Source organism: Urocitellus parryii, chromosome 11, assembly GCF_045843805.1.
Source record: "Urocitellus parryii isolate mUroPar1 chromosome 11, mUroPar1.hap1, whole genome shotgun sequence".
NCBI lineage: Eukaryota > Metazoa > Chordata > Mammalia > Rodentia > Sciuridae > Urocitellus > Urocitellus parryii.
In genome coordinates, this window is record NC_135541.1 from 50,293,853 (window position 1) to 50,365,941 (window position 72,089).

Below are 72,089 nucleotides of genomic sequence, written 5' to 3' on the forward strand. Positions count from 1 at the left end.
CTTAGTATAGCTGATATTTTAGTTTTCTTGGCCTAACAATATGAAATTACAAATTTGACAGCATTGGGTATTATCATGATTTAGAACATTTCATTATTTTATAAGTTGAGTTTTTCAGAAAACAAGATACAACATAAATATAAAGATATAATTTTAAGGCCTGAAAAATGATATCTTTTATTCGTTTTTCTCATTCACTTTAGGTAGAGTTATTATGGATTTTGTGAAGCAAGAGCTGTATATATTTCTAGCCTACTGGAGGAATATACAACTGTAAAGAATATAGAATCTCTGTTTCTCACTGGGCCAGTTTTTTTTTTTTTTTGAACCCAGGGCCTTGTGCTTGTGCATGGGAGGCAAGCACTCTGCCAAATAAACTATATCCCTAGCCCCACTGGGCCAGTTTTGATAACAACTTCTATCAAAGAGGATAGGCTTATTGAAGACCTGAGAGGTCTGAACTTTTAGAAGGAAAAGAAAAAATCAGATTTCTTGCAAATGGGGTGCTCAGAATGCTGAAAAACTAGAGCTACTTTTTCAGAGACCAAATAATTATCACTTAGCATTTTAAAGATGAATTAGTTCTTGTAACCAGTTCTTGTTACCCATTATGTAGTGATAATAGATTAGGATCTAAATCTTATCCTTGTTAAGGAGTTAGGCTTCAGTGTGAAGGCAATGAACTTTGCAGATAAAATGCAAAATATTAAAATCATACGTGGTATAAATCAATGTTATACATAGCTATTTCAAGATGCATGTAAAATAACAGCAAACTAGGAATATGGAAAGCAGGAGAAAGAATTAAAAAACAAGGGGATGGGTTGTAGCTCAGTGGTAGTGTTCTTGCCTAGCACATATGAGGTACTGGGTTTGATCCTCAGCACCACTTAAAAATATATAAATAAAATAAAGTTTTTTAAAAGAAGGAAAAAAGTGTTACATATTGAATGGAAAACATGTATATAATAAAAAAACAGGGCAAAAACTACCTTTTTGTAGAAACTAATGAAGTTCATAAATTGTAGGTAAAAATTATTAATTCAAAAAGTGGGAAGTTGCCAGGGTTGATGGTACATGCCTGTGATCCCAGTGGCTCAGGAGGCTGAGGCAGGAGGATGGCAGGTTTGAGGTCAGCCTTAGTAATTTAATGAGGCAGTAAGCAACTTAGTGATACTCTGTCATAAAATAAAAAATTAGAAAGGCTAAGAATGCAGTTTAGTGGTTAATTATACTTGGGTTTTTTTGGATTATGAAAACTATAATCCAATCAGTACATCCTATTTGAATTTACTGGATGGTAATTGTAGGCAGGTGAGGTGTGACTGGGGAAGGCAGGTTAATGGGGGATGTGCCATGGAGGGGTTGATTTTCCTATGGCCTCTTACCCCCTCCCCACTCTCAGCTTCTTGGCTGCCACAAAATGTGCACTTTACTCTGCATTTTTGTTCCACCATGATGCTCTGCTTTGCCTTGGGCCTAGACCAGTGGAGTCAGCCACCATGGGCTGAACCTCTGAAACTGTGAGCCCAAAGTAAACTTTTTCTTCTCTATTTTGTTCTTGTCAGGTATTTAGGTCACAGTGATGAAAACCTAACTAACACAGTTTACAGAGTCAAGGATTTTAAAAAGAGAATAATAGAACAAAAGCAACCTGGTTTATTTATTATAATGCAAGTTCGTTTTTTATTTGAAAATTGATGGAATTTATAAAGAGAATAGTAGAACAGAGCCAACCTGAGTTGATTTCCAATCATGCAAATTTGATTTTCCTTTGAAAATCAATATTCATCACATCAACAGAATCTGGAAAACATGTCATATATCCCTACACACAGAAAATAATTTGATAACAATCAACATCCATTCATAATAAAAACGCTTAGGAAATCTGAAATAGTAGGAGAAATTCATTATCCAATAAGTATTTGCCAAAAGGACCTGTTGAAAGCTATCTATCTGAGATAGGGAATAAGGTGAGAAGCTCATTTTCACTTTAGCTTTATAGTTATGATTCTAACCAGTGTAATAAAGTAAGAAAAAAAGTATTGGAAATGAAGAAATAAATTATTATTTTAAGAGTTTTAAAGCATTTTGCTAAGTTATTTGAAGTACAAAAGATAAGATCAAAAACAGGTGAAAAAGAAGATATGAGAGTTAAGGTTGAGACAAAATAGAGTCAGGATGAGACTGTAGAAAACACACACTACAGCATTTTGCACACTTTCAATCATTGGGACACAGATCTGATTCTGACCTTTTTTAGCCACCAGTGGCAAAAGGAATTTCAATTCATTTAAAACAATTACACAAGATAAAAACATCTATTTAAGGAAACATAACCCTTTCTGATGCCAAGACCAGGGAAATTTTTTTTCTTGATGGAAAAATATGTGTAACATATGTACTAGGTATGTGAAAATATAATTATTTACTAATGCATGGGCTTAAATTTTCATGTATAATTTGATGCTTTGAATTGAAAAATTTCAAGTTTATATCCCAAGTTTTTTTCATCTGGAGCCAGTGATGATATTGACTATTTGCATCTATTGAAGAAGCCAATAAACAGGTGAAAAATCTTTTTCACATTAAATTATAGATTTCTACCTGCCAAGGCTATGTAATATGATGGTCTTGTGTATAACCTGGAAGAGCTAGAAAGGTCTTTCAGGAATTCAAGTCTCATTTAGGTGTTAAACTGGCAAGGAACAAAAAGGGTGATTTTCTTTCTAAATATATTACTTAGGAATTTAATTAATCATTTCTATTAAAAATTGTGGTGCATTTATGACAACTATAGGTGAATAGACAATGTGGCAACAAAAGTTAAACTTACAGATAAGGAATACTTATTCCTTTTTATAAGAACATAAATAAAATATTAAATTGATAAATCAAGTAGAGACAAGTGAGTCATAAGTCTGATACATTTTCAAACTGATGTCAACTTCATGGAATTTGATGATTTCTGTCGAAATGTGATATGTGTCCTTAAACTCTGTTAATACATTCTATATATACAATTAAAAGAAAATGTAGATGGAACGGATTGAGGATCTGTGACTTCCTAGTTCCAGGATCCTTTAGCATTAAAGAAATAATTAATAGAAGGGAGTATTTTAAAATTATAAATCTTTTAAAAAATATTTTTTAGTTGTAGATGGACAAAATTCTTTCTTTCTTTCTTTCTTTCTTTCTTTCTTTCTTTCTTTCTTTCTTTCTTTCTTTCTTTCTCTCTTTCTGCTGAGGATCAAAGTCAGGGCCTCACATGTGCTACACAAGTGCTCTATCACTGAGCTATAACCCCAGTCCAAGAATTATGAATCTTAATCTTGATCTAGAAACTGTGCTCTTAGCCAATATAATGCAGTAATGATTAGTAGAGTAGTAAGAGGAATTGGAGATAAAGGAAAGGGAAAGAAGGAGAAAAGCAAAAGGGGAAGCAGGAGAGTAATTAAGAAACAACTGGAAGTAGCATTAGTAGAGTGATAGCAGCAGCTCAATATTGAGGAACCCAGAACTGGTGGTTATGAGTGAAGACTTTAGAGCCAGACTGCATTGGTCCAAATTCTACCTTTGATCCTAATAAGAAGTGAGACCTTGGGCAAGTCACAAAATCTCTTTATGTCTCAGCTTTCTCACCTATAAAACACAGCCTGGAGTTTTGGGTAGTAGCTCAGGGACAGAGTGCTTGCCTAGTATATGCAAGCTTCTAGGTTAAAAAAAAAATAGTGTGTGTATGTGTGTGGGGAAAAGATTGGGGAAGGATTAAATGATCAATACATGTAAAGTACTTAAAATAGATGCACTCTGTGTTGGCTATCAATATTTATATAATTGCTATTATCCTTAAAAATAAGGAAATATGTGAATGAGAAATCATTTTCTCAACTTTAAATCCCTGTCATAGGATCCTTTCTCAGGTTTTTGTGCTTCTTTTTGTCTACATCCTGGGATGCATTTTTCAGGGAAATCTGATTTTCTGACTCCATTTGCTACATGCCTCACCTATCTAAGTATATGATAAACTTCTCAAGAGCAGGGGTGACAACAATTGGAAATACTGAGCCTGGTACATGATGAAACAACCCAGGCTTGGTGCAACCAAAACATAAAAACTAATATCTCCCCTGATGCCTCCCACCTTGGAGCTTTGTAGGGGAAGTTTTCTCAGGCTGATGAGGAGGTTGGCCATCTAAATGGAAATTTATTTTTAAATTAAATTAACTTTTTTCCTGGTATTAGGAATTGAACCCAGGGGTGCTCTACCATTGAAGTGAATTTCCATCCCTGTTTATAATTGGAGATATTGTCCTGCTTAGTTGCCTAGGCTGGCCTTGAACTTGTGATCTCCCTGCCTTAGTCTTCCCAGTAGCTGGGATTATACTTATGAGCTACTGGACCTGGCCCATATGGGCACTTAGTGAAGGTCAGCAGCAAGGCATAGATAGCATATCTCTGGGCTGGTCCTTAATACTTAAGAAGGAAGAGTTCTAGTAGAGAAAGGAGATATTGGCAAAAAGCAGTAATATATTTTCTGAGACTACATTTACTTGTTATAAAAATGCCAATTAAACTTCAGTTTCTGAGTTACACTTGCCATATTTAAATGCTCAATAGGCACATGTAGCCTTCAGATACTGATTGGACAACACAATATTGAATATTTCCATCATCACAGAAAGTTCTACTGGTCTAGACAACGGAGCATAAAGATTACTCAGTAAATGTTAGTGGAGCAAAAGGTTTCAATGAACCAAGAGTGTTCAACTGATCTACCCTGTAGTGAGTTTTTGAGAATCAAAAGCTCTCTTCAAGGGCTGGGGATGAGGCTCAAGTGGTAGCACGCTTGGCATGCGTGTGGCCCGGGTTCGATCTTCAGCACCACATACAAACAAAGATGTTGTGTTCCGCAGAAAAAAAAAACTAAAAAAAAAATAAATATTAAAATTCTCTCTCTCCCTCTCTCTCTCTCTCTCTCTCTAAAAAAAAAAAAAAAGCTCTCTTCAAATGATGAATGATCTGGGCATTGAAGAGCTTTCATTTCCATTGTGCTTCCATGGAGGATCTCTTGCTCCACAGATTCTTGAATCGCTGTTGTTGGTCATGTTTAGGTATGATGTGTCCTCTTGGCATACGTTCCTGCAGATAAGCAAACTTTTACCTTTTAACCTTATTTGTTTCTTTTCTTTTTTTTTTCTAAGAAAACTTTTGATTTCTCTGTTTCAAAACCCATCCTGTGAGGTGAATTTGTGATAAGGAAACAATGTGAGGTGGGTTATCTGTGTATGCATATGTGTGTTGGTGGTGATGGTGAGCAGAGTTGGTAATCGTGGGATTTGTAATCCACTTGCAGTGGTTTCCCAAACAACTTTCAATGAAAGACAAAACATACTTTCAATTAAAAAAGGTGACCTCACTTTTGTTGTGCCATCAGCCTGTTTCTTAAATTTTGTTTTTCTTTCAAAAAATTTTAAAATTGTAAATTTAAAAATTATAGTTGTATGTATATTTCTTAAGTTTTTAATTTTTACATTACTGTAAATTGATCCATTAATTTACTCACATAATTTGGATCAGTGCCTGGCATTGGCCCCTTCTACTAGATTTACAGAAGATGTCTATATATGCCATCTCATGATTCTTACCATAATCTTGGAAGACTGATAAAGCAGATATAATTATCTCAACTTTGCAGACAAACTGCAAATCAGAATATTCTTATCACTGGTTCACATCAGATTACATATTTTATGAGAAGCCAGACAAGGCCAGCATCTCCGAGTTTTTGACTCTTCCTCCTTTATTCTCTGCTGCCTAATTTACTTTGAAGGGAGATGGAATTATCAAAACAATCATAGACATGAACTTGAGCTCATTTCAACTTCTTCTAGAACCTCTTAGGTACTAGCCCACATATGGGCTTTGTTTTTGCCTCTCTTTTATCTTTGTTAATTTAGAACTTGTAGAGAATTTAGATGCAGTGAAAAATAATAGAAGGATAGACTTTGAAATCAGGTTTGAGTTCTAACCTATCTTCCACAACTTCCTAGGTGAGTATATTTGGGAAATTATTTATATTACCTGAACTTCAATTTGCTCATTAAAAAAACAAAGAAGCAAATAAACAACTCATGAATATTGTCTACCTCACCAGTATACTGTAACAACTATATGTATATTGAAACCTATCAAATCCTTTATAAAATGCAGTAGCTGTTCTCCTTCCTTAGAATTAAATTGTGAATGACAGATCTCAGTTAATGTTTGAGCACTCCACCTGCTATTAAAAGATCTTTTAGAATGTTCTTTTGCAATGAGTAAAAGTCTATTGAAATCAGTAAGTATTATTAAATACCTACCACGTGTGTTATGCAAAGCTCCTTGGAATGAAGCCTCTGTGACCCTAACTTTTGAAGCTTTCAATGTAGTCTGTCAACTAGTGAATAATACTATTTATTTAGAACCTAGGTGCCTGGCAGTATGTCAAAAATAATATACAGATGATTAAGATATGGCCTTTGTTTTTTAAGTATTTACTTTCTAGAGAAGAAAACAAGGTAGTTACCATGGTAATTCCAAAGCTGAAATCAGAGCAGTTCAACTCAGTTAGCTGAGCAGACAGTTGGACATGTTATAATGTCCTCCATTCCACAAATAAGTCTTCAAAGTGCAGCTTCCATTTCAAACAGACAATATATCATAACATTAGCATTCTACTTAGCATTTTAATATATTTTTAAATTTAAACTCCCGACAAATACTACAAACTATGTGATATCATTCCAATTTTGCAGATGAATGTATTTGCAAAGGTCACAAGTTAATTAGTAGAAGCTCTTGAGAAGTGATCATAGGATAGTACTTTTTTTTTTTTTTTTTGGTACTGGGGAATGAACTCAAAGGCTCTCAAACAATGAGCCTCATCCCCAGATCCTTTTATTACTTTAAATTTCTCTTTCTTTCTTTCTTTCTTTCTTCTTTCTTTCTTTCTTTCTTTCTTTCTTTCTTTCTTTCTTTCTTTTCTCTCTTTCTTTCTTTCTCTCTCTCTTTCTCTCTTTCTCGACAGGGTCTCGCCAAGTTGCTGAGTCTGGCTTTGAACCTATGATCCTCCTACCTCAGCCGTCCAAGCCGCTGGAATTATAGGTGTGCATCACTGTGTCCAGATAGGTTAGGACTATTTTGTGCTAGTTTTGAATAATAGTGGGAACACAGAGTGAAAAATAAGGAAAAATATCCAAAATAAAGGGACATAAACAGAATGGACTTCTGGATACTAAGGATAAATGTGTTCATGCCAGAAAAAAGTGGTGGATACCTTTGGAACAACTGAGAAGACCCTGCATGAGGATTCTGGATCTGATCTATTAGGACTGTAGGGAACCATGGTTGTTCTTCAACATTTGGACCCAATTATTTGCATAGTTTCAGGCCAAGTCCAGCTCTTCTCTTTGTCATTAGAATTGGAATTATTGTCAAACTATTTTTAACAGAGGAATATAGAGAGATGATATTGTATTAGGATTCTGCCTCACAGCTATAAATCACCATTGAAAATTTCCATAGAATAAAGAATTTGCATGCTAAATTTTTATAATGTATCTCTATTACTGGGTTAACAAACATATTGATGAGTCTTCCTACTGCAGAACATGGTACATATTTGCATTGGTTTGAATCTTGTCCTTCAGTAGTGTTTTTTTCCCCCAGCAATGGAGATTGAATCCAGGGGTGCTCTACCATTGACCTACATCCCTAGTCCTTTATATTTTTATTTTGAGATAGGGTCTTGCTCAGTTGCTCAGACTGGCCTTGAAGTTGTGATCCTCCTGCTTCAGCCTCCCAAGTTGCTGGGATTACAGGCATGCACTCCTACACCCAGTTTAGAAGTACTTTTTCAATTAACATTTTGAATAACATAATTCTTCAATTCACATTCATTTGAAAGAAAAAAAATACTAGAGAGACCCATGTATGTTCTGTCCAGTTTCCCCCAACTCGTAACATTTTGCAAAACTTTAACCCATTAGCACAACCAGAATATTAGTGTTGATACCTATTTCTTTCAAATTTGTTTAAATTTACTTGTACTCATGTGTGCATGTATGTGGGCATTTAATTAAATATAGTTTTATCAAATGTGTAGTTAATATCTGGACCATTACAGTCCAGATATTTACTACACATATTAACAGTGATATTTTAAGTGGTTTTTATGTAAGTTCCATATATTTCTCAAGTTTATTTCTAAGCATCTCATCTTTGTTGTTTTTCCTACTATCCAAGGCCTTCTCCCCACCTCCATGTTGTAACTGATTATTAGCTATAACATGGATTTATTAATAACTTCTGTGTTTTAGGTTATTATCTGTTAAATTACTAAATTTTGAAATTGTTTTTCATGGCTTTTAAACAGATTATTTTGAGTTATTTAGTCATACCATCTGCAAATTGTGTTAATTTATTTCTTCTGTTACAATGTTTTACTTTAAATTCTTTGAACTAATTGAATTGAGTGATATGTTTACAAAAATATTAATATTGCTGATATTGAGTGTCCTAATGTTTTTCTCACATTAGAGAAAAGACATATTGTTTTCCTCAATTAAGCCTGATCTTGGCACTTGAACTAAGATATATGCATTTAATTATGCTGTAGAAATACATATGCATAGTTCATTGAGTGTTTCCATTTAAAAAGGTTGTTGAATTTTTTTCAAATGCCTTTTTAGAATTTTTGGAGATGTTTATTTGACTTTTCTTCTTCAGTATCTTTGTATGATTAATGAATATAATAAATTTTCTGATGTTGAACCGTATTTATACTTCTTTTAAAACTCACTCATGAGTAGGATTCATCCCTGGGATGCAAGGCTGGTTCAATATACGGAAATCAATAAATGTTATTCACCACATCAATAGACTTAAAAATAAGAACCATATGATCATCTCAATAGATGCAGAAAAAGCATTCGACAAATTACAGCATCCCTTTATGTTCAAAACTCTAGAAAAATTAGGGATAACAGGATCATACCTCAACATTGTAAAAGCAATCTATGATAAGCCACAGGCCAGCATCATTCTGAATGGAGAAAAATTGAAGGCATTCCCTCTAAGATCGGGTACAAGACAGGGATGCCCTCTCTCACCACTTCTGTTCAACATAGTCCTCGAAACACAGGCCAGACCAATTAGACAGACGAAAGAAATTAAAGGCATAAAAATAGGAAAAGAAGAACTTAAATTATCACTATTTGCAGATGACATGATTATATACCTAGCAGACCCAAAAGGGTCTACAAAGAAACTATTAGAGCTAATAAATGAATTCATCAAAGTGTCAGGATATAAAATCAACACGCATAAATCAAAGGCATTCCTGTATATCAGTGACAAATCCTCTGAAATGGAAATGAGGACAACTACTCCATTCACAATATCCCCCCCCCCAAAATACTTGGGAATCAACCTAACAAAAGAGGTGAAAGACTTATACAATGAAAACTACAGAACCCTAAAGAAAGATATAGAAGAAGACCTTAGAAGATGGAAAAATATACCCTGTTCATGGATAGGCAGAACTAACATCATCAAAATGGCGATATTACCAAAAGTTCTCTATAAGTTCAATGCAATGACAATCAAAATCCCAACAGCATTTCTTGTAGAAATAGATAAAACAATCATGAAATTCATATGGAATAATAAAAGACCCAGAATAGCAAAAACAATGCTAAGCAGGAAGAGTGAATCAGGCGGTATAGCGATACCAGACTTCAAACTATACTACAGAGCAATAGTAACAAAAACAGCATGGTACTGGTACCAGAACAGGCGGGTGGACCAATGGTACAGAATAGAGGACACAGTAACCAATCCACAAAACTACAACTATCTTATATTTGATAAAGGGGCTAAAAGCATGCAATGGAGGAAGGATAGCATCTTCAACAAATGGTGCTGGGAAAACTGGAAATCCATTTGCATCAAAATGAAACTGAATCCCTTTCTCTCACCATGCACAAAAGTTAACTCAAAATGGATCAAGGAGCTTGATATTAAATCAGAGACACGGCGTCTGTTAGAAGAAAAAGTTGGCTATGATCTACATTCTATGGGGTCGGGCTCCAAATTCCTCAATAGGACACCCATAGCACAAGAGTTAACAACTAGAATCAACAAATGGGACTTACTCAAACTAAAAAGTTTTTTCTCAGCAAAAGAAACAATAAGAGAGATAAACAGGGAGCCTACATCCTGGGAACAAATCTTTACTCCACACACTTCAGATAGAGCCCTAATATCCATAGTATACAAAGAACTCAAAAAATTAGACAATAAGATAACAAATAACACAATCAACAAATGGGCCAAGGACCTGAACAGACACTTCTCAGAGGAGGACATACAATCAATCAATAAGTACATGAAAAAATGCTCACCATCACTAGCAGTCAGAGAAATGCAAATCAAAACCACCCTAAGATACCATCTCACTCCAGTAAGATTGGCAGCCATCATGAAGTCCAACAACAACAAGTGCTGGAGAGGATGCGGGGAAGAGGGTACACTTGTTCACTGTTGGTGGGACTGCAAATTGGTGCAGCCAATTTGGAAAGCAGTATGGAGATTTCTTGGAAAGCTGGGAATGGAACCACCATTTGACCCAGCTATTCCCCTTCTCGGTCTATTCCCTAAAGACCTAACAAGAGCATGCTACAGGGACACTGCTACATCGATGTTCATAGCAGCACAATTCAAGATAGCAAGATTGTGGAACCAACCTAGATGCCCTTCAATAGATGAATGGATAAAAAATGTGGCATTTATACACAATGGAGTATTACTCTGCATTAAAAAATGACAAAATCATAGAATTTGGAGGGAAATGGATGGCATTAGAGCAGATTATGCTAAGTGAAGCTAGCCAATCCTTAAAAAACAAATGCCAAATGACTCCTTTGATATAAGGGGAGTAACCAAGGACATGGTAGGGACGAAGAGCTTGAGAAGAAGATTAACATTAAACAGGGATGAGAGGTGGGAGGGAAAGGGAGTGAGTAGGGAAATTGCATGGAAATGGAAGGTGATCCTCAGGGTTATACAAAATTACATATAAGAGGAAGGAGGGGTAAGAGAAGAATAATACAAGTGGAAAAAATGATTTACAGTAGAGGGGGTAGAGAGAGAAAAGGGGAGGGGAGGGGAGGGGAGACAGTAGAGAATGGGATAGAAAGCAGTATACATCAGACACTAGAATGGCAATATGTAAATCAATGGAAGTGTAACTGATGTGATACAGTAATCTGTATTTGGGGTAAAATTGGGAGTTCATAACCCACTGGAATCAAACTGTGACATATGATATATTAAGAACCATGTAATGTTTTGAATGACCAACAATAAAAAAACTCACTCATGTAAATATACTCCATTATTTATTTAATTTTTAAAATTGGTACTTAATAGATATACACTAAGGTGGAATTCCCTTTGGTATATTCATATATGTGTACATAGCCCAATTTGATCAATTTTGTTCTTCAGTTCCTCCCTTTTCCCATTCCTCCTCTTTTACCCTCAATCTTTTTTGATTCCACTGGTCTCCCTTTTGTTTTAATGGGATTATTATTCCCCCTTATTTTGCTCTAGGTTCTATCAGAGAAAACATTTGACCCTTAGCTCTGGGTCTGTATTATTTCACTTAGCATGATGCAGTTATTTCATTGTTCTTGATTGCTGAGTACATCTCCCCTGTGTATGTATACCATATTTTCCTTATCCATATATCTATTGAAGGATATATCCATATCTCTATTGAAGGATACCTGGGCTGCTTCCATAACTTGGCTATTGTGAGTTGCTCTTCTATAAACATTGATGTACCTATATCACCAGAGTATACTGATTTTGTTTCTTTAGGATAAATACTAAGGAGGAGATAACTGAGACACATTGTGTTTCCCTTCCTAGTCTTTTGAGGAATCTCTATATTGCTTTCCAGAGTGGTTGGTTAATTTGCAGTGTATGATGTATGAGTGTACCTTTCCCTCCCAACATTATTGCCAGCATTTATTATTATTTGTATTCTCAATGGTTGCCATTCTGACTTGAGTGAGATGAAATCTCAGTGAAATTTGATATGCATGTCCCTGGCTACTAGGGATGCTGACCAATTTATTAATATATTTGTTGGCCATTTGGATTTCTGCTTTTAAGAAATATCTGTTTAATTGTTTGCTCATTTATTGATTAGGTTTTTTTTTTTGGTGTGTGTGTTAAGTTTTTTGAGTTCTTTATATATTCTGGATATTAGTCCTCTGTCAGAGAAGTATTTTGCAAAGATCTTCTCCTATGCTCTTGTTATCTTTGCTGTGCAGAAGCTTTTTAATTTCACATCATTTATTGATTCTTGATTTTATTTCTTGAGCTGTAGGGGTCTTGTTAAGGAAGTTGGTAACGGCATCAGTATGTTGGGAGTGTTGAGTTTATGTTTTCTTCTAGAAGTTGCCCATTCTTTTAATGTGTTGGTGGGTTTCCCTCCACAGTATTTCATTGAAACATTTCATAGCACTATGCCAATTAGATTGTAATGTTGTTTTTCATGTATAGTTTTTGTCACCTTTGGATTCCAACATTATACCCACTCATTTTCCATCCTGTTGCTCCTCCAGCTTAGCCTTTTGTCTTTATCTGCAGGGTTGAAAGTTCCACCACATCCTCACTCCAGCTAGCACGAAGGAACAGAGAGGCAGGGGAGGATACTGTTAAGGAGAAGTCCCAATTTCATGCTTGTGCTTACATCTCATTGTTTAGAAGTTACACATAGCTGCAAGGGAAGCTAAGATTTATTATCATTATACAGAGCAGATTTATGCCTCTAATGTTCAAGGGCACTGGTTCTTAGAGGTGTCTTTTTGTTTGTGAGCTTTTTTTTTTTAATTTCTTGGCAAAGTTTTGCTATAATTTTCCCATTTTTTTCTTTTCTCCAATGCCAGGCCAATGTTTTCCTTAGTTCTTGTTGCTGTGAATAAAATTGTATCTTCAATTATGTTGAAGACTTAACACTTAGTACCTCAGAACGTGATCTTATTTGGAAACAGGGTCTGTATAAAAAAATCAAGTTAAAATGATGTAGGCACTAACCCAGTATGACTAGTGCTCTTATCTAAAGGGAATTGTGGACACTGAGATACACATGCACAGAGGGAAGACAGTGAGAAGACACACAGGGAGAATGCTGTCTGAAGACAGAGGATCAGAGTTTTTCTGCCACAGGCCAAAGAACACATAGGGCCACCAGAAGCAAGGAACAGGCATGAAAGGCTTCCTGTACAGGTTTCAGAGGAAATATGGCCCTACTGACACCCTGACTTCAGATATCTTGCCTCTAAAACTGTGATATAATTCATTTCATTATGTTAAGTCATATGGCTTTTGGTATATTTTATGGCAGTGATAGGAAACAATTATACTTATCAATTACTGACTTCAATTTTCTTGGACCAGCAATTTTCAGGGGATTTGCTTTTGTGAGTTTCAGGAGGGTTTCATGGGGCCGAGATGGTGTTATAACTTCACACTGAATACTCTCTTCCTTGCTGCTCCTTTGGAAACAAATTGGGGGACTCTGTTTTGTGTTTGTGTTTGTGTGTTTTTTTTTGTGGTATTGGGATTGAACCTAGGGCCTTGTGCATACCAGACATGGTATCTACCACTGAGCTACATCTCCAGCCTTTCCATATTGATTTTTTCATGGCACTTGAATTTTCACAGCTACTTTGAAAAACCCAGTGTTGTTAGTCTTTTGTCAGTGTGAGCAAGACACCTGACAAGGACAATTTAGGGGTTCAAAGGTTTGGTCAATGGCCTGAGGTGAGGCAGAACATCATGGTGGAAGGATGTGTCCAAGGAAATTTGCTCAGCTCATGACATCCAGGAAGCAGAGAGAGAGTGCAAGGAGCCAGGAACGAAATATTTAATCCCCAAGGCCACTTTCCCAGTAATCCTCATTTTTTCCACACATTGCACTTGCCTATAGTTACCACCCAGAAATCGATTCAAATTACTGATTCCTCAAATGGATTAATCCACCGAATGGGTTATATGTCTCATAATTTAATCATTTCATCTCCTGCATTAATACAGAAGTTTGAGGAGACAACTCATATCCAAACCATATACCCAACCTCTTAAAATGGCATCAATAGGAAGGTAGTGATGGAAGGCAGAAGCTGTGAATTACCTTAGCTAGTTGATCACAGTGTCCAACAGAGACAGATGGTATTTGGAGTTAGATCTCAGTTCTGTGTGAAAACTTGGCCAAGTTATTTAATTTTGTTGAGTTTCATTTTTCTCTTCTGCAAAATAGGATTACCAAGCCCACACACAGGGAAGGCTCTATAGAGATGAAATGGTGGAATCCTAAGCATAATAAGTACTTGGAACATGGTAACTATTTTTCAAGAAATATTTTGGACCAATAATAACTGGTAGGAGTTAGCAAATCATCACAAATTTTATTTATGCTCAGACTTGGTTACTTAGTAGAATGATCATGGTTTTATTTGAAGAGAAAATTGAAATCATTAGGAATATTTCAGTGGCATCAGAAACCAAATTTTCAGGCAGAAAGCTTTTCATTTCAGCATACAGTTCAGTCTAAGTTTTATTACTCTTTAGGAAAGTAACTTGGCATTTCTTTCTCTCTCTTTTTTTTTTTTAACTGGGGATTAAACCTCAGGGGTGCTTAACCACTTTAACCACTAAACCACATTCACAACCCTTTTTATTTTTTGAGACAGAGTCTCACTAAGTTGCTTAGGGTTTCGGTAAATTGTTGAGGGTGGTTTTGAACTTGTGATCCTCCTGCTTCAGCCTTCAGAGTCACTAGGATTACAGGTGTGAACCACCATACTCAGCTCTGTCTCATCTTTAAAATAGTGAAGACAGCACCATGTTGAATGTAGCAATAAGAACAAAAGTGCTTAGTGCACAGTAGTGTGAGCTTCTTTTATCCTGTTTTTCAGTTTATTTTCCCATTGAGACAGAGATTTAGCAGATCTGGTGTTCCTTGGGGGATGTGCCTACACTCTTCCTCTCAGGCTGAAAGAAGAAAACATTTTATTCTTAAACTGGACTGTAGGCTGATGAAGTCATACTGACACAGAATTTTTGGAAGATAGTTTCCCTTTGATGTCAGTTGGTATTTTCTCCTTTAGAACATAGTACAGAGACTCTGTCTAGATTGTTTGCCATGAGGTAGTTATCGGTTAAATTACCTTTTGATGAATTATGCCAAAGTTTTATTCTTTTTCCCCTTAGCTATAAGACTCTAAATAGCTTGTTATTTTAAAAATAGCTATTTATTAACAAGTTGATTTACATTAATTCAGTTGAACTTTTTTTCCCTTAAAACAGATTTATTTGTTTTTATATGGGACATAGTTCTCTCAATCACCCAGATGGATGGCATTTTCTTTGAAAGAAGTTTCCTTAATTTATTCAGTTTGAATTTATACGTTAACCTTTTCTGTTTGACTTAAATCTTCCTCATTCTGATTGAAGTTTTTAAAGCTCACATTCCGTCTTTGGATTTGTAAAGCAGATCCTAAGTTTTCTTGCTATAATATTAGCAATGATGGTGATGGAGAATTCCAACTTTGGTGAAATGCTTTAATAGAATGATACTTTAGTCAAATCTGCCTCTGTCCCTTCTTCATACTGTAGTCATCTCAGAAGGGGATCTTACTACAGAGGGAGATGTGGATACCCTGAATTGTGACTCTTGCTTCATGGAGAATGAATGGGAAAAAGCCAAGGAGTGAGTGATTGGCAAGTGAAGGAAGTGACAGTTGTAGGAATTCTCTTAAATTCAGACTTGAAGTCTAAAACTTAGCAATTTTTTAGTAATTTGTTTTTTGCATTTTGTAAATAAATGGAGAAATACCTTTCTTTGTGAAATTCTGTCCATGTGCTGCCTAGGGGCAAAAAGTGCTAGATTGATGTTTATTTACAGTGAATGCTCTACATAATTCTCTAGCATTTTCCCTTTTCATTGTTTGATATTTTTATTTATTTATAAATTATCCACAGACAAATAATGATTATATTAAAAATCTGCAGGGAGAAAAAATGAAAAGACTCAAATCTTAATAGTAACTGAATTTAGAGGAGTACTATGCAATTTTACTTTCTAAATTTTATTTCTATATTTAGCTTTGCTTTAAGAAGTATATTTCAACAGGTATTTAAAATTAAAAAAATGAGTTTTCATCTTACCTAAATAAAGAAATCAAATGGATGTCTGAAGTACCCTGGTCAATCTGTTCCTTCAAGCTATTTTTACCTAGTCAAGCATGACGCTGATCATTTTAAATATGATAATATGTAATGCTTGTGGGCATAAAATAAATACAAGTATTAAGATATAGAATATAATTTGCTTGCCACTATCTATTCTTTCTTGTGATCTATAGCACAGAAGAGAGCAATTTAAATACAAAGTGTTTAAAATGTGTTAATATTTGAAAGTTAGTGAGTTAATTTTTTTTCTCTGCCTTCTGTCAGATGATTGCACAGTGCTTAAATATAATGAAAAAGAAGAGGCAACATAATATAACCCCTCAATATTATCCCACACTCAGATTGTAATTTGATATTTGTATTTTATGCTGCTTTAAAAAATTAGTCACTACTAATGTTTTACTTGTGTTGGCATAAATAAGCTTTAAATATATAACTTAATCTCTGAGATGTTATTTGATTGAGAGGCTGCAGTCAATGAGACATAGGTTTTTTCACTGCAAAATCAGAAGTGGTAGCAACTGCCAATATTTAATGGAATTAAGCATGGAATTGAAAAAAATTGAACAAAGAGATTAAAGTTCATTAAGGATCTTTAAGCAGTTACATATACACAGAGCAATTGCTATGTACTCTTAAATGATAGTCCCTGGAAAGTTTGGTTTTACTTTAGTAATTAAGCCTTTTTGCCTTGACTCAGCAAAGCTACATACAAATAAGGTATGTAGAAGACTTTGGGTTTTAAATGTTAAAAAAAACACATTAGAGCAGATAGCTAAAATTATCTTTTATATAGGAACAAAAATCAGTTTAATAAGTCCACATTAATTTCTTATTTGATTGTTAAATATTAAAAGAATTTTTCAGTTATGGTCTATTTTATCAAGAAAATACTTTTTTCTAAAGAGATTGTTTAGTCAGAAATCTTCTATAAGACATTGCAAAATTGTGTGCATGTGCAAGTTAAAAACACAACATATAACAGGCTAAAATTGAACAAATTTGATTGCAGAACTGAAGCTAGTTTTCTTAGTTTTGTCACCATAAACACATCTTATGCTCAGGATTTTTTGAACAGTCCATGAAAGGTAACAGGGATGTTAATCTCCACTTCAGCCCTGGCAACTTCACTCAAATCCTTGGCATTCAGAATCAGGAGGTATGCAGGCTTTTGTCCTGCCCCGGGGCTCACCACCACACTCAGAACTACACCTGTTAATCAGAAGTGCATAAGGCAGTTTTAAATTTAAAAGAACCTAGGACCATGGATTACATGTAATTGAAATAAAATCAGAGGTATTATACTGACAAAGAAAATCAGACTTCTTGTTTTCTTTTACCACTTGCTTCTCTGACCACCTGAAGGGGTCTTTAAAACTTTTCCTTCTTGAATTATAAGCTCCAAGAAGGGAGTGATCATGTCTGTCTTGCTCACAGCTATTTCCCAATATCCTACTACAATGACTAGATCATAGTAAGTGCTCATTAAGTACTTATTAAATGAGTGGATCTTTGTTCTTATCTATAACATAAGAATATAACATTTGTTCTAACTACTGAGAAAAATTGTAATGATCAAGTGAGAAACATGTTAAAAGACTAAAAGCAATAAGGTATATTATAGCCATAATTCCCAACATCTATGTGGATGCTGACTTCCTTCCAACAAAATGAGAATAAGCCTTTTTGTACTTTTGTCTGAATGGGATATATATATAATTATTTAGCATGAAATGGCTCAACAATCATTTATGTAATTTCTCTGTGATTTCCCATATCTCTCTGTCCCTGCTAATTAATGGCTAACTAAGACTAATACTTGGTAATGGAGTTGCTCTTTTATAGGCCACCGGTGGCTAGATCTTTTCTAGCCCATGTTTACTAAAAGAAAAATCAAAACTAGAGTCATAGAGCTGTACTCTCATTCTCTTTATCTGCTGGAAAATTCTGCTTCCCTTCCTAGAACACAATTTCTTTTCAGAAATGTATCTTGGTGAGGAGGGGGTGAATACCCGGATGGAATTCCTGCTGCCTGGCTCCTTTCTTCCCCTTTCCTGCATCTAGAGCAGACACTGATGCCCCAACAAGATACCAGATAGTGCTTCAGCATTTTTCCATTAGTAATCAACAAGATTTGATCATGAGATGAAATTCATGTGTGAATATGATTGTCCCTTCCTAGTATTAGGATCATTTTTGAACATTAGAGAATAATCAACCTAACTCTTCTCATAAGGACCTAACTCCCAGAACTCTGATCAGAAGAGGGTTCAGATATATTCATTTCTTTCATTACCATCATCTTCTTCCAAGGCTTCCGGGTGAGAAACAAAGATGGGTTCTGATGGATATGAATCCGGCTCTTGCCATACCCAAATTTCTTTAGTTTTGACATTCAGCTTACAGAGCTGCTTGTAAGAAAGAAAAATCAACCGATCAATCCGTCAATATGCTTTATTTGCTTAGCATATGACTCAACTCACTGTTCCAATATTAGAAAGATGCATTAATTACCCTGTCTGGAACAAAGTGATTCAAGCCAAGTCCATAGGCGTACGTATAAGGTTTCCCACCATACTTCTGGTAATTGATCTGAGGAAACTCAAATGCTACAAAATAGAGCACACACTTAGGAACACTGAGTTCATCTCTCTGAGCAGAACATTTGCTCTTTTCTGAGTGAGGGGTTCTCTAGATCAACTTACCTTGACGAGGCCCTGAGAAGAGAACCTCAGGTTCTAGCCAGATGGTCTCATCGCTGCACAGAATCGCTGTGGCTGTTGTGTTGGGGAGTGTGATCAAATTCTTGCCTGTGTCAGCCTGAGAAAGAAGATAACAGAAACCTCAGTGAGCAGGAAGCAACTCTGGAACAGCCGTATGTGCAGACTTCCGTTTTATCTCCTGTTTTTTCCTCAGGTCAATGTTCAGGAAAGAGCAATGTAGAAAACTAGATGAGGAAGCCTGGGCTGTGTGGGCAAGCAGTCTGTGCCTGTGCCAGGCACCAGCTGGGGGCTGCTGGAGAAGTCACAGAACCTCATAGGCCCTCAATATTTTGTAGAATTATTCTCATTTTATACAATGAGCCTGTCTTCAAAGAAAATTTAGGACTCCAAGGAAGGACCTCTGCAAAAAAAAAAAAAAAAAACATGGATAAATAAGTAAATTATACTTTCTGCAGACCAGCAAAGATGTCGACTGCCTGTGGGATGAAAGAGTATTTATCTATTTTATAGTTAGGATACCTTTTGGTTTTTTGAAAAACTCCATGCAGTTATGTTGCCATAAGGGGGTGGGGGGCAGAAAGAAGAAAGAAAGAGCTCTTTAAGAGCTCTTAGATCATGTAAATATGTGTGAGTACCCCCCCAACATATACATGCAAACATTTCAGATTATTTCATGAAAACAATGAATACCATGAGCTTTTTCTAAGAATATATTAATTTATTAATATTTTCATCAAATATGTAATTATATGTTTACTTGTGTATATGCTTTTAGTACTTGATTATAAACTCTATTCTAGGCATTTGGGATATTTCAGAAGGTAAAGTCCCTGTCCTCATGAAATTCCTATTTAAGGAAGATTAACAATAAATTAATAAATGTACTTAATAAGTAAAGTGCATAATATATCATGACTGTGGGGTGAAAAGAGTGGAAGAAGCAGAGTCAGAAGTATAAAGGTTCCATGAGGCCGAAATTTTAACAGGTGGTCAGGGTAGGCCTCTTTGCTGAAGTGGCATTTGACACAAAACTCTTAGAAGATGAGGAAATTAGCAGTGCATTCAAGCAGAGAAAACAAATGGTGCAAGGTCTGAGAAGTGCCTGAATGTACTTGAGTAGCATCGAAGAGGCCAGTGTGCAGCAACTGACTGAGCAAGGGGGAGAGAAAAAAGAAGAGTGTGCAGATGAGTGATGGGACCACACTGTGTAGAGGCATACAGGTTGGTATGAGGACTTGGCCTTTCTCTATAAATGAGTAATGGGAAGCCATTGGAGGTTTCTGAGCAGAGGAGTAACATGCTGTGATTTATTTTTAAAAGAATCACTTCGGCTGTTCTGTTGAATCTTACCTTGGGATTAATGGAGATGCAAGAGAGGTATCAGGGAAACCTGTTTGTCTTGAGAGTAATCTAGTCCAAAGAAAGCCATGGTTCTAGCTAGGCTGGTAGCCCTGGAGTCCGTGAGACATGGGAGATGGAGTCAAGGGGATTTCCTCATGGAGAAAATATCAAAGGAAGAGGGCTGTCAAGCCTAACACCATGGCATCTGGCCTGAACAATTAAAGGCTGGTGTTGTCACAAAAGGTCATGACTATTGTAGGTGGGAGAAGATGAGAAGTTCAAGTCTTGTCTTAATAATCCTGAGATGCCTAATGGATATCCAATCTGGAGATGGAGATATGGAGTTGGAAATAGGTTATAAAAACCTTAAGTATAAGAAAAGATAGGAAATATAAAAGTAGGCTACTTTAAAGCATTAGTCTTTGAAAGGAACTGAATACACAGATAGATGGTGGGGGGGTCGAGGATTGAATCCTGGTGCCCCCAACAAGAGGAGGAACATGTGGGTAGCTGGTTGGGGTAAAAGTAGTCAAGAGAAGGATTTTTTAAGAGCTTGATGAGTGATCAATTGAAATCATAGGGAAGAGATGATCTAGGAGAGAGGGGAGCATGTCCCTCAGTGGGTGAGGAGATATGGGGAGATTAGCTCTGGTTAGGAAGATGGATAATTCAGTATATGAGTGCAGATGCTGGTGGGTAGATATGGTAGCAAGAGTCTATGGTTCTTTTCTGATTTCTTTGTTCAGAGGAATAGGAAGCACAATCATCATCCACAGTTGAGTGTGGAGGTGGGAGGTGGGAGGTGATAAAAGTTTGAACAGAGGAGGATGTAGAATATTTAACTAGCAAAATAAGACAGTAAGTGAACTTGGGAAATGTGGCAGTCAGGTTTGTGGTAATACATTTAAAATTGGAACACTCAATGTGATTGTGTGTTGGCAGCATTTAAGTTTGGATTATGATGTACAAACATGGAGTGGGTGGATATTCCAGCTTAATTAGGGTTGTGATTTGGGTAGATAAGTTTGATAAACAGGAAAGAAGCAAAAGAAATGAGATTCTATGTAAGGGCTTGGTCATAATTATTGACTGTGGAATTCAACTTGAGTGAGGAGGAAGGCAAATCCTTTAGGGGAGTGAGTGATAATGAGAAAGTACTGTGTTCACTGGATTGGAAGCTCATGGCAGAAGTTGCAGTAGGGCAAGTGAATTAATAGACAAAAGGTATGAGTATGTCTTGCATGAAACAGATCATAGATGGAACACAATCATAGTCAATGGCAAGGTCAAGAGCACGACTTTGGGGAGTGAATGGTGAGATAAAGATAACATCAGTGGAGAGGTCAAGCAACTAAGAGGTCAGGTTGTCAGAAGAATCAACTGCAGTGTGCAGACTGAAATCACCAAGAATTAAGGGACAGGCATAGAATTGGGAAGACAGTGACACTGAGCCAGGAAGGAGAGGAAGTGGCAGCTAGTCAAAGACAATAATAATGAGGATTGTATGTATGGGTTTATGTATGTGTCACTTGGCTACCAGAATAGCTGAAATGATGGGGATTTTGAGAGTGGATGGAGGAAACAATGGTATGGAAACAGCCAACAGGAACAAGAACACCTAATTCAACTTCAGGCCAGTGGAACAGGTGCTGTCCTAATCTGCTCTGCTCTCTTTATGCAGAGGAGAAAGTGCCACCCCTAAAAGTTGCTCTTGGGAGACCAGTGCCCTAGAGAACAAGCCAGATTTTAGTTAAACAGTGTGGAGGGAACATTCTGAGGAAAGGATAAAGGGAATTTCTAGAAATGGATTATGGATTAAGAGTAAATAGTGGAAGATTTTCAGGAGAAGAAAGTGATGATCAAATAGGGAAGTAGATGTTGTGAAATGGGATCTCAAAGCACTTAGTGGTGATGTTGGGGAGAAGAGTGTTTATAGCTGATATACTTATATACCTGTGTATGGTAAGCACAAAGGTCTGTCAAACCTATTATTTACATGGTTTTAAGCTGACTTATTTTAGTGTTGTATCTTTTTAATCTATTACTAAATTTGCTTTTTATTATAAGAAATCTGTAATATCAACTTTGTCTTCCTCAACAAACCAGATCTTCCCTTCAATGATTTCATTTATCCTCATAGATACCTTTACCCTTTGACTCAGAAGTCTTACTACAGAGACTCTATCCTACAGCTTTTCAAAAATAATAAAGATGTATTTTAAAGATATCACCATTATCTTAATTATTAGATAAAAACTTCACTCATTTTATATTCTCAGTCTCTCTTCCTTTCCTTGATCTGTTGTTACCTCTCCTTTTAATTAATGGCCTTTTTATATTTCCTTTCATTATCAAACTTTGGGTAGTCTAAGTACTGCTCCCACATCCTAGCCACCTGCTGCCCCTGAAACTTGATGCCTACCTCTCTTGCTCTATTCCCTTGCAAATCACCAAATCAAGCATTTATTGTTTTCATTCTTTTCCACCTGTATGTAGCTTATGGCTCTCTTCAACCCCTCTCCTGCCCTCTCCTATTTGGCATTTCCCTTTCTTAGTGGTAATTAGGGCTCTCTTGTGGCTCTTTTTTTGGCACCCTTTTTTCTACTACTTTCTGCATATGGTTATTTCTTAAGCTACTGTATTTGGCTATCTTTTCTTCTCAGTGTTTGCTAGCTACCAAATTCCCCATTTTAAAAGTAAACAATCTTTTTATGTTTCTTTTAGAAAACCTATTCTAAAGTCTCATCTATTGTTATATATTTGATCTTCATTTCAATACCAGTAACTATCAGCTTTTCTTCTATTCAAAAACCTTCACTGTCTTCCCATTACCTGTCCAGTAAAATGAAAACTAATGATGACCCATGATGGTCAACCAGTGATGACCAACTCTCCTTTTTCCTCATTTTTGAATGTGGCTACTTAAATGATCCTCTTTTATTTTCTTAAAGATGATTGTGATTTTTACTATTAGTAGTAAAATAAGTTTCCCCAAATCAACTGGCCCATTCTTTCGATAAATGTTTATGAGCATTCAGCTACGTGCAGGAATTGTGGTTCCTCAGGGAAAGGCAAAAGCGCTTGGGTGCCCTGTTGATTGACTGGTGGCCCACCAGGATCCATGTTCTGAACCTCTGGGTCTCTGTATGTCAGTTGCCTATTGAACATTTCTGCTGAGATGACCATAAGGTGTTTCTAACTAGGAATTATAAAATAAATCTTACTCTATTTCTTGCAAACCAGCTCCTGCTACTTCTATGTTTCTAATTCAGTGAATTGTATCATCATTCATCCAATTGCTCTGGGAAGAAATCTGAAAGTTATTCCAAATTCCTTCACATATAACTTGATATTGACTCTTGCGGATTCCACTTCCTACATATTTCTCAACTTTATACTTTCCTTTGTCTCTCAGTTGCCATTTCTTTTATTCAGGTATTCATTGTATTTTATGTGCTCCATTGTATTTATGCTAGTCTCTCCACTGTCCCATCTGTGCTCCATGATGTGCCAGGTGGACCTTTAGGAAACATATACCCTGTCATGTCATATGCATCCCTAACATTTAAAATACAACAATGGGGCCAGGCATGGTGGTGCACACCTGTAACCCCAGCAGCTCAGGAGTCTGAGGCAGGAAGGTCATAAGTTCAAAGCCAGCCTCGGCAACTTAGTGAGGCTCTAAGCAATTTTGCAGGACCCGGTCTCAAAATAAAGAAATACAAAAAGGGCTGCTGATGTGACTCAATGGTTAAGCAGTCCTGGGTTCAATCTCTGGTAGCAAACAAAACAAAACAAAACGAAACAAAATTTCAACTGCCCCTTTTCATTTAAAAATCATCCAAAGGCTTATAAAGCCCCTTATACTATCACGCCAGCCCATCTTTCTGATCTCTGTGGCTGATACCCTCTCCCTTAGGCTCCTAATGAACTAGCTCCAGAGACCATGTAACATTTTCATATTAGGTCTTGCTTTTTAAACTCCTCCTTGACTGTAGAAATTCTTGCCTACATTAGTGTCTAACCTTAACCTCTTGCACGTTCTTATTCCTTAAAGAGTTTTTAAGCCTGCTTAAGAGCAGTAGCATCTGGTTCTAAATTGGGTTTCTTTTCCACTACATCTGATATAAGCCTTTGGTTCAAAGATTTACCTTTCACACAGCTGCCTCAACTCTTTTTGTGCAACTAGAGAGCACATAGACATAAAGGAGAGTGTATGTTCATGTATTTATATGTGAAAGTTATATTTTTTATGAATTTAGCTTTTTTCACATTAAAAATTTTGATTATAACTCAGATTATTCTGAAAAGATAGGTAGTGAATACAGAGAAGAAAAAGCGATGACTGTGTTGGGGCTCAGAAAACAACATACCAAAATATGCCACTGACTTCTGGGAAGCTGCAAATGCAGGGCAGGGCTTTCTCCAAAGTTCTCTTCTCTACCTAAAGACCCAATCTAGCAAAGAGGAAAGCAATTGCCTTAAATCTTCCTGCTGAAATTCTATTTCACTGGGAAGATTAAACTAGTATCACAGAGAAACTGAAAATCAAATACCAGACCTGGAATCTAGAAGAACTTTGTTTCTGGCCATTGTCTATCCTAGAGTCTCAATCATTTCCCCTAAAAATCGTTTTTCTTCTCTACACATGCCTGTAGCCCCCAACTTCCTCTCTGCTATGAAGAGGGTATTTGAATCTCAACCACCAGGCCCTGCTTTGAATTTCATATTTTATAGAGCATGTACATATTAATAAATTTGCATGCCTGTTCTCTTGCTAATCTATTGTCAGTTTGTTTCAGTTACCAAACCTTCAGAGGGGAAGTTTGAACTTCCCTACAGCAGTCTAATGCTATTAATGATTTTTGTCCTCTAGTGATATTTTCACATTAATAGAAAATCAAAATAATTCACTGATTACCCTACAAAGTTATTTTTTTGATACTTCATTGCTCCAAAATTTCAAATATTTCAAGAATGCTATTGATAAAGGATCCTAGAAACCAGCGGGTCTCCACTATTCACTGAGAAAGTATATTTTTAAAAGGATTTTGTAACTGAAATAGCAGCAGATTTAGAATCACGGAACCTGGTTTTTGTCCTGGCTTTGCTGCAGTTGGCTTGTGCTAAGTTAGATCACTCTTCTGAGCTTCAGTTTTCTTGTTTCAAAAACGAGGGGAGTTTAGTCAGTTTATGTTTAAAGTTCCTTCCAGATCTGAAATTTTAATACCATATATATATATAAACATGAAGCCAGACAACATTTGTTAGAGAGATGAAGCATCCTGGTTATATCTGAAATCCGTGGGGAAAAAGGTTACCTTGTCGATATTCAAAGGTAGTACATATCTTCTAACTTCCGGTTGAGGAGCCTTTCTGGCATTTTTTTTTACCTCTTCCCAGTTCTCACGTAAATTAGCTAAATATAAGTAATTATAGACGAATTCAAATCTGCAAAATAGGAAGTCAATCATGAACACAGTTATAAATAATTTTAGAGAGATGATTCCTGACTCTTAAAAGCACACGTTCTTCACCAACTGCTAATGACACAGGTGTATTAGAGGACTTTCCTCTAGCCCATGCTGGGTGAAAACAGAGAAACCTGCCTTGTGGTTATGTTTTAAAAGCAGCAGCTTCAGATACTTTTTGCTTTTCTGCTTTTCTGTCAACACTATATTTGTGTCTTTAGGAGCTATTATGTTTTTAGTGACTTGGCTAATTTGAAAAAAAAAAAAAAGTGTCTCTCTCTCCCAATCTCAGAGTGAGTAGGGTTCAAGGCTCCTTAGAGTTCTTGCTGGGTTTAAGAAAGTTTAAGTTCATGTCTCAGGTCACAGAACCTTTTATTTTTAGGTCTGATACATGGACCTAGTTTGTCTTCAGTCACTGATCCCCGGTATGTATTTATAATTACTTAAACTCCATACTGCTTTTTCAATTACACCTCGTGACTTCTGCATATCTCTTGCTTTGTGAGATGTGATTTGGGTTGAACATTGAAATTAACATCTCTCCAAGAGCCCCTTATGGTCCAGAAGCTGCTGGAGATGGATCATTTACCCAATATCCTCTCTTACCCTTTCCAGCAACAGAGGTCCACAATCAGAAACCCATTGTCTTCATAGGTGTTGATGTGATGGAAGAGGTTGAAGGAAGAGGTTCTGTATTTATTATTAAGGTACTTTCTTCTTTTTTTGTCAGCAATATGAAGCCAAACCTTGAGAAGTAAGGAAACTATTTTGATGCATTTAGAAAGGCGAGAAGTGTACATTATGAAATACCTTTTTCAGCATCAGCAAAGTGACAAATAGATCAGACTTACCCCCATGGTTTCATTGGACTCAAAACAGTCCATGTAGTTGGCTCCCCAAAGACTCCATGAAGAAAGGAACTTGAACAAGTTTATTTTGACTGGTGTCTCCACAAAAACGATGTAATTGGGGGTCAGACCAAAACTGAAAAGGAAATGGGCTTGTGAATTGAAGGGCTGAGTCTCAATGCACAAAGAAACATCTATACACAAGGTATGTTTAGCTACATGAATCAACAGTGCCTACATGAAATTAATTATGTTTAAATTTAAATCTCTGCAAGAAAACATCGTGATCAGAATTGGTATCAAAAGGTAGGCAAAGCAGATCTTTAAACTTGAGTTTTCCTGAAGATTCATGGCAGGCCTTCAAGTTACCTATGGACGTAAGATGGCTTGAATCGGTCACTGCAGGGGAATTGTACAACGATCTCTGACTTGCTTATTGGATCTTCCTTGTCTGAAATAAAGTGGTTTTAAAAGGCTTTGGAAGAGCCTCTTATTTTTTTTAAAAAAATACAAAGCATTTAGAACAGCTTATACAAGCAAAGAAATACATTTTCAGATATTGAATTCAGAGGTTTTTCTCAGTCATTGTCATCTCTTAGGAAATTTCACATGAAGCTGCAATCACCCAGGAAAATCCAAATAGCAGCAGATTTGGAAAAGTGCACTCCAGTATGTCTGTGGAAGAGTGTTATGGAGTCACATTCCATGACAAATGGAGATGGGTTTTAAGTCAGAGGCAAAATTTTGGTATGGTCAAAACGCCTTTTATAGCATCTTAAGATGCCTAAATTACAACGTAGATGGGTTTATATCCACAACCCTATATGATAATTCTTATGCACATTAAAGTTCATTTATTACCAAGTTATTGGTCTTCAAACCTTAGCGTGCATCAGAAATACACATAAATGATTTCCTGAAATTCTGACTGTAGGTCCTTCTCCAAAGATGTCTCATCCAGTCTGCTTGAAGTGGGGCTTAAGATTTCTATTTCTAACAAATTTCCAGTTGATGCTGCTGGTCTGTAGCCTCCTCTTTAAGAACCATACTAAGACATACCAAACAAAACTTTACATGAATCCAAGTCTATCATTGAGAGGATTGTCAATGGACCTGATAATGAATGGAAGTTGAATGGAGAATTTTTGATTGTCCTACTTTAAATCTTTTTCTAGACTTGTTTTTAGTTTGGGGAATTAAACACAAAATAGTCCACTTTCATATATATATATATATATATATATATATATTACACATATATGTTTATTTAATTTTAAATTTGCTTGGCCCATGAATAATTGCTCAATACATGTTTGCTGAATTTGAATCTAAATTGTACATGATAAATCCACATATACACTAGTTGATGAAACACCATGGAAGAGAACTTGACCTCTTGTTTTCTGTGGTTTCAAGTTGTCACCTCTTGCTGTAGTACCTTTGAGCATTAGTATCCTGATAGCATATCCTGTAGTACCTTTGAGCACTAGTATCCTGATATATAGGGATGAGAGCATTTTTTTAGTTTGAGAGAAATTTAACATACCATATTTTCAGTAGTTTTTTCCACAATGTAGATACATATTTTCAGAAAAAGAAAAACTGATAAACTCACCTGCTTGCAGTGGAGGAATCTTTACAATATTGTAGGCAATTGAAAAGTTTTTCCCAAAGCAATTACCAATGTTGTAAACGGTTCCATCACTTTCAATGTGGGGGTGAGCAGTGGCTCCGTTGACTGAGACATAGTTGCAAAGGTCAACCTATGGGAAGGAGAAAAAAACACCATCCATGTTAAGAGAAAGAGGATCACACCTTTGTCCCTAGGTCTCATCCCATCATTAACCCCTTGCATCCTTGCTATAAGTGCACTTTGTCTTTCTTTTCATCTCTCTGGATCCAACCCTCTTTCAGCTTTGCCTGAAGTCCCACCATTAGTGCAAAACTCTCCTCTGACCCCCACATGGACTCTGAAATCTGAAGTTCTATGACTGTGTTCATTCCTTGAAGTATACCATATAGTGCTCTGGTGAGTTTCTTTTTGCAACTACACCTTGATCTTTAACAATGATAAACTTGAGACCTGTGACTTCTTTATATGTCTTTAATTGTACTATATTGAATTGTGTAAAATTCTTGCTATTTGATAATTTTTCATAATAAAAATTACAATTTGGCATGGGACAACCTAAATACCAAGCCCAGTGTGTTCAACATATGTATTTGGAACTGAAAGGAACTTTGGGATTTATCTAGTATGCCAGGCACTGTGCCAGGATCTAGGAAAACAGAAGATCCTTACTTTTAAGAACTTTGGTCTAGACCTATCCTGTCAATGTGATAGCCAGTAGTTATGTGTAGAAATTTAAATGTAAATTATAATTAGATAAAATTTCAAATTTAGCTCCTCAGTCACATTAGCCACACTTACAGTGTTCATTAGCATTGTAAAATGTGATCAGAGAACATTTCCATCATTATAGAAAGTTCTATTGGACAGCACTGCATTAGACCAATAAGCTTTCATAAAGGACAGTGAGTGCAACACAGTACCTGCAGAGAAATGCTATCTAACCCAGACTGGGGGATTAGGCAGCTTCCCAAGCTTCCTATTAGCCCCCAGTTAATTCTTGATGGTGAGTAGAAGTTAACCAGGCAAAGTAAGGTGTGTGTGTTAGGAAGCAAGAATCCTAATGTGAAGACACAGAATTATGAAATGCATATGCTCTCTGGGCATTACCAGGTTATGCAGCATGGCTGGTGTGAAGGTGTGAACGGAAGAGGAGAGGTGAGAGTGGCCAGCACCTCCCCATTTGGACTTTTCCTCTGAAACCATGGGGGACCTAGATTGAGTAACACATGAATGTTTGCATTTCAGAGCAAAGGCTTCTGCTGCAGTAAGGAAATTATACTTAAGGGCATCAGCTGGAGGCAAAAGTACTGACTAGTTGGGAGGTTATGTCAGTTATAATAAATAAAAATTTTCAAATTATATTTTTATGTGAAGCCAGGGTACAGTGGTATGCACAATGGGACCTATAACAAAGTTTTCTGGAGACATATCACAGCTTCTACATTTCTAATTAAAGTACTATGTAATGGGAATATGGATTCATTTCAGAGCAAATTAATCTTTTAGAAATTCAACTTCACTTCTTCTCTAAATGATCCACACAAACTTGAACATGGTTATACACGTATCAACAGGAAAGAGCTCTTTATACTCCCAATAGCTTTGGGAGTATATGTCAAGATGCAGTAAGTATGTCTGTCAAGAATTATAGATCAGTATGTGATATTGAGACTCAGTGTTGGGGATATTTTTTCCTTTCTGTTACCACTGCATTTGTAGCTCTGATATTTTCAATTATTAAATTTACTTTTAGCAGATATATAAAAGCATAAAATTGTACATATTAGTGGGGTGCCATGTGATATTACAATATGTGTATATAATGCCTAATGTTTAAATCAGTTTAAACATATCTATCTCCTGTAACATCTATCATTTCTTTATGTGAAGGTATTCTAAATCCTTTCTCCTAGCTTTCTGAAATACAGAGAACTTTATTGTAATCTGTAGTCTTTACTGATCTCCTAGCTGGTATACGTATTTCTTTTACTCTCCCATTCAGCCCATATGTAGCTTCTCAATTAAACGTCCTAAAGTACAGCTCTATTTATGCCACTTCTTTGAGTTAAGACTTTCAGTAGTTTTTCATTAGCTAAGCAACTGATTCCAAATTTTTAGTGTGTTATTCAAGCTTTTAGTTTCACCCTATCCTGTTCTCCTTGACATTACATATTCTAGATGAGTAGCTCTGGTATGGGAGTGTTGTTGCCCCCTACTGGGAGATCTAGAAATGTCACAGGCATTTTGGGTTTGAGCAGTGATTGAGGACACGACTGGCATTTAGTGGATAGGTCGGGGACACCAAACCCCTATGATGCATAGGAGAGCCCCTACAGGATGAGTCACCTCCTGCCCAGTGCTGCTAGTGCCCCCACTGAGAAACACTGCAATTCTAGCCCAAAGAGATTACTTTTGGACATGTCCTTTATTTTCCCACCTCTGTGCCTTCCCTCATGTTACTATTCCATCCAGATTGTCTTTTCTCTAAATTCACAGGACCTGTACTTGCCTTAAGATTGCAGCTCAAATGCAAATTCTTTGACCCCTGCTTGATCTGTCCTTGCTTAGATCCTCAACTACTGCCAGAAATAATTTCTTATCTGTGCATTCTTAGAAGGTTTTTCTTTTCTTAAAGGACTCATCACATTTGATGTCTATTATATTTTAAATTTGTATTCTTGCTTGATTTCTTCATCTAGATGTTAAGCTTCCTCAGGGCAAGAATGCTGCTTGTCAAGTTGGTGTCAATAAATATTGGTTGAAATTATGAGTCTGTTTTAAGGAATATTGCATTGAAATTGCCTAAATTCTCAGAAAAAAATGTTACTTTCTAATATGACTGATATTTATATGTGGTATTTAAGATATAGCATTATTTTTAATAAGAAATGTCTACAATAAGAAGCAAATTAGTGCAACCTATTTTTCTAGAACCACAGAAAGCAAGGTTTCAATATTAAATTTATAATAGCTATAAATTTTTGAACACCCAGTAGGTTCAAGTTCCATGATAGCCTGTAAAAGCCTTGAAGTTCAGGAATCATGTTGATATATCTCTTGTATCCGGCAAAAGTTCTGGCACATGGAAAGCCCTTAATGAATATTTGTATCACAAATGAAAAAAATGAATGAATATATTAGGCATTTTATATGTTTTTTCTCCAATCCATATAAATGTTTAAAATATTGCAGATGAAGAAACAAAGTGTGTCCTATATCACATAGCTGGTAGTTGGTGACAAAGCAAGGATTTTAAATTTGATCTTGTTCTCATGTTCTTTCCATCAAATTGCACAGTTGATCTAATTCCAAGTTCCACATTCTAAACTCCTGAGCAACATACCTGAGCACTGTGTCCTACCTGCTTAATTGTCTCTAAGGTCTCTGGATTAATCTTTGTAATAAAGTTGGTCTCTGTGCAGGCATAGTAATCTTCTCCCACTGGGTAGACGTTTACAAGGGCATTGTCGGTAACCTCCACTCCTCTAAAGTAGGAAAAAAACCTGCAGAAACAAATGAATTATTCAGTTCAACAACTTTCAAGTCATAAGAGAAAAAGGGCTGATGTAAAATGTCTTTAATAACATGCAGTTTCAGAGACCTGGAGAATATATTCTTGCAGGGGTCAGGGAAAGCACAGGTGCCAAATTCTGTTATGACGATCCTTTTCTCAGTCATTGCACGCACGTAGGCATCAGTGCGGATGAACCTGGAGAACATGGAGACAAGGAGAGGATCAACGCAGTCCAAGTGCAACTTAGAATGGTCATTCAGTGTGCCTTCATCAATTCAGAATGGTAAAGCCATCACATGAAGAATGAAGAGTATTGTCAGTTCTCCCTCTTGGAGTGACCGCAGGGAAAGAGATAATATCATGCTCTGAGGCTCAATTTAGTCTTTTAAACTTTACAGTGACAGATGAGGAAATTGAGGTTCAGAGAAGTTAAGTGATTGGCATATGTGACCTAGCTGGGTTACAACTCTAGTTGATCAGAGTTGGACAAAGTGGGCTTTCCATCTCACATCCCTTGACCCTATAGGAAGTTCACATAGTACTTCTGGCTTCCTGTAGCTTGTAACCTATCAACGGACCTATCCTTCCTGTGTTTTTATTCAATTTTAGAATTTATTTTGTGGTACTTTTGAAAGTAGGTATTCTTGAATTCAATGAGCAGGCGGATCTGCTGAACCATATCCAAGGCTAGCTGCAAGGGTTGCCTAGGATTTCTCATATGAAGAGCCAATTAAAATCTGATTTTTGCACTTTTGTAAAGAGGAATGAGGTCTTTAGAGGGCATATGAAAGCTTTATTTCAACTCCAGAATTTGCTCTCATGGCTAAAGTTTTGCTTGATGTAAACTGTTTCTTTTCTAATACTGTCCAAGGTATCCTGACTAATTCAAATCTCCAGTTACGCTTCCTTTTGATGTTTCTTCAAAATGCCTGAAATCTGTGGTGATCCATAAAGTCACTAAGAGGCCTGAATAATTAAACAGGACAAGGTGTTTCTTGTTGTGCCAGGGGGACTTGCTGGAATGCTGGCTTAGACTTTCAAGCCTTTTAGCAATAACTTCATGTTTTTAAAAAACTACTCTTTCTGGGCCCCTGATGAAATATTTGGTCCTTCCCTCCTTTGTGTCACTCTAGTACTTTCTGATTATAACAGGAAAGGAATCAACATAACTAATGGCCCAATAATAATAATAATAACCATCACAGTGACTTTTGTGTTGACTCTGTGCTTCCTAGGAAATTGAGTGGGGGGGGGTCACAGAGGACTCCTTTAATCCTTGTAATGAACCTGTCAAGTAGATGGTATTATTTTCCTCATTTTATAAATGAAAAAACCGAGAATTAGGGTCAACATCTTGCTAGAGGTCACCTATCAAGGCAAGTGGTGCCTGGTAGGTGTAGGACTTGAAGGCAGGTGTGTCCCAACCCAGACCTCTAGTTCCTAACTTCTTCATTATCTCATGATAGTCCCAGGTGTCTCTGTAGACACCTGATCTAGGTAGATTCTGAGAAGTAAGTGGGTATAGAGGTCCCCTACTGGTTCAGAAGGTTAAAAGGCACGTAACTGAGGTCCCACTGCTAGGAAAAGGCTGGGACCCTGTTCTCTCTTACCTTCTGTGGTATGTGACATGTCCTTCTTTAAAGTCAAACTTGTGAAGGAGGGCTTGCCCGTCAAACAGGTGGTAAAATGGCTCAGATCCAACTTCAAAGAGTCCTGGCCCACATCGAAGGAGACTGCCAGTGAGCCAGACAGGGATCCTGCCTGTAATGAAGTGAAACATAGAACATGGCTTCCTGTTCCTGCCCTGGGGCTGGATTTGACCCTTCTAAGTTGGAGTAATGGCACTAGCAGCCTGATTGGGCAGCCTCTGCTGGACAAAGTTGGCAGTGACTTTCCCTCCTAGCCCTCATGCCAGATAACACTTAGAAGGTGTCTGCTGACTGGAATCTCCCTTTTGCTAGGAGACATGGTGGTGGAAAACTTGTCGATGCCTCAGAGTTAGGAGAAGAGGCTAGAAGGAGTGAAGGGAAAGCATCTTGTGGTGAATGGGATTCTCCACTTAAAAAACTTTCCCAGGTACCAGTCTGTTTACTTTTCTGCCCTCTTACTTTTAACACAAATTTCTTAATGCATGGGGGCAGATTAAAGGGTAACAGAATGGATTAGGAATTGAGATCAGGTCATTAAGAAAGGTGTGCGTACAGAAGAAACATCTAAATGAAACAATAGGGATACTGTTTTTTTGTTTGTTTATTTGTTTTAATGTAGGATTCCATCCTGTTGAGGGTATGAACTGCTGTCCAGATGAAAGTTGACCTGCTGTGGCAGAAATTGCATAGGGCTGAGTGTCAGGACCTGGATTTTGGTGCAGGATGTGCTGCATGCCTTCACTGGGCCTCAGTTTCCTTTTCTGCAAAATGAAGGGTTTCCATAATAGCCCTTAAGGACTTTCTGCTTGCACAGTGAGGTTTATGTCCTGTTACCCTTTTAAAAGTACAGTGTTTGCTCAGTTTTCACTAGAATTTTTTTTTAAACAAATGGATTATTCCCTATATATCAGTCTCAGCAGTTTACCTGATATGGGATAAAAACTTGAAAAGAAGGCATGTATTACCTAAAAGCATAATACTAAGTTTTTATTACTAATGCCTAGATCGTTAGCATCAGAATCATGTGGAGAAAGATCATTTGCCTCATCCGTTCTAAAGAGGAGGAAAGAGCTTTGCCCAGGCATTGACCCTTCCTGTAAAATACTGAGCAAGGAGACTATATGGATCACATGGAGTCTTTCGACAAAGATGGCGATAGTGATAATAACTACCACCTATTGGTCACTTTGTATCCGATTTTGGGTTAGTCATTCTATTTATATTACCTCATTTAGTTACAACATCCCCATGAAGGAATTTTTGGATTTTGGTAGGTGAGGGAATTGAGGTTCAGAAGTTTTAGGTAATTTTTTTAGGATTTTCAGATGGCGAAATAATAGAGCTGTGACTATACCTATACCTGCCTGTCCCCAAACCAACCAAATGGGCATGAAACCCACTATCCTTTAATGTAATATTCCCAGATATTTGTCACGAGGCCCTCACTCACACAAACCCTCCAGCAAGAGACTTTATTTATGGGGATTACTATGTGCCAGGCACTGAGATGGGCTCTGTCAACTTGAAGATGAGATAGGTGTAGTCCAGGTTCTCAAGGAATTCCAGTTAGGTAGTACTTCTCTATATCAGAGAAGTAAAGTAAGGGCAAATGAGAGGAAATGTGTTCTTGGGCAAAAAAACAAAACAAAACAAAACAAAACAAAACAAAACAAAACACCCTAAACCTCCAGCTTTCCTTTCCTGTAGCCCAGAGAGGAAGCCAGTTCTGACAGTGCCAATGAATAGGAAGCCAGAGAAGAGACACCTCACAGCAAACACGATGGCTTCACAGTAGTTACCAACCTGTCACGTGAGCTGTGAGTGGTGAGGACAGTTCACAGTAGTTACCAACCTGTCACGTGAGCTGTGAGTGGTGAGGACAGTTCCTCCACAGTTTCAAATAGCTTCTTGTAGCCACCAGCCGGGTGTTCCACTCTGAAATGGTAGAACAATGAGGAAGAAGCTCATATTGATACTTCAAGAAGAGAGTACAGGGAGACAGAGGCAGCACTCCAAGAGAGAAGGCGCCTCAGCTCCATGCCAATGTGCTACTGCCAATCTGGCAAGGAGCACTTGGGGCTTGTGGAGAGAGAGACATACTCAGGGAGAGAAGGGGGGCCCTGCTCAGTGCTCCTCCTTTCAAGTCAGTTGGTCACAGGGGACTCAATTCTGTCATCTGCAGTTTTCCTGTATTTCTGAAGACAAATCAACAAATCTGCTCTATCACTTATCTTCCTGAACTTTGATCCTATACAAAACCTTTCTTAAGAATTGCCCTGCCTTAAATATCAAGAATACAAGTAACAATAAATGTTCGTGAGTATGTGGGAAAATTACATTCATACATTGCTGGTAGGAATGCAAATTGGTGCAACCTTTCTGGAAAGGCGTATAGAAATTCCTCAAAAAACCTGTAGGAATGAAACCACTATTTTACCCAGCTATCGCACTGTGTACATACCCAAAGGATTTAAAATCAGTATACTAGAGTGACACAGCTACATCAATGTTTATAGCAGCTCAATCTACAATAGCCAAGCTAATGAACCAACCTATGGGCCCTTCAACAGATAAATTGGATAGAGAAAATGTGGTATATATACACAATATTCCATATTACTCAGCCATAAGGAAGAATTAAATTATGACATTTTCCAGTAAATAGATAGATCTGGAGACTATAAGGCTATGTGAAATAAGCCAGTCCCCAAAAGCCAAGTCAAATGTTTTCTCTGATATGTGGAAGCTAACTCACAATGGGTTGGGGAAGGAAAAGAACAGAAATTCGGTAGATTATATAGACAAAGGGGAATGGAGGGAAGGAAGGGAGTATAGGAAAAGAAAAGATAGTGAAATGAATCTGACATAATTTTTCTATGTATGCATGAATACACCACCATCATGTTTATCTACAAGAATGGGGTCCTAATTAGAATAAGATATATTCCATGCCTTTATAATTACATCAAAATTGATTATACTGTATAACTAATTGATTATATGTATAACTAAAAAGAATCAAAAAAAAAAAAAAAAAGAAAAGAATTACCCTGCCCTATTGACACTCTCTGCTGAATGCATCATTGACTTTCTGGCCTCATGGGGAGACTCGTTCCTCTGGCTCCTACAGATTGGGAGACAACAGCATTTAAGGTCAGATACCTCATCCTCTTTCCTTTATCCATATTATACTATCATTTCTTCTCATCTTCTAATTCTTTACCAAACCTTGAGAACTATAGTATTTTTCTAGAACTAGTCAGATCAAATGATTCTGTATTTTTGCTTAATTCCTACAGCCTGTGTTTGCCTCCATGTTATGATTTCTTGGAGTGGGAGCTCTCATCAGACTTCCTAATTAGAACCACTTTTTTAAATAAGCATTTACTTTGTACCACATATCATAAGAAGAACTTTGTATGGTCCTAGCTCATTCATAACACAATGAGGTAAGTATTATTGTTATACTCATTTTACATATCGAAAACCTTTAATAAGTTAAGTAGTTTAGACTTTAAAATGTTAAGTGATTTGCTCACAGACACACAGCTAGTAAATGACTCTGAAAGAAGTGGAACCCAAGTCTGCCTGAAATCCTCATGCTTATAGTCTGCCACACAAACCTCACCAAAATTCTGTATATTTACTTTGATGCATGGAGAAATTCCTGCATCATGACCCAAGGGTTTTCTTTACACAGGTCACTAACCAGTGTCGCCTTGTTACAAGCTCTTCATCACCATATAATGCCATTGCTAAGGTATTAAAAAAAAAAAACTCCCAAGATACTTACTGGATAGACATTTTCTCCCAGTGCAGGATCAAGAATTCTGGCACCGACTGAGGAATGAGGGAGCAAGTCCTCAGCCAGGGGCTTTTGTATGCCTCTAAATCCCCCTAAAAGGAGTTATGGCTTTGGGAACCCTTCTCCGCCCCTCCGCTGAAGGAGGGGGAACAGAAGTGGCTTTCAGTGCTCAGATCCTCCTGATGCCTGAGCATTATTTGGGCTTGCTGTTCCCATAACAGTTTCTTGGCTGTTTTCCAGAGTCCTCGATCCTTCCCAAGGAGAATGAGAAGTGGATTGGAAAGAAAGGAACTGTGTGGGAGTGGCCAGCATGGGGCCTGAGCTGATCTGAGTCACCCCACTGGAACCTGGCACCCATCTCTGATGCCCACACCCTCTACCACTTCTGTGCCTTCATCTTTATCTCCTTCATTTATTTATTCACTCATTTATTTAAAAAATCCATTACATGCCATCTGCAGACTGGATGGATATTGGTACTGTCCCTCTCTCCATAGATCTGAAAACTCTGTTAGCGTAACAGGGAACTAATAAACCAGTTAATAAAGTTTGGGTAGTACTAGGAGTGGAGAAGTATGGAATGTTATGGAAGCACATTGTAGCAACTCGAACCCTCTCTGGCAACTTTATTGGTACCTTTCAGTGCTTAAAATTTTCTATTGAGGCTGAGGACTCTGCCTGTATCCTTTCACTGAGGATAAAATTCTTCATGTCCTTACTGAAGTTTGCCTGTTCTCCATCCTAGCTTCCTGTCTGTTGGTGTATGTTCTGTGCTCAGAGAGTATATATAGAACTATTTCATTCACATTTCCATTCTCATATTAAGCCCCTGTTATTATTAGGCACAAACATGATGTCCACAGGAGTCTCTGGAAAATTGTCAAGATAAAAACTATCTGCAACTTTAATACTTTTTGAAAAATGAATGATTTTACATTTAATAAATGGTTATGACTACCAACACTACAGCTGTTCTCCAGCAAAATGGTATAACAATTAATCTGAGCCATCCCCAAGTTAGATAACAGGATCTTGGTTTCTCAGCTTGCCTACAGCCAGGGCATGGTCCTGGCAACTTGGCCCCACCCATCTGAGGCAGGGGGAGAGGTGTCAGTGTCAGCACCCAGCATACAGCTTCAGTGGTACTTCTGGTCATCCATGAAGTCCAGGTGTCTGCACTGAAACCACTCCATAGTGAAACCTATGGCATTAACACTGGAGAGGTAGCTTCCAAACTCCTTTATTCAGCACACAGATGTGCTGTCAGCTGCCTGATATTTAAAGTATTTCTGCACTGCTTAAATAATTGGATTTAGTTTCATTGTTGTCAGCTAGAGACCCAAGCTCTAAAAAGTGATGATAGCTTAGGAAGATCTGGTATCACACAGGAAAAATATCTATTTTGGTATTAGAAAGTCCCAGAAAAAGAGTAAGTATCTAAACTGAGATAGGGAGAATATATAAAAGTTGGCTAGCCAAAGGGCGGGTACAAGAGTATTCAGGCACGGCATGCAGAATTTATAAAGGTTTGTAGGTGAATGTGATGCAGGGAAATAGAAATGAAATTGGACTAGTAATAATCATGGATCCGATTTTGTAGAACATTGTACCATATAAAGAAATCAAGACCCATATCATGAGAGGGGGGTGATGACATGTTTCATGCAGAGTGGCATTTTATGCCAGGCATGGTGGCACACACCTGTAATCCCAGTGGCCTGTGGGGCTGAGGCAGGAGGATTGCAAGTTCAAAGCCAGCCTTAGCAATTTAACAGGTGCTAAGCAACCTAGTAAGAACTTGTCTCAAAAAATAAAAAGGGCTGGGGTTGAGTGCCCCTTGGCTCATTCCTGCTACAAAAAAAGTGGTGTTTTATTAAGACCACTTTTATTATCTTGTGGATAATATATGGGAATGGGAGATCTGAGCAAGATTAATTAGGGGGGTCACTTTCAATCAAGGGAGATGGCTGATGTAGGAGGATGCAGGATATAAATAGTCACATTCAAGAGATATTTCAGAGAAGGCCTGCTCAAGCTGTGTGATTAGTGAATGTGTTGGGGGAAATAAAGGACACAAAACAAGGATGGCCCCAGGTTTCTGGCAATTCATCATCAGGATACTGCATGCTGTATGAGTGTGTACGTATGTGTGCACACATACAAGCATGCTGCGTATGTGTGATACTTCAGGGATTCAGAGAAAATGCCTTCTGATTTTGATTTATTTATTAAGGGAAGAGACCACTGGGAGTTGTAATCATATGAGGGCCTCAAAGGGAGGCAGAGTGAGCTGGACTCTGAACAGTAGGCTGGTGTGGAGAGAAGATGGAGAGAATATTGCTGGTGAAGGATGCAGAGTGACAGAAGGCAGAGAAGGGGCATCCTGGAAGGCCATGCACCGAGGAAGGAAGGGAAGCAGGAGAATGAGGGGATCTGATTTATGTTTTGATAACAAATCCCTCACCTCAGCCGATGGGCTTCCTTGCCTCCACCCTTATTATATGTCCAATGGTGTTTAAGTGCTGTGTGAGAGGGATGCTCTTGGGAGTTTCCCGGAAGACTTGCCCCTAATGTGTCCTCAGAACTTCCCCAGCCATTTTATCAGAGACCTTCTTTGAAAAGGAGAATCTGACCTTGTCCCTTCATCACTTAGAACCTTTCAAAAAGTCTTTTTAGGTTACTGGAAGAAGCCCAGGCAATTCAGCACAGCTATGAGATCCTCCACACGCTGGTCCCTGCCTGCTTCTCAGTGACCTCATCTGCCTCTCTCCCTGACCTTTTGTGACCAGCAGTCCCAATCGGTTCACTGAATCTCGCAGATGCTTACTGTTTCATGCCTCCCTTTCTTCACCCAGTATAGCCCTTAGCTTGCACTTCCCCCCTTTCCCTTGTCTATCTGGCAAATTTCCAGCTTCTGCCATAACCCTGATGAAACACTGCCTTTCTGTGGTGCCTCAGACAGGATGTTATTTTGCTCAGATACTCATATATATAAGTCTATGTTTGTATTGATCACATTGTTATTTCACTTGTTAGCATGTCTATTTTTTTTAGATAGAAAGTTTCTATTTTCTGTTTATTGCACAGAAATGGAATTAATTTACCCTAGCACAGTGATATTTGGTAAAATATTTCAATAGCTGTCAGAATGAAAACTGGCATCCATTCCATGTGCTCCCACAGAGGGAAGGTGACAGACTAGCAAAAACCCCTGTCCTTGCTTCTTCTACACCCTCACATGCAAAGTAATCTTCCCTGCCCCTCTCCTTTCTTCATCATTCCAGAACTCATTCTGCCTTGGCATAACTCAGAAATGTCATGAGGAAGTGGGGAATAGGTACAGCCTTGACCTTTGATTTCCTTCTTTCTCTCTTCTAGAGACATTGGAGTACCCTATGCGTCCCAACCCTTAGTCAGAGAATCCCTATTGGTTTTCATGTGAGCAATAGCCATCAAAATTCCTTGTGGTCTCCGGTTGGGTGTGATATGCTTTGACATCTGATATCTTAAAAAGGTAGAGTGTGGCAGCAGGCTGACCACAACACTTGGGCATCATTATGCTCAAGGAATCAGAATAAGAACCCAAAACTCGTCATTGAACACAATTCGTAGAGGCCACTGAAGGATTGCCTTAACGAATCAAGCAGGCAAGAATAAAAATTCTGTTTATAAATGAGTGCTTAAGGATTTGTTTTGCTTTTCCTGAAGAATTTGAATTATTTTACTTAAAATCGTGATTATACTCTGGTTTTAATTAATCGGCTCTTGATTCACACCCTTGGAAAAGCACAAAAGAGGATTCTGGGTCAGGCCTATTGGATTAGTGATGGCTCCACTATTACAGGCCTATGGAACTTTTGTATGTTCTCAGGTCCTACCAATTGGTGCAAATGCAAAGAGGAATGGGCAGTTGACATATTTTAGACAGGACCTCCCAGCCTCCAATTCTTTGGGCAAGAGAACTGGTTCATTAGATAATAAAACCTCAAATGTGGATTAAAATCACTTAATCTCTCACTGCAGGCATTGTACAAAGCACTATTCTAGTAGCATTAGGCATTCTGGTTGTGCTGATCCAGTTTATGGAATTAGATTGCTTGGTGGGTCCTTCTCAGACAATGGAAGAATAGGTTTCTGTGTTAGTCAGCTTTGCTTCTCTGTGACCAAAATACTTGACAAGAACAACTTAGAGAAGGAAAAGTTTATTTTGATTCACAGTTCCAGAGGATTTAGTCTATGGTCAGCTGGCTCCAAGGGAGTACAGTTTCAGAAGGGTGTGGAAGAAGAAAGTTGCCCACCTTATGGCCACTGGGAAGCTGAGAGAGACAAGGGACCAGGAACAGAAGTAGTCCCAAGGCCATACCCCTAGTGACCTACTTCCTCCTGCCATATCTCATCTGCTTATTGTTTTCACTACTTCCCCATAAGTCCATTCAAATTATTATTTCATCAAATGGTTAATACACTGGTGAGATGACAGTCCTTATGAACCAATCATTTCACCTCTAAACACTGTTGCACTGCTTAACACTTGAGCTTTGTGGGGGGGCATTCCAGATCCAACCATAACAGTTTCCTAATAAAAGAGTTGTTAATATGATTGGCTGAATGTCCTCCATTCCTCTACTTCCCAGTGTATTTAGATCTTTCTTAATGATTGTTTCATCAGGTCAGTGCTTCTGTTTTCTTTGCCACTATAATGTGGAACCTATTACTTACTAAGTAGTTACTCAATATTTTAGGGCATTGTACATGGTGTTTATTTTTTTCTTATTAAATGTTTTTATTAATGGATCATGATTATACATAATAGTGGGATTTATTTTGATATACTCAGACATTCATGGAATATAACTTGCCCCAGGTACCCTACCAATATGCTACATCTCTGGACCCAAAGTTAGATTAAATTAAAATGTCAGCAAGGTTTTAAGTTAAGCCAGTTGGAATTAAACCATAAAGTCATTTACTGAATTAATATATCAGTACATAAAACTGCAATCAGTTCAATAAACATTTCAGTCAATGACCTGTCATATATTTGGTTTGACTAAACTTAGAATCTTAGACACTGGTCTTTAATTGAGTTTGGAAATAATAATCCTCAACTCCTATTTTACATGTTAGGAAATTAAATTTCAAAAATTTTACTTACATAACCTGTTAGTGAAAGCCTGAGGTATAATGACTCTCAATTCAGTCAAAATTGAAATGGCCTTGTTATATATAGGACATAGTGACCAGATTCCAGGCACATTAAAACATATTTGTCTTTATATTGTCAGTAATTCTTTTTTCCTCATAAGCTAATGTTTATAACCATCAGCCCTGTGTGGCTCATATGGACATCAGATAGCACTCTTCCATGTCCTTATAATTCAGAGGCAGGGAGACCTCTAGGTCTTATCTATCTCCCAACTTGAAGAAACAAAGATCAGCAGAGTTTCCAGGCAAAGTTTCCTCTCACCATGGAAATCACATGAGTTCATGAGTCCTAAACCAGCTTTTAGGGCTCAGTTAAGCCAGTTGGAATTAGACCATAAAGTCATTCTAGTTAAGAGATATGACAGCATGCACTAAACCTGTATGATCATAAGAATCACAAGAGGAACTTATTAGAGATAACAGATTATCTCCTGAAGATTTTGGATCTTTAGGTCTGATTTGATAGATTAGGCATGGTTGAGAAGCACTAGCATAGGGCATGTCAGCTGACTGGGACCACACAGGCACATCAGAGCATTGGGATGTTCCTTCTATGGAAAGAAGAAGTTTAAAAGGCAAGATCTATACACAAAGACAGAGGACCTTGGTCTTATTGGTCATAGCATGCTTCAAAGTTGAGGTTGTTGGGTGATATTTTTTAGCTCTTAGGATAGTTTCAGTGCTCTAGAATTAAATAGCTATGTTTCCTCTAGACTGTCTAATTAGTTAAGGTTAATCTTGGCATGTCAAATTAAAAGTTGGTCTTGATATCCCCAGTGCTTAGTATCTTTGACACTTAAAACATATTACTGAACTAAAATTGTGTTCCTTAGGGATGGTAAGGAAATCTTATAGAGATCTTTCTATAAAGATGGTTTTAATTTTTTATCTTTAACTGAGATTGTAAATGTACAGATATCTCTTTAACAATGACCGGGTATTTTAATTTTTTCCCAGGGCTCTAGTCTCTGAATCTTGTGGGAAAGTAATGCTTTTTGCTGTTTCAGGAAGCTTTGTAATGGTGTTTGTGCTCTAAATTGCCACTAAATTCTGGCTTAATTCTCATCAGCATCCCATAGTTTATCCTCTGAGGCAATTTTTTTTAGTGTAAAATACCTGGTGAATTATTTTACCTCTCTGAGTCTCATTTTTATAGTAATATAGGAATAATAATTACACTTACCTTAAAAATTCTTGTAAAATATAAATGAAGTATTGATTTAGAGTGCTCAGAATAGTGCCTGGCAACAAGTACTCCATCAGTTGCTAATTATAACTGTTGCCATTTGAGAATGAGAGGAGTTAAGATGCAAGGGGTAACAAAGAAATGAGCCAGTGGATTATGTGGAAGATGGATGACAATGATGGACTTAATTTCTATTCTTTCTGTACCCATGTTCTCTGTAATATGTCTTGGTAACACCTTTCTCTAAAGGGACGAAGTCTTTTTTCCCATCTCTTGAATTGGGACTGGCTTTGTGATTTCTTTAGTCCAATAAAATATAGTTGAAAGGATGGTATGTCATCCTTGGTAGGCATCCTTGGCATGCTTGTACTCTCTGGGATTTTGCCTCTGCCATGAAAAAAACTCAGACCAGCCTGCTGGAGAGCAGGAGTCACTGCAGCTGAGATTATTCTAATCAGCCAAGACCAGAAAACTTCTCCTTCTGACTCCAAGTCAGATGACTGACCTACAGAATTGTGATCAAATAGATGGTCAATGTTTTATGTCTCTAAATTTAGGGGAGGCCTGTTGGACCAAATTTCTTTAAAGTTTCTTAAAAATCCATATGTCCTACCTTGTGATTTAAAATATTTATATAAATAACCCCTCCCCTGATTTCATGAAAATTTTTTGCAGAAAGATGGGTGATATTTGTCCTCAGTCTTCAATTATGTCCTGGCATACGACCTTGAGTGCTTTGGAAAAATATAGTAGATCTACTTGCTAGAGCAAAACAAGCATTTTCTATACACTGAGATGTCAGCAGTTGGGCCTTATGTCTCTCCCTGGGTGACCTTGTGAGTCCTGTCTAGTTCACTCACTCCACAGTGTTTGTTGAGCATCTCCTATGCCAGGCACTGTTTAGCACTGGGGATATAGTAGCAAACAAAACACAAGCTCTTGCTTTCAAGGCTAGTATTAATTTCCAATTGCTGTTGTAACATAGTACCATAAATTTAGTGGCTCAAAATCACAAATAATTCTGTAGGTCAGAAGTCCAAAATGGTTCTGCAAAGCTGGTTTAGTCTGAAGTCTTTAGTGGAGAATCTGTTCCTTGCTTTCCCAGCTTCTAGAGGTTGTTCCTGTTTCTTTCCAGTGGCCCCTTCCTCCATTACTGAAGTCAGAAGCTCCGCACCTTCTCTGCCCTCTGACGACTGCTTCCATCCTCACACAGTGTCTCTTTGATTGATTCTCCTGTTCTCCCTTATAAGGACCATTATGATTATATTAAATCCATCCCAATAATCCAGGATAATTTCCCCATCTCAAGTTTAAGTTTTCTCACATCTGCAAAGTATTCTTTCATCATAGAAAATAATATAGTATTAGGACATAGAGTTTTATTTAACCTACCAAAAAGAGGTTGCATTTTAGTAAGGTTCATCTTTGTAAGACAAAGTCCAGGTTCTTGACTATGACTCAGATGACTTTTTGTAAACCTCTTTCTTCCAAGCCCTATGTCTAGAACTCCCTCCTGCAAATATGTAGCCCAGCAATCTTGATTTGCTTCTATCATCATTCCCCTCAGAGTATATCTGCCATTTTTTGCACTCCTGTGATTTGAATCTTTCTCTGAAGCCTTTTACCTACAAACTACACCTGTTGTTTGGCAAAATACAGCCCTCCCTCAGCATCCTTTATCCATGGGAGACTGGTTCCAGGACCTCTTGTAGAAAATGGAGTGGTGTTGACAAGTATATACATCCTCCCTTTGTTTAAATATCTCTGGATTTCTTATATTTAATGCAATGCAAGAGCTTTGCAAATAGTTGCTGTTTTGTACTGTTTAGGGAATGATGACAAAATCAATTTAGTAAAATTCAGTACAGGTACAAATATTTTAAACAGTTGGTTGAATACACAGATATGAGATCTGCAAATATGATGAAAGGTACTCAGCAAGGACATGACATTGCCTCAGAAGTAATGCATTATTTCTTAGAAACCTATGCCCATCTCTATCACAGACTTTATCACCCTGTATTAAAACTATTTGCATGTTGTATTGTTTTTCTCCATTCTTGGAGAAGCTCTTGGAGAGCCGAGAGTGGCAGTCATTTCTCTAGCCCCACCCCTTACTATAGTACTTGGTACACAGTAGGGCTTAATAAATGTTAAATGAATTAAGTTTTGTGATATCGGTTATTATCTAATTTTAAGAGGAAGAAAGGAGGGAGGAGAAGTTGGAGTTTTTATCTTGAGTACTTAAGAAAGTGGGTCTCTTTGCTGAGCCTTGGGAGAGAACAGCAGTTGGGGAAGAAGAGATGTGCAGGACTGCAGGCTGTGATGAGAACCTGCCTCAGGCACCTAAGCCTCAGGGCATCTCCTCTCAGTGGGGGGTGCTTTTGATGTGTGCTTTCTTTGATCCCTGCTGTGTAGCTGTGGCCCAGAATGTTCTGGAATGGAAAAAAAACCCCAAATCCCCCAAACCAAAAAACCATCCTACTTACTCTTTTCTGTTGCTAGCATCTAGGGTATGTATAGTAGAGAAGCAGCACTTAGGGAGAGGGCTGGTGGCGAAATAAAATAATTTGTCCAAAGGTAATTATTCTTTATAAGATGGTTGAGAGCTGAAGCAGAAGAGGATGAAAATGCAGAGAGGACACGCAGTGCGCAGGAGAGAAACAGAACACAGCATGAAAACAGGGGCAAAATAAGATGAGAAAATGCAGAAGGGCAGCAGCGCTTGGGGGAGCTTAGCAAAGCTGTTCTCTCAGTGGCACCAGTGGGACAGCAGCCATATGGAGAGGGATTTTGTCTACTGCTTGGGTAACACACGAAAACCCTGGGAGTGACACTTAAGATACCCTTATATGAAAGAACAGGTTATGGGATCAGAACGGGGGTTAGGAGAGATACAGAAACACCCGGCTGCCGTTCCTTGTATGGGAAGCCAAGTGGGACTTCCATTTGTGTAGTTATTTTTAGAAGTGTAAATTCTGTCATTATGTTCAAGATAAATCACACTTACTAAATTCATCTGAGATATGGATTTAGTTATTTTTTGAAACTGAGCTTATGTTTTAGAAATTTTGTAAATTTATGCAATAGTCATATCCTGTTGACCATCTCAAACTTGTAGAAATGTTGTAGGGGTAAAGGGCATTTCTCCTTCCCTCCTCTGAAGTTTCTAGTCTTTAAGTCTGCTGAAATAGACTGGCAATAGACAGATTAACAGGAGAAAAAAATACAAATTTATTTACCTGCCCAGGGGCATCCAGGAAGGTGAATATTTCATAACCCAATGGGATTTAGAAATTTATGTATCATTCTTCACCAGGGAAAAGAAAATGAGGGGTTATAGGCATTTTGAGGGGTAGTAAATGATTTTTAAGAGAGGCAATGAAGAGGAGAACAGACAGTGACCTGGTACTGAGATAGGAATCTCAGGATATAAAAAGAGCACTGAGTCTCCAAAGAGAAATACAAACAAACCTTTGGAATATAAAACAACTCCGGAACAATCCGAGCCCCTCCCGCATACTCATTAAAGAACTTTTGTGATATTGGTTATTATCTAATTTTAAGAGAAAGAAAGGAGGGAGGAGAAGTTGGAGTTTTTATCTTGAGAACTTAAGAAAATCCAGTAAAGAGTAGGTCTCTTTGCTGAGCCTGGGGAGGGAACAGCAGTTGGGGAAGATGAGAAATGACCCTATCCTCATTACAATAGTATGACACATACCCAAGTGGAGCTTTAAGAAGCTAATGAGACAGCATGATTAGAACATGCAGGTTCAAGGCGCATGTCAAGGAAAACAGGTGCAAAACTGAGTGACACTACCATGACTCCACTTCTAGGTCCAACTCCTCGATATTGTCCCAAACCAAGAAGAAGCGACACTCTTTGAGGTTGTCCACAGCATCCCATCCTCAAGTATGTACTATTTCCCCTTTATAAAACCCTCTTGCTCAGCTGAGATGTCCTTAAAATGTACCTGAAATGTCCTTAAAATCTTTTTCTACCACACAGACAAGAATGTGGAGACCCATATGTGGTGACGGTGAATGAGCTCAAAGTGTGAAGTTTGATTTCCAGTCTTTTCCTCTGACATATGAGTTTAATCTTCCTTGGTTAATAACATTTTAGTAAGAAGATAATCGTGTGTTTCTTTGATGGGTCTAGTTTTTAGGTAAAGAGATTTCAGAGGAAAACCTCACTCATCATATGCTGATCCCCAAGTGTCTTTAAAAAAATCAGCACACAGCATCAGTTTTGGAGCTCCATCAAATGTTTAACCCCACAATCACAAACTTGATAGAATGAACAAAAGTGGAGAGAAGCCAACACATTGAATCTGAACATTTTAGGCATGTGAATGAGGATAACAACTGGGTTGAAAATCACTATTATCCAATGATCTTGAGCCTCTGAAACCTGATGCTCTGTGGTTTAATTCTAGGAGAAAGTTAATAACATTGATAGCTGCACTTAATAATTGAGTGTACATTGTGTACTAGATATTGAGCTAGACAATTTAGGTACATTCTTCCCAATCCTCAGAATAACTCCCAAAGTACATAGTATTATCCACATTTTATAGATGGGGAATAGGCTAAGAGAAGTGAAATGTTTTCAGTTACCCAGCTAGTTAAATAATGGCAAAGCAGCGACTTACACCCAGATTCAATGCTTAATAAATACTTGGACTCAAACTACACTATCTCCAACAAAGTATCTATTTTGAAAAACTTTATTCCTTGTAACACAATTAATGCATGTTCGTAATTATAAATTTGGAAAATATAGAAGTATATAGGGAAAAAAATCAATCATCCTTCCATGGTTTTTAAATACGGTCAGTTCTCATTATTTGCAGTAGTTATGTCCTATAAACTCACCATGAGCACTGAAATAGTGGATTCTGAATCTTTGTTCCAAAGGGAAATACAGGATTAGGTTCTTGGAGACTCTGTGCACATTTTCATCAACAAATCAATACACAACCTTGTTTTATGTGTGTTTCTGTTTAAAGATGCCTTATTTAATATGTATTATTGATTCTTTAGCATTAAACTCACAACCTTCAGCCCAGTAACTCATGCCTGAATGTGGCTTATCTAACACACACAGAAGAAACATCATAGCCTGCATTCCATAGCACTTCAGCACTAGGCTTGGGATCATTATTTTAAATAGTGAAATCAGCAACAAAAAGCACAAAAATGGGTACCACAAAACACTCTGAAAAGGACACTGATTTATCATATGAGCTGAAACAAGGTAGCAGAGTGTCACCTGTTTAGGTGGGGACATGTTTGTCAGGAGACATATCACAACACTACCAGCATGTCTTTGAAAAACCATGAAAGTGCCAAAAACCTTCATTTGAGGGCTACACATGAATTTTAGAAAGTAGGCAAACTCACAAATATGGAATTGTGAAAAATGAGAATTGACTCCATTTCTTCCTGAGGAGTCAAAACACCAAAGATTTTGTGACATCACAGATGTTGTAGAAAATGGATTTTCAGAAACACTTGCAAAGTGTTTTTTTTCACAAAGTCAGAGACTTTGGAGCCTCAAGCCGGACACAGATCCATCCATCTGTTCATTTATTTCATTGAACATCTCTCGGGTACTTACTTCTGAGCATGTGAGAGGCACTGTGATGCGTGCTGTAGATCACACAATGAACAGGACAGCTCTCTTGCAGCTCCTAGCCAATGCAAAGGAACAGGCACATGAGGAAATTATTTTAACAAAGTGTGGTTAAGTTCAGTAACGTACATAGACATAGGGTCTTTTTAAGATTTTTATTAGTGTATTATAGTTATATGTAATAGTTGGGTTCATTTTGATAAAATCAATCATGCATGGAATTTGATATATACCATTTTAGTTCCCATTTCCTTCCCTTTCCTTCCCCTCCTCCCTCCCTCTCTTCTTCTTTCTCTACTGGTCTTCCTTTTACTTGTTTGATTTTTATTGGTGCTTTATAGATAAAGGTGAAATTCACTGTGGTATATTTATATGTACACATAGCATGATTTGTTAAATTGATTCCACATTTCCTCCCCTTTCCATCCTTCTGCCTTCCCTCTTGATTTCCTTCTATTCCACTGATCTTCCCTATACCTTTATAATATCCAATCCTCCACTCCTATTTTGCATATGAGAGAAAATATTTGACTCTTGATTCTCTGAGTCTGGCTTATTTCACTTACATGATTTTTTTTTATTCCATCCATTTACTAGCAAATGCCTTAATTTCATTCTTAAAATGAGTAAAACTTTATTTTGTATATATACCCCATTTCTTAATCCATTTATCTATTGATGGAGTTGGAGAATATCATCCTAAGTTGCCGCAGTCTGGCTGGGCACAAATCACGAGCCACTGAAGCAAGAACAGACTTTATTTTTTTACTGCAAGAAAAAAACCTCACACACGCTCCTGGGGAATCCTCCCGAAAGCCACGAGGCTCCTGCAGGAACTCCCCGCCGGAAATCTCTCCCGGGAAAAACCCTCCTCCTGCACTTCGCCAACCAATGGGAACTCCCGGGGAATCCCTGTGAGAACTAAAAATAGCGCGAGAACTCAAAAATAGCGCTACAACTCAAAAGTAGTGGCAGAGGCGGATATTAACACCTTGCCTGTCAATCAATACTGTTGGCAAAATGCCAGGGGCCATACAGACTCGGCTGTGGCTCTCAGCATCTCCCCCCTTCTGTTTAATTAAACAAGTAATGTGGCTTAGGGACCGTGCCTGTTAGGTAGTCCAATTCAACATATGGTCCTTACCTGTCATCGGATGAACTGACCTCTAGGCGTCAGCCTCCTGTCTTAGGTTGGTACCACTGCAATCGGATCATACCCGTCACTGACTACCCGTCCAGCATACAGCCATACTTGTGGATAGGCCTTTGCACCAGTGGGGGGGTGAGGTTCTTTGCCTCACCTCTGTTGGCCCCCAAATTTGTCCTTGGTGCCAGTGGGGGGGTGAGGTTCTTTGCCTCACCTCTGTTGGCCCCCAAATTTTAGGCCATCACTAGTAGAAGGGAGGAGGATGAAAAATGCCATGACACCAAGCCAATTGAGGGCTCCTTTGAAAAATTCTACCACCGGTGACACCATCAGCAAAGATGCCAGCATTACCACAATTCGCTGCACCAACAGATAGTTCATAATGCATACAAGTGATACATAGTCCAGGCAAGTTCTGCAAGCAGTTCAAAGTAGAGGAATCTGTCAATATGTCCATTTCCTCCCAAAGTAAATCTACTCCTTGATTGAGCATTACTTGTTGAGTTATTATTCACTGATGCATCAGTTTATACAGTTTGTTGTGATAGCTACTGAAGAAGCTGTAGTTTGGTTTTATCTTTGTCTTCACCTGCACTGGGATGAAGATAGGAATTCTGGCAATGATGCTAGGAAAAAAATTATGTAACATTCCAACAGGCATTAAGAAAACAATTTTTAGAACAATTTACATTATCCTGAACAGAATTATTAAATATAATGAGAAGGAAAGGTGAAAGCAAACAAACAGATCTGTTAATCTCCATATTTGTTCACATATTAAAACAATTTTCAACAGCTGTTTACCCAATCTAAATTAAACCATTAAAATCACGTGAATAAAAAAAAATTCGGATCCATTTATTCATGAGAGCTCCTCATATAGGATATATGGACATACACACATACAGACATACAACACAAAACAGAAGTGTGCGCACATAACATACAACATATAAGACAATAGTAAAGGCCTTGTAGCTTTACCTAGGTGAAATCTCCATTGCAATGTTTAAAAACTCAACAGTCAAAAAATAAAACTGATCAGAAAAACATTAACCTAGGTTTGTATGAGCTCAAAAAATAAAACAGAACTTTATGATGTGGGAAAAATGCAATAATAAAATAGATATTGAAAAAAGGCACCGTGGTTAATCACTGTCGCGGATGTAAGAATAGCCAAGCTGGAGCTCTGGATATCAGCTGTTATGGATTTCAGTCAAATCATCTTCTTTTTCTGTAGAAATTGTTTTGGTTAACCTCTCTGGAATCCAAATCGGCTGCTGTTCTCCCTGTGGGAACACACAAACGGAACCCCAACTCCAGACAATAACTGGGTCGGGACCTTTCCATTGTCCTGTTAGAATATCTTTCCAAAGTACCTTAGGCTTATGTACATTTTTCGGATACATATGTCTTTCCGCAGCACTAAGTCCTGATGAATCCAAATTTAGAAAGTTTAGAGTAAAAAGGGTTATTTTAAGTTTATCTTTGGGGGATATATACCCCTTTCCAATTCCCTCTTTTTGCTTTAATAAGTACGTTTTAATAGTTTGATGAGCTCTTTCAACTATGCCTTGTCTCTGTGGATTGTATGGGATTCCTGTTATATGAGTAATACCAAAAGATGAGCAAAATTGTTTAAAAGAGTTAGAAGTGTAACCAGGACCATTATCAGTTTTTAACTGTTTAGGAACACCCACAGTGGCAAAATTTTGTAAGCAATGAGCTATAACATCTTTAGTTTTTTCTCCGGCATGAAGAGAGCCCATCAAGAATCCAGAAGAAGTATCAACTGTAACATGTAAATATTTTAATTTTCCAAATTCTGGCAAGTGTGTGACATCCATCTGCCAAATATGGTTAGGTATCAGTCCTCTAGGATTGACTCCAAGATTAACTTGTGGTAAAAAGGTCACACAATTTTGACATTGTTTTATTATATGCCTGGCTTGTTCCTTAGTTATTTTAAAACGCTTTTGTAAAGTATTAGCATTAACATGAAACCTTTTATGAAAATTTGTAGCTTCTTCTACAGTAGAAAAAATATGTATATCATGTGTAGTTTTATCTGCTAAATCATTGCCCAAACTAAGGGCTCCAGGCAATCCTGTATGTGCCCTGATATGTCCTATAAAGAATGGATCTTTTCTATCCCAGATTAGACTTTGTATAGTGGAAAACAAAGAGAAAACAGTAGAGGAAGGGGAAATCCTACCAGCATCTTCAAGGGATATTATAGCATTAACTATATACTGACTATCAGAAAATAAATTAAATACAGAATCTTTAAACATCACAAAAGCTTGTAAAACTGCATTAAGCTCTACCTTTTGAGCTGATTGTTTGGGTACTAAAAATGTAAAAGTTTGATCAGGGGTAACTACTGCTGCTGTACCATTATTTGACCCATCAGTGAATATATTTGGAGCATTCATGATAGGGGTTTTTCTTGTCATTTTTGGAAAAACTACAGGATGCTTAGACCAAAAAGACAACAAAGGATTAGATGGTAAGTGATTATCAAATGAAACATTAGATTTACACATGATTATTGCCCAAGTATTTAACTCATTAGCTAACTCATCAATTTGATCCATAGTATATGGAGTAATAATTTTATTGGGAGAAATTCCAAACACTCCCTTTGCTGCTTTTATTCCTTTGAGTATTAATTGTCCTACAGCCTCAGGATACCTAGTAAGAATAGTGTTAGGAGAATAAGATAAATGTATCCACAATAACGGACCATCTTGCCAAAATACTCCTGTAGGAATATTTTTTGTTGGTATTACAATAAATAATAAAGGCAAACTTATATCAATTCTATCCAAATGCATATTTTCCATATATGTTTCAATAATTTTTAATGCCTTTCTTGCTTCAGGAGTTAATATGCGGGGTGAATTTGGATCTGATGGACCTTTTAGGATATCAAATAAAGGTCCCAACTCTCCTGTTGGTATGCCTAGATAAGGCCTTATCCAATTTATGTCTCCTAATAACTTTTGAAAGTCGTTAAGTGATCTGAGTTGATCTACTCGTATTTGAATTTTTGGTGGACGGACCATGGTTGAGGATAATAGAACTCCTAAATAATTAATTGGAAAATTTAATTGTACCTTATCTATTGCTGTCTCTAGATTATAATTTTTTAACAAATTTGTAAGTGTGGCATAACATTCCAGCAATGTGTTTTTATCTTTGTGTGCTAACAATACATCATCCATATAGTGAAATATTTGTAGTTCAGGATTTTGATTTCTAAGTGGCTGGATTGCTTTATTAACATAAATTTGACACATAGTTGGGCTGTTAGCCATCCCTTGAGGGAGCACTTTCCATTCATATCTCTGATCAGGACCTTCATGATTCAGTGCAGGGATAGTAAATGCAAAATGTGGACTATCCTCAGGATGAATTGGAATTGAAAAGAAACAATCTTTAATATCTATAGCTAAAACATACCAGGTTTTTGGTAAAGCAGACAATTGGGGAATCCCTGATTGAGCAGGTCCCATAATAACCATCTCATTATTAATGGCTCTTAAATCTTGTAATAAACTCCATTTACCAGATTTCTTTTTAATGACAAAAATGGGAGTATTATAGGGAGATACAGAAGGTTGTATATGTCCCTCCGCTAATTGTTGTTTGACCAGGTCATGGGCTGCTTGTATCTTTTCTTTAGTCAGGGGCCACTGAGAAACCCATACCGGTCTATCTGATTTCCAAGTGATTTTTATTGCCTCAGTGACCCCTTCTGAAAACCCAATCCATGTCTATTTATTCTTTGATCTATTTGTATTGGTGCTGCTATACCTTGTTCTTGTTTTTCTAATCTTTTCCCTTTCCTAAAACCTTGTCTAGCCATAATAGTGGGTGCATTTTGATTGATATTATTTGTTAATGTCAAACCTAATTGATCTAAGACATCTCGTCCCCATAAATTTACGGGAAGATGATCCAATACATATGGCTGTATAGTTCCTTCACATCCTTCAGGATCCTTCCAATCTAAGACCATTGCACTTCTATGGGGATTAGTTGCCACTCCTAGGCCTCGAAGCGTTTGAGTGGCTTGTTGTAATGGCCAATGTTTTGGCCATTCTTGACGAGATATGATGCTAAGGTCTGCACCTGTATCCAGTAGCCCATTAAATTCATGTCCTTGAATATTTAGTTTTAGCATTGGGCGAGAATCTAAATTCAAAGACAGCATAGCCCAATCTACACCTGTGGAGCCTAAACCCCTGGAACCTCTTTCCATAGTACTACTGGAAAATTTATCATGTAGGCTGGATATTATTAATAACTGTGCTATTCTATCTCCTGGTGAAATTACTGATATACCCTTTGGAGAACTAGCTATAATTTTTATTTCACCTTCATAATCGGGATCAATTACCCCGGGACTTATCATAAGTCCTTTTAGCGTAGAAGAACTGCATCCTAACAATAAGCCTACTGTTCCTTGGGGAAGAGGTCCTTTTACTCCTGTGGGAATGATTTGAACTCCCATCTCTGGAGTTAGTACTGCTCTGGCGGAGGCGCAGATGTCCAACCCTGCGCTCCCTCTGGTTTGTCTGATGAGAGATCTGATGGATAATGTGTCCTGGGTACTACCCTGATGGGGTTGCTGGGTTCCTCCATGGTTTTTCTGGGTTCCTCCAGTGCCCCGTACATTTGTGGTCGTGGGCCCCGGAGCATTGGGCCCCCCTGTCCGTTTTTTGGCAATGGAGCCTGATGCCTTTCTCCACGATATCATGGGTAACCACCTGGTCCTTGTCCATTTTTTGATAATGGAGTACTCTCTATGGTGGTTTGAGAACGGCATTCATTAGCCCAGTGTCTCCCTCTACGGCATCGTGGGCAAATATCCGGTATTCTATTCCTTTGATTTCTAGCCTTGTTAAAACCTCCTCTTATGGGGCAACTCCTTTTAAAATGTCCTGTTTGTTCACAATTATAGCATGTTTTTGTCCTGGCATCTAAAGCCTGTTGTACTGCAGCCGCCAAGACTTGCCCTTGTTCATTAACATCTCTACATAATTTAATATATGTGTTTAAATCTTCATGTCTCCATGGTCTAATAACCTCTCTGCAGCAACGATTTGCTTGGTCATAAGCCAGTTGTTTTATTAATGGCATTGCTTGTTCTGTGTCACCAAAAATTTTGGTGGCCGTTTGAATAAGCCTATCTACAAAGTCAGCGTAAGGTTCATTAGGTCTCTGTATTACCTTAGATAGCTGACCTTGTAAATCTCCATGTCCTTGTAAAGTCTTCCATGCCCTAACTGCGTCTGCAGCAATCTGTGCATATACAGCAGGATCATATTCAATTTGTTGCTGCTGACCCTCATAAGCTCCTTTTCCTAGCATCATCTCTAGATTTCTTTGAGGGTAACCAGCTGCTGCATTTCGCCTAGCTGTCTCCCTGCAAAATTCCTCATTGGCAACCTTCCATAACAAATATTGTCCTCCATTTAGCACAGATCTACACATGCTAGCCCAATCTGCTGGAGTCATGTCCAAGTTAGTAATGGATTCGACCATGCTTACAGTGAAAGGTGCATGAGGACCATAGGTTGTTACAGCCTCCTTTAATTGCTTCACTGTTTTGAACTCTAACGCACGGTGAATTCGTTGCCCTCCTGCCTGCTCAAGTACAGGGCATGCTAATCTTTGAGGTCCTGTCTCAGGATCCCATCTATCAACTACGGGGGTTGAGGGGGTTGAGGGCCACACAGCTATCTCCATAGGTGGAGCTGTTGGCTGAATTACGCCCTCTGGTGATAGATCGGTGTTAGTAGCAGCCTCCTGTTGTTGCTTCCCCCCTGATAGCTGTTTCTCCTCTAAGCTTTCTTCCTTTAAATTTTCTTCCTCTGTCTGACTAGCTTGAGAGACCTTCTCTTTTGCTTGATCTAAATTGTCTTTCTCCATGGTTTGAACCTCTAACAATTTATTTAACACTCTTTCAGTTTGTTTTTTACTAATTTCTAATCTGTTACAAAGATAACGCAACCCAAAAAGATAACACAAAACAAAACCGAAACAGAATGAAACAAAAATGGAACAAAAAATCGTTGTATCAATTTTCCTATTTTCTGGACATGTGCATTTGTGGTCTATTTCTATCTCTTCCTCAGGGGCAAACAACTTCAAACCTTGAGCCAACCATTTTTCCCAGTCTGCCTGAGAAAATTCTAGGGATAGGCAGCTTGAAACAAAACCAAAACAAATCAAAGCAAGAACATATTGTTTTTTAAAATGGTCACCCATTCTCTTGCCTTCCCTTAGGGGTAAGCAATTTCACTTACCCCAAAGCTTCAGACATTCCCCGTACGGGCCACCAAATGCCACAGTCTGGCTGGGCACAAATCACGAGCCACTGAAGCAAGAACAGACTTTATTTTTTTACTGCAAGAAAAAAACCTCACACACGCTCCTGGGGAATCCTCCCGAAAGCCACGAGGCTCCTGCAGGAACTCCCCGCCGGAAATCTCTCCCGGGAAAAACCCTCCTCCTGCACTTCGCCAACCAATGGGAACTCCCGGGGAATCCCCGTGAGAACTAAAAATAGCGCGAGAACTCAAAAATAGCGCTAGAACTCAAAAGTAGCGGCAGAGGCGGATATTAACACCTTGCCTGTCAATCAATACTGTTGGCAAAATGCCAGGGGCCATACAGACTCGGCTGTGGCTCTCAGCACTAAGTGAAATAGCCAATCCCCAAAACACAAACGCCAAATGTTTTCTGTGATATGAGGATGCTGGTCCATAATGGGGATGGTGGTGGGGGAGCATAGGAGGAATGGAGGAACTTTAGATAGGGCAAAGGGGAGGGAGGGGAAAGGAGGGGGCAGGAGGATAGGAAAGACAGTGGAATGAGTAGGACATCATTACCCCTAGTACATGTATGAAGCCACAAATGGTATGAATCTACTTTGTGAACAACCAGACATGAAAGATTGCGCTCTATATGTGTACTATGAATTGAAATGCATTCTGTCATATATAACAAATTAGAATAAATAAATAAATTTTAAAAAAGTTACACATGACTCAAATTAAAATAGTAGCAACGATGTACATTAGAAAACAAGACTCCATCATACCTTTAAATTTCAGTGACCACTGTTTGTATCAATCTCTTGTAAATATCTTACGGAATACCATAGTAATACATATGATGTGCAGGTACCATCATATATATTTCTATTTAAAATTTAAAGAACATCAGAATGGAGAGATGGACTACAGATGGATAGCAAGTTTCTTAGGAAGATAGTTCCTTTAAACTCCATTTTCTTTAAAAAGCAATGATATGTGTAAAACTTTATCTATCTATCTATCTATCTATCTATCTATCTATCTATCTATCCATCGATCTATTTTGGTATAATGCAGACTGAACCCAGGGGTGCTTAACCATTGAGTAACATCCCCAGTCCTTTTTATTTTTTAGCTTGAGATAGGGTGTCACTGAGTTGCCAAAGCTGGTATTGAACTTGTGATCCTCCTAGTTATATGTAATAGTTGGGTTACTGAGATCTCAGTCTCCAGAGTCTGAGGAATTACAGGTGTATACCACCAAGGCAGCAAAATTCTTAAAAACTTACTAGGTACAAAGGTAACAAATGACTTCAAGATAACTTTGGCTTACATTTCAGGGAAAGGAGCTGTTACTAGTTGAGGGCATATTTATGCACATTCCCTTCTCGGCACTCTGTACATGTATCTCATTTGACATTCAAACATGATGAAGAAAGCATTACCCTCACTTTATAAGGAAGGAAAGTGAGTCTCAGAAATTAAGTTTCTTAAGGTTTCACTTAGTTGGTAAGTAATAGTGTCTCCATTAGTAATAGTGTCTCCAGGCTCATTCGCTCTCTTTATGTATATTCTAGATCCTGTACAATAATGTTTAATATTTTGTTTATAAATATGTATGTAGTTGATATTAGCTCAGTGTTAAAAAAATCCCTAATGGGGGCGGGGCTGAACCTGAAAATTTATACTTAAGTTTCAGGTTAATATCACTTTGTACTTGATTTGAAAAAGCCGTAAATGTTCAGCAATCAAATCCTTTCATGAAGATTCCATGGAGTATAAAGAGCTGCAGCAGAGGCCTGCAGGTGGCACTGCTGCCTGTGTGTCACTAGAATCTAACTCACTAATAGCCTTCTTAACAGTTGCATACATAAATAATTACTTTAGGAATTACCCAACACTTAAAAGTTAAATTTCAGCAAACATTTGAATGATTTATAAATTGTGTAATTCCTTGCAATTTATAGTTGATGATGAAATTTAATTTTCAGTTTAATGAACAATGAGTACAATGCTTAATATCATTCCAGTCCAGTAACAGGTGGATTATAAATGCAGGAGGATGGGACACATGAATATCAATTAAGCTGGGGAAGAGAAAGAGGTTTGAATTCTTTGCTTGAGCATAGGGCACTTTGTGACAAATCAGATCACTTAGGAATCAGGAAGACAGATTGAGACTGCTAAAATCTAACAGTGGATAAAGTCTTTAGAATTTACAAGTTACAAATCAGAAAGCTAATGAGAATATGTGAATATGAAAGTCTGAGACATTGTAGATAATGAGAAAAAATGGCAGTTCTTTTTTAATCACTGTTTTTAGTGCTATCATGAATTTTTAAGAAAACATTGTTAATCTCTAACCCTAGCCAATCAGATATGCTTTCAGAAAACAAAGACAGCTACTTGCTCTGGACAATTAAGAGACATAAATTCTGGAGACAGAATACTCAAAAATTTTCATATGGCTATATCTGGATGATAAGATTACAGGAATTTAAACTGTCTCTCATTTCTAAATCATCTATAATTAGATATAACATTTTAATTATAATAAATACTAAACTGAAAAATAACTAAAATAATAATAATAATAATAATAATAATAATAATAATAATAATAATAATTTCTTTGTGTCTGCCTCTGTATCTATCCCTGTCTCTTGGGTATTAACACAACCCTTTTTTGTTTGTTTAAATGTTAGGGAATTCTTGCATATTGGGTGTTCTGCACAGACCCTTATTCAGGGCTGTTATTCATTCTTGCCACTGTCAGGATCTTTCTCAGATAAAGGGAGCTGTCCCTCTGAAGGTTTCCTCCCAGAATTAGCTATATCCAGTGACTGATTTATGTGAAGGTACAAAGATCTGGCCTTGTCACTCAATTTGGGACAGTATTGAAAGGTTGTCCCAGCTTCCATGGAGTCAGCTGGGTGGTGGTTTTGTAACAGTTGCACTGCATTGCAGTTCAAGGTTTTTCTTTGCTCCAGCCCACCTACATCACTTTCTTGTAAGTTTTGTTCCTAAGAAAACTTTCTACAGATAAGTATGTGTAAGTTGTATGGAGAACATGAGCAGAGAGAGCAGAATCCTAAAGTGATTCTAGGAAGCTGACATCAACTGCCAGCCAAGATGGCAAATCTAAAACAGTGTTACTCAGTTATTTTTTTGGATTGTATAGGAGGTTTTAAAAAGAAAATATAGTCTATATATAATATTTGTACTTATGTATGGGGCACAGCATTATAATCCAAGTATTCAATGTTCAGTGACCAAATCAGAGTAATTTTTGCTTCTGTCTCCTCAAATATTATCATTTCTGTTTTAGGAAACTTTAAATTCTCCTCTAGCTATTTGATGTGTATAATTGTTAGACTAAAGTTACCCATTTGTATACATTACAACTATTTCCCCTCCACCAACAGTATTTTTGTGCTCATTATTCAGCTTCTCAGTATCCCTGCTCACTTACCCTTCCTAGCCTCTAATGACCTCTATTCTACCTTCCATTTCTATATGACCAACTTTTTTAGCTACCTCAAATGAGAAAACAAATGGTATTTTTCTTTCTGTGCCTAGTTTATTTCAATTAACATCACATCCCCCAGTTCCATCCATGTTGCCACAAATAACAGGCTTCTATCCTTTCAGTAGTTGAATGATATTCCATTGTGTATACATACACCACATTTTTTTATCCACCCATCCGTGGACATGTTGGTTGATCCTACATATTGCCTACTCTGAACAGTGCTGCAATAAACCTGGGTATACAGGTATCTCTTATTTCATTCCCTTTGGTTTTATACTCAGTAGTGGAATAGCTGGAACATATGGTAGTTCTATTTTTAGTTTTCTGAGGAACCTCCATTCTGTTTTTCTTAATTGCTGTACTCATTTAATTTCCTCCCTCCAAACAGTGTAAAAGAGTTCTTCATTCTCTACATCCTCAGCAACTTTTGTTATTTTTTTGTCCTTTTTATAATAGCCATTTAAGCAAGGGGAGATGATATCTCATTGTGAGTTTTTTTTTTTTTCTCTTGGTACCAGGGATTGAACATGGGGTGCTTAACCACTGAGCCAAATCCCCAGCCCCCTTTAAAATATTTAATTTTGAGGTTCTCCCTAAGTTACTTAGAGCCTCATTAAGTTGCTGAGGCTGGCCTTTGAACTTTCAATCCTTCTGTCTCAGCCTTCTGCCTCAGTTGCTGGGATTATAGGCATGCACCATTGTGCCGGCTTCATTGTAGTTTTGATTTGCATTTTCCCAATGATTAGTGATGAGCATTTTCACATACTGGTTGGCCATTTGTATAACTTCTTTTGAGAAATGTTTTCAGATCATTTGCCCATTTTTTTTTATTTTATTTATTTTTTTATTGTTGGTAGTTCAAAATCATTTGCCCATTTTGAATTGGAATTTCTTTTACTTTTTTTTTTTTTTGCAGTTGAGTTGCTTGAGTTCCTTAAATATTTTGGATATTCCAACTGTCAGATAAACAGTTTGTAACTATCTTTTCCCATTCTTTAGGTTGATTTTCAACACTAATATTGTTTCCTTTTTTAAAATATTTTTTTTAGTTGTAGATGGACACAATATCTTTATTTATTTTTATGTGGTGCTGAGGATTGAACCCAGCACCTCACACATGTTAAGCAGGCACTCCATCATTGAACCACAACCGAAGCTCCTATTATTTCCTTTGCTGTACAGAAGTTTCTTAGTTTCTTTTTTCCTGGTTTCCTGTTTTTGCCCAGGCTTTTGGGATCTTATCCAAAAATCTTTTCCTATCCCAGTGTCTTTAAATATTTCTCCTGTATTTTCTTCTAGTAGTTTTTTAGCTTTGGGTTTTACACTTAGCTCATTGATCCAGTTTGAGTTTGGTGAGAAGTAGGGGTCTATTTTCTGCATATTTATATAATTTCCCCCAGCATCACTGATGGAAGAGACTGTTATTTTTCCAATGTAAGTCCTTTACATCTTTGTCAAAAATCATTTGGTTGGACACAAGAAGACGAAAAGACCCTCCCATTTTCATGAATAAGGAGAGTTGTTAAAATGTTCATATTACCAAATGCAATCTACAGATTCATGCAATCTTTATCAAAATGCCCATCAATTAGAAAACAATTCTAAAATTTATATGGAAGAACAAAAGACACAGAATAATCAAAGCAATTCTGAGCAAAATGAGCAATGCTAGAGGCATCACAGTTTTAAATTTTAAATTATACTAGGGTCATAGTAACAAAAACAGCATGATACTAGTACAAAAAAGACACATAGACCAACGGAACAGAATAGAAGACACAGAGGCAAACCTACATAACTACAGTCATCTGATTTTTGACAAAGATGCCAAAAACATACATTGGATAAAAGACAGCCTTTAAACAAATGGTAATGGGAAACCTGGATATTTATATGTAGAAGAATGAAACTAGCTCTCTCTCACTCTCAAAATGGATCCAAGACCCAAGTATAAGATCAGAAATTTCGCGGCTGTTTGAAGAAAACATAGGTTCAGGCATGCTTCCTGAATGAGACTCATAGCTCAGGAAATAAGAACTAGAATAAATAAATGGGACAGAATCAGATTTAAGAAGTTTCTGCACAGCAAAGAGAATCTACAGCATGGAGGAAAATCTGTCACCAGTGACTCTTCTACCAGAGGATTAATATTGAGAACGTATAAAGAACTAAAAACCCTCAATGTTATAAAAACAAATAACTGCTGGGTGCAGTGATGTACACCTGTAATCCCAGAAGCTAGGGAGGCTGAGGCAGGAGGATCGCAAGTTCAAAGCCAGTCTCATCAACTTAGCAAGAACCTGCTACAAAATAAAATAATAATAAAAGGCTGGGGATATGGCTCAGTGGCAAAGCACCCCTGAGTTCAATCCCCAGTACAACAAACAAATGAAAACAAACAAACAAAAACCCCCCTAATAATCCAAAGAATAAATGTAAAAATGAACTGAACCAAGAGGTCTCAAAAGAAATACAATAGGCTGACAACTATATGAAAATATGTTTGACACTTTAGCACACTTAACAAAATGCAAACCAAAAATGTTTTGAGATTCCATCTCACTTTAGTTAGAATGATAATCTAGAATAAATTCTAGTAAATTCTGGAGAGGATGTGAGGGAAAAAGGAAATCTTATATATCACTGGTTAGAATGTAAATTAGCATATCCACTACAGAAATCAGTATGGAGGTTCCTCATAAAGCTAAAAATAGAACCATCATATAATCCAATGTACCACTCCTTGATATTTATCCAAAAGAATTAAGGTCAGCATACTTTTGAGATACACACATACCTATGTTTATTGTGGTACAGTTCACAATAGACAAATTATAGAATTAGCCTTGATGTCTATCAATAGATGGATAAAGAAAATGTGGTGTATATACATGATGAAGTTTTATTCAGTCTTAAAAAACCAAAATTATGTCATTTGGAGGAAAATGGATAGAACTGGAAACCAGAGTTTTGAGTAAAATAAATCAGAAAAACAAGTATCATATATTTTCTCTGATATGTGAAAGCTAGATGGAATAAATAGGGTTAAAAAAAAAGGGATGCTATGAAAGTAGAAAATAGACCATTATGCAGTGGAAGGGGACCGGGAGGGAGAAGAGGAGCCTGGGGAGGTATTAGGAACTGAAATCAATCAATTACATTTTCATGTATAAACAAATATGCCAAGATTAAACACACCATTCTGTATATTTAATACACATCAATAAAACAGAACAGACTCCCCCCCCCAAAAAAAAAGTAGTTGACTGAGCCAGGTATGGTGGTACATGCCTGTAGTCCCAGCTACTCAGGAGGTGGAGGCCTACAAATTTGAGACTGTGTTCCATGTGTTTGAGCTCAGCCTAAGCAACATAGTGAGATTTTTTTTTTTTTAAAAAAAGATCAATTGGCAGTATATACTTGAATTAACTTCTGAATTTTCTTGTGCCTGGACCATGCCATTTTGATTACTATAGCTTTGCAGTATGTTTTGAAGTCTAGTATTATAATGCCTCTAAGTTTTCTTTCTCTTCAGGATAGTTTTGGTTATTCTAGGTCTTTTATGGTTCCATATGAATTTTGTACTCTTTGTGGTTCTGTGAAAAAATGCCATTGATATTTCAATGAAAATTGCATTGAATCTTTACATTGCTGGGTAGTATAGACATTTTAACAATATTAATTCTTCCAACCCATGGAAATGGAATGTCTTCCCAGTATGTTACTTTTTTAATATAGGTATTGTGAATAAGATCCACAATGTGAATAATGTGCTGGGGATAAAACCCAGGTCCTTGAACTTGCACATGTTTTAACACAGAGCTACATACCCAGCCTCATTTTAAAATTTCTTTTTCAGCTAGTTATTGTAGAAAAAGGTGCCCATGTGTTCTATGTTGATTTTGAAACTTGCAGGATCACTGGATTTGTTTATAAGTTTCAATGGTCTTTTGATGAAGTCTGTTTTTCTTCACATGATGGATTGCTGGATTGCATAGGTTACTATCTTTCTGCTGCTGCTATTGTTGTTTCTCTGTGTGTTATTCCCTCCCCACCCGCCTGGAAACTTGGAGAATTTTCTCCTCAAATCTGGTTTTCAGCAACTTGATTCTGTGCTTTAGTGTCTTTTGTTTGGTTGGTTTTCTGTAGATTTATGCTTCTATCAATTTAGAAAAAAAATCAACCATTATTTTTGGTCAAAAACTTTGTGTCCTCTTATTTTCTCCTTTCCAAACTCCAGTTGCACCATTATTCACCTTTCTATTTTCAGTTTAAAAGTTTTTCTGCTCACTTTTTCTACACTTTATTTTGGATATTTTCTATTATTGTTTTAAAATTCACAGCCTTTTCTGCTGTATATAATTTGCTTTTAATCTTATTCCATGTATTTTTCATTCTGCATATTGCACTTTTCATCTGTAGAATTTCTATTGGGATCTTCTTTATGTCTGCCATTTCTATTACTATGTTCTTAACTTCCTTTTATCTGAGTAGACTTACCATTCTTTTAAATAATCTTTTTTTCTATTAATCCCATGAGCTCTTTATTTTGATGATTTTTTTTAAATCCTGGTTAAGGGGTTATCATTTTTGTTACTTTGCATGTCTGGTAATTTTGATGGGAATGCTGGACATTTTTATTGTTTTACATTGTTGAATGCTGGATTTTTGTTATACTTCATGAATAGTGAACTTGGTTCTGGCATACGATGTTACTTGAAGTTCAGTTTGAACATTTTGAGATTCTCTTTTAAGATATTAAGGTAAATCCAAAGTAGCTTTTATTCTAAAGTTAATTTGGCTCTTCTCCTAAAGCACAACCCTTCTGAGGATGCCACCTAATGTCATATGTAGTACAAACTCCCTCTATTTTGGTTGGTGAGAACATGTTTAGCTGTGTGAGGTCCAGGGAACTGTTTTGTTTAATGCTTTCTAGACATTCCATAGCCTTCTTAATTAGTACTCAAGTCATTTCCTTTATTCCATGCAAACACATACCAAGAGAGAAGAAAGAAGACCATGACAATGACTTCTGGAGTTCATTTTCTTTTGGCAGCATTCCAGACAACCTGAACTTAGTCAACTTATCTTCTTGATGTGGCAAGACCAGTATGTTTATTTTGGTTCCTCTGCCTGGCAGCTGCTTCCAGGAATAATATGGGGCAATCATAAGTCTTACTTCCTTTACCCACTTGCCTCAACCTCCAGGGATCATTAGCTCTGGCATTACCTATAGTTCAATGTTTGAAATAGTTTCTTCATATATTTGTCTGGTTTTCTAGTTGACTATGGCAGAAATAGTAATTCAGAGGTCAATGTGAAGATAAACTGATAAAAAATTTGTTTTCATAATGAGCAGAAGTCAACATTGCTTTTACTAGTATTATACTGTTTCTTCGGTATAGGTTCTGAGAGATTTTTTGGAAAGATAACAGCTAAAATGTACCTGTTATTTTTTTTTACTTCTGAAACCAAGAGTTAACTCTGAGTTAATAAAAGATTCTTAAGTTACTATACTTTAATGTACTTAGAGAACTATTAAGTTTGAGTAATTGGACTTCATTTCTTTCAATTTAGTTTAACATTAAAACCAGGTATCCTTTCTTTCTCAGAAATGCTACACATCAATATAAATACCCCACATATATTTATAGCATCAAAATCAAAGGGTAGTATATCTGATCATAGTAGGGGTTACCAGGATATAAAACTCTGGAAAAACTATCATTCCACCAAACACAAGGTAAAAAATATTGCAGAGTAGAAAATATATTAAGAAATACAAGGACAGAAAATTTTGAAGGAGTTTTAGTGAAGATCTTAAGCTCAATAACAAGACAAGAGGAACATGAAATTGAGAATGGGCTTACTGAGTTTTAGATCTATATATTACTATGCTTTGGATCTTAAATGTTTCCGAAAGGTCCATGTTGAAAGCTTGTTCCCTGAAGTGGTGCCATTAGGAGGTTGAAGACCCTCTAAGAGGTGAGACCTGGTAAGGTCTTCAGGTCATTGAGGCCATGTGGGACCTTGGCCTCTTCCTCTCTGTTTCTGGCCAAAGAGGTTCTCTACACCACATACTTCCATTGAAATGGGTTTAATTGATTAGGGACTGAATTATTTAAAACTGTGAGCCAAAATAAATCTTTTCTCTTTATAAGTTGCTGATCTTAGGCATTAAAGTAACAAAAAGCTGATTAATACAAATATTTTGCCTTTTTTGGACTATTAAAACAACTTGTTCACATTTTATAGATGAGGAAACTCAGTTTTAAGTTATCAAAGACAGAAAGGTAGTCAGTGTACTTTCCATGTACTTTCCACCACTAATGACTGCAAAACTAACTGGATAATGTGGGGAAAGGGTCACAAGATACCAATTAGCAGGACATTAAGGTGGTGGCAATAATTTTAGGATCAGAAATATAAAGTAATCAGACATTGTCTGATCTTGTGAAACCTATATATTCCCACAGTTTTTTGATTATTTCATATCTACCCTTTTTTAAACATGCAATATTCTACCCACTTTCACTTTTCTCTTAGAAGTATGACTTTTTATTTCCTGAGAAAGCAAGTGTATCAGAGGATTTACACATGCAACTAATATAAAATCTACCAATTAATTCATCTGTATTTGAATTTAGACTCTATATAGAATGGAATATGTCCATGTGCATGCTGTAGCCTAGACTAAGCTCTCTACTGCATTGGATTCCATATACTTCCACAGACCAAGGAGTTGCTTTTGAAGATAACTATTATCCTTTCTCACCATTTCCTGCTCTACTAGATCAAAATTTCAACCAATATGCATAGTCAAAAACTTTGTCTCATCACTAAAACATAGTTCAATAAGACTCACAACTTGCTCACAATTTGGTTTTGGTTCATGTGTGTCCAGAGCAATTGTGGAAACTACATATTTTATAAAGATCTTTTCTAGTGTTACAATTTTAGGTCATTCTAGTAAAAATAGCAAATACTTAGTGTTTATTCTATGCTTGATACTTACTAAACACTTTGCATTGCCTTATTTAACACTCACAATAATCCTAAGAGAGGTACTATTATAATCTTCATTTTACAGATAAAGAAACTGGGGCTTAGAGAAGTTAATAACTCGTCTGAGGTTATTAGCTAGTAAATAGCACTGCAGATATCAAATCTGACTTCAGATTTCATGTTATTAAAGTGTCATACCAATTATTTTGTGATCTCAATTGCATACATACTAGTGGAAATGAAAGTTTACTGCTTTTTATATTTATATATTTAATGTCAACAAATAGAAAAGCAAAAGTTGTTACAAAATCCACAATAATTTTTATCTTAATTTGCAACATAATTCACACAATCAGGAATATTTTAGCATACAAGTACCTTGGAAAGAATTCTAATTTTAATTTGGTTCAATAATTTAGTAGCCACGGTTTCTGGGCTAACTTTATATTCATCATTTTCTGACCAAATTTTTAATAAGACAAAATAATAGCATTAAGTGGATTACAGTCATTCTATATAACAATAATATAAAATTACATTGAAAAATCAGAAGCCATTAAATATTAAGAGTATATTACATAATATTATGTCTTATGGTGCACTTAAGGAATAGATACTTAGTGATCTTTAAATTTAAAAAAAGGAAGAACAACTTCATATTTATATAAAGTAATCAAGCAGAAATCTGGAGAACCTTGTGTTAAAAAGAAGGGCATTTATATTTGGCATTTTCTTCCATTGAAAAAATATAGCTTGTGCTGTCATCATGACATTTACTTAAATGTTTATAAAAAGCATTTAGGTCACTAATTCTCAAAGTTAGCTGAACACTGAATCAGATAGAAATGTCTATATAACCCCAAAGCAATTTAAAATTAACTGATATAAAGTAGACTCTATACATACTGATTGTTTTATAATGCCTCAAGTGATTCCAATTTGCACCAGTTTAAAAACCACTAGCTTAGAGAATTGTTGATCAATCTTTGGATGGAATTCCTCATGGCTTGATTTTAGTGAGTGTATTGTTTTTAAGTATCTGATAGATGTTTCTCCCTCGATTAAAAAAAATAAATACGTAAAGGGTATAGATTTTGATTTATTCATCATTGCCTCCACATTCAGGGAACAATGAAAGGTATATAGTAGTTGCTGAATACTATTCTGAATGAACACGATAGCCCTATACTTTTATATATCTCCATCTTCTGGTAGATTATAAATGTAAAAGTTCAAAAGATATTTATGGAAAAAAATGAATGAATAAAGCAATGAGGATAATGGTTAAAGTGAAACAAAATCTTACATAAACATTTATATTTAAACAACACACACACACACACATATATATATATAAATAGATCAAAGTAGAAAAAGAATATACAAAAGTGCAACATTTAGCAGTTGAGAATTCATTGAACTTTCAAATATTCTTCACATTCTTATACTTAGAAACAAAGAAGTAATCCTAAATAACTACTTCTTCAGCTAATATCCATAAACAAATGCGTAGATAAGTTTTCTTTTTCTAAAGTTTTCTTTTAGAAACAGTTACAGCTTAATCTTGATGAACACAAACACAACTCAGTTTTCAAAATTCAAGTAAATAAAATTTTAGTATAACCATGGCAGATTTTCCAGATAGTAGCATTACAAAACAAGATTGTTTCTGGTTAAAATATTTGGTATTGCCTATTGTTATGCTTTCTCAGTTGAGATTCAGTAGCTCTTTCACAGTCTCAAATTGAAAACTATTTGGCACATCCTCACATCATGTGTTTACATAAGAGAAACTTGACTAATTAGAGAATCCCATTTTAATAGCTAGATTCACAGATATGGCTTCATTTATCAAAGTTTGACAAGTATTAGATAATTCTTAATTTAGTTAGTATCTTAGACTACGAAACTTTGGTTTTCTTAACATCAACATTGGTTGCTTGATTGTAGGTTTCTCACCAAAAAGTGCTGCTTCACTCTCTGTGGTTGGAAATCTTTTCTGATATATCAAAGGATATTCCTTCTGAAACTTAAAAATAAGGTGAGGAATTAGAAGGTATTTAACACTTATTTCCCTAGTTGATGCCAGAGCTCAACATTTGTGATAAGAATTTAGCGAATTTCTCAAAGATGGATTACAGAGACAATAGCCTTTCATTTTATCCTTGCTCCTCCTTCCCTTTCTTTTCATATATGTGAAAGGTACTCTAGAAGATCTTTTAGATCCCTGTTGGCAATGATATTCTAGGATTCTTTTTTATTGCTAATTCTCCCCTTAATTTCCAGATCTTTTCAATTGGAAAGCCATGAAGGTCTCAGGTATCTGGTACAGTTCACATTTCTTTGAGTGTTTCCAACTTAGAATTAGTCTTACTAGAATTATGGAGCAACTGGGGTTTGGATTAAAGCTAGAGTTTCTAAATGATAGTGATGACTCACCCAAACTATGTCCAGATTTATAATTGCTTTTCTAGGCTAATTTTAGCTGTAATTACACAAAACACCAGAAATAAGGAGAGTACCATTATTATTGCTAATATTTTAAAATTTATGATTCAGGATATATTTTAGAAGTAGTTTAATGCTTACATATAATGTACCATAATATGTAGCTTATACACTTAAAATTTAAGTTCCAAATGATTGAAATAAGAAATTAGATTCTAAATGTTATAAAACGACAACAACTTACAGCATATTACAAATATGACTGAGCACTTGCTCATTCTCTTACCTGTTTTAGTTTTCTTCTTTTCTCTTTTAGAGGCAAACTCTTATTTTTAATAATATTCTCTAAAAGTTCTGCAATTGCTGCTTGAGAGGTAGAAACCTTTTGTTCATCAAACTCCTGAGCACTAATTTGTTTACAATAAGAATAAGTTGGCAAAGGAGCAAATAGTCCATCTCCAGGATTTTTAACCTGTAGTGAACAACATGAGATAGTAAAAAAATCTATTAATTTTGGTCATGTCCTTATTTGGTAAAGCATTCTTTTGATGAAATCTAGTACTGATTTATTTTGCTACTTATCATTCAATGCATTAAGAAAATTGTATTATGCAGTAGTAATGAGTCAGTAGTATCAAAATTCTAGTTCTACAGTCTACTGGGTTTTATAATTCAGCATAAAAGATCAATATTATGACTTAGTAATAAAGTATATCCACCTACTGTTTTTTGAGGCTTAGGGGCATGATATTAATGGGCATCCATTGATAACAGAAAGCAATTGTAGAAAATGGTTGTAATTATAAGCCAGGACAATATTAGAATGAGAGAAAGCACAAATGCATGTGCTGGTCAGCCTAAGCTGAATACAGCAGTTACCTATTGTTTTTGGCTGCTCAGTATGCCTTTTCTCTTTCTTTTAATAATTCCTTCCCATGTTGTTCCCTCTACCTTTTTTGAAAAACAAATTCTGATCTAATCTATGTAGAACCAATTAGAATATGACCCTCCTTCTATCTTACTTATACTCAATCACCCAAAGAATGCATATTTAATCTGGATCGGGCCAATTGAGAGAGTCCAAACCCAGAACTTTTCAAATTGGGGGTGGAGGGTTGGCTCTTTTTCTTTGTATTCCAAACATAGGGTATGATGCATGAACTTTAATCAGCCATATTCCCCATCATGTGATAGAGGCATTTGTCAAAAATAGGACTGAAATGTAAGAGATGGTAGAATGGGCACAGATTCCTAGTTCTATGTCTACACTACTGACTTTTAGAAGTTATTTAGATGCATTAATAAAATCTCCCTTTCTGATGGGGCTAGTTTGAGATAAGTTTGACATGTGCAAATGACGAATGCACAGACTTTTAAGATTCAAAAATACCTACGTGGCCCTTTTTTAAGTAGTCAAGATGTTTCTCTACTGCAGTCTGTAAGTAAGAAGGTACTTGAAGAATTTCCTGATGATGATCCATTAAGAAAGAAACTAATCTTGCAGCAAGAAGCTCATCAAGATCCACTTCTTCGGCACAGCACAGCACACACCGAGAAAAAGTGTGTATCATCTAGAAACAGCAAAAAATTTGAATTTAAGAATTTAAGGTTTCATATAAATTAGAATATCAGTAATTTCCAGGCAGCACTATGTGAAATATTGAGATAAAGTGACAAGCAGACTTCACATTAAAAATGATAGTAATTTATTACGATTAGAAAGGTAAAAATTCTAATATATTTAAGTCCTTTTTAAAGTCCTTGTTAAGTATTTCCTTAATATAATTCTAAAGGGCTATAATAAGGTTTAGGTTTATCTTCAGTTTTGTCACAACTATATCTGTAAATATCGCAGGTTCTATTAATACCACATGGATATGTTATTTAAAAAGTTATTAGAAAACAGGAACTTACCACATTAAATTAATTTCACAAAAATATAAACCAGGAGAATATATCATGCACACAGAATATATATTCAGCAGAGGTTGCAAACTTGGCACTATATCTTTTAAAACTCTGGAAAATAGTTGTTAAAGCTTATTCTATCAGTCTTTAAACAGCAAATTAATACACACATTTTTCAGTTCTGTTGTAGAAATCTTTATATCTTGAGATAAATTTTGTTTCAAAACTTATCACTCTCACTCGTATCCATATAAATCCACTAACACACACGCCCACACTCATTCTATAATAATCAGAATGGTTTTTCTTTCTAGTTCCAAGGCTCAGTCCTCAGCTTTTTGCTCTTTTCTATATTCTTAAACCTCTTTTTATTATCTTCAATTACCATCTCTATGT

At 36.8% G+C, this 72,089-nt stretch overlaps 2 protein-coding genes across 5 annotated transcripts in view; both read right to left on the reverse strand.

The window, feature by feature from the left end:
• Positions 1 to 17,371: 17,371 nt before the first annotated feature.
• Positions 17,372 to 37,294, reverse strand: Rpe65 (retinoid isomerohydrolase RPE65). Of its 2 annotated transcripts, XM_026409949.2 has the most exons (14): positions 37,284 to 37,294; positions 35,343 to 35,425; positions 33,452 to 33,602; positions 31,929 to 32,036; positions 31,689 to 31,830; positions 28,310 to 28,457; positions 27,064 to 27,145; positions 26,698 to 26,830; positions 26,453 to 26,592; positions 25,697 to 25,826; positions 19,017 to 19,131; positions 18,826 to 18,920; positions 18,608 to 18,719; positions 17,372 to 17,523 (listed from the first exon to the last, which is right to left on the reverse strand). In XM_026409949.2, exons 1-14 carry the CDS (start codon positions 37,292 to 37,294, stop codon positions 17,372 to 17,374), a joined length of 1,602 nt encoding a protein of 533 aa, XP_026265734.1. The 2 variants fall into 2 exon arrangements, with proteins under 2 accessions (XP_026265734.1, XP_077647557.1); XM_077791431.1 differs by lacking the exon at positions 31,929 to 32,036.
• Positions 37,295 to 69,225: 31,931 nt separating this feature from the next.
• Positions 69,226 to 72,089, reverse strand: part of Depdc1 (DEP domain containing 1) — an 18,822-nt gene continuing 15,958 nt past the window's right edge. For 2 of the 3 annotated variants that reach the window (XM_026409894.2, XM_026409875.2), the window contains 3 exons: positions 71,180 to 71,356; positions 70,072 to 70,257; positions 69,226 to 69,366 (listed from right to left, as the gene is read on the reverse strand). In XM_026409894.2, the coding sequence (XP_026265679.1) occupies positions 69,226 to 69,366; positions 70,072 to 70,257; positions 71,180 to 71,356 (504 nt within the window). The remainder of the gene's footprint in view (positions 69,367 to 70,071; positions 70,258 to 71,179; positions 71,357 to 72,089) is intronic. The other variant, XM_026409885.2, reaches the window with a different exon arrangement.

Coding starts and splice junctions, on each gene's coding strand:
- Rpe65 (XM_026409949.2), bottom strand. Junction 28,458..31,688: donor CCTTAGAGACAATTAAGCAG/GTAGGACACAGT, acceptor TCCTTCCCATAG/GTTGACCTTTGCAACTATGT. Junction 26,831..27,063: donor AAGCCATCTTACGTCCATAG/GTAACTTGAAGG, acceptor TTTCCTTTTCAG/TTTTGGTCTGACCCCCAATT.